This window comes from Aegilops tauschii, chromosome 7 (genome assembly GCF_002575655.3).
Source record: "Aegilops tauschii subsp. strangulata cultivar AL8/78 chromosome 7, Aet v6.0, whole genome shotgun sequence".
NCBI classification, from domain to species: Eukaryota; Viridiplantae; Streptophyta; class Magnoliopsida; order Poales; family Poaceae; genus Aegilops; species Aegilops tauschii.
The window spans coordinates 551,578,699-551,650,787 of NC_053041.3; the positions used below are offsets into that span (position 1 = coordinate 551,578,699).

Sequence of the window (72,089 nt, forward strand, 5' to 3'; positions counted from 1 at the left end):
ACGCCGAAGTGGGAAGGCCCTTATCGGGTAATACGAGTCACCAGGCCCGGCGCAGTCCGCCTGGAGACCGAAGATGTCGTCCCAGTGAGCAACTCCTGGAACATCGAGCATCTTCACAAGTTTTACCCATAAGGTGCGGCTTGCCGAGCCTCCCGGCAAGCCACCTTCTGTACAAGCTTTGCCGGCAAGGCATGTGACCCTTTGTACAGAGCCAGGCGCAGACCCTGAGCATAAATAAATGAAGCACTAGCGCCCTAAGTTATAGCATGCATGCTACGTCGAATCTCTTCCTTGGTTAGGGTTGATAGTGTTGGGGAACGTAGTAATTTCAAAAAATTTCCTACGCACACGCAAGATCATGGTGATGCATAGCAACAAAAGGGGAGAGTGTTGTCCACGTACCCTCGTAGACCGACAGCGGAAGCGTTATCACAATGCGGTTGATGTAGTCGTACGTCTTCACAATCCGACCGATCAAGTACCGAACGTACGGCACCTCCGAGTTCTACACACGTTCAGCTCGATGACGTCCCTCGAACTCCGATCCAGCCGAGTGTTGAGGGAGAGTTTCGTCAGCACGACGGCGTGGTGACGATGATGATGTTCCACCGACGCAGGGCTTCGCCTAAGCTCCGCAACGGTATTATCGAGGTGTAATTTGGTGGAGGGGGGCACCGCACACGGCTAAGAGATCACAAGGATCAATTATTGTCTCTGGGGTGCCCCCCTGCCCCCATATATAAAGGAGCAAGGAGGAGGCAGCCGGACAAGGGAAGAGGCGGGCCAAAGGGGGGAGTCCTACTCCCACCGGGAGTAGGACTCCTCCTTTCCTTGTGGGAGTAGGAGAAGGGAAGGGGGAAGGAGAAAGAAGGAAGGGTGCGCCCCCCTTCCCTAGTCCAATTCGGACCAGACCATGGGGAGGGGTGCGGCCACCTTTTGAGGCCTTTCTCTCCTTTCCCGTATGGCCCATTAAGGCCCAATACGAATTCCCGTAACTCTCCAGTACTCCGAAAAATACCCGAATCACTCGGAACCTTTCCGAAGTCCGAATATAGTCGTCCAATATATCGATCTTTACGTCTCGGCCATTTCGAGACTCCTCGTCATGTCCCCGATCTCATCCGGGACTCCGAACTCCTTCGATACATCAAAACTCAATAAAACTGTCATCGTAACGTTAAGCGTGCGGACCCTTCGGGTTCGAGAACTATGTAGACATGACCGAGACACCTCTCCGGTCAATAACCAATAGCGGAACCTGGATGCCCATATTGGCTCCCACATATTCTACGAAGATCTTTATCGGTCAGACCGCATAACAACATACGTTGTTCCCTTTGTCACCGGTATGTTACTTGCCCGAGATTTGATCGTCGGTATCTCGATACCTAGTTCAATCTCGTTACTGGCAAGTCTCTTTACTCGTTCCATAATACATCATCCCGCAACTAACTCATTAGTCACAATGCTTGCAAGGCTTATAGTGATGTGCATTACCGAGTGGGCCCATAGATACCTCTCCGACAATCGGAGTGACAAATCCTAATCTCGAAATACGCCAACCCAACAAGTACCTTTGGAGACACCTGTAGAGCACCTTTATAATCACCCATTTACGTTGTGACGTTTGGTAGCACACAAAGTGTTCCTCCGGTAAACGGGAGTTGCATAATCTCATAGTCAGAGGAACATGTATAAGTCATGAAGAAAGCAATAGCAACATACTAAACGATCGGGTGCTAAGCTAACGGAATGGGTCAAGTCAATCACGTCATTCTCCTAATGAGGTGATCTCTTTAATCAAATGACAACTCATGTCTATGGCTAGGAAACATAACCATCTTTGATTAACAAGCTAGTCAAGTAGAGGCATACTAGTGACACTCTGTTTGTCTATGTATTCACACATGTATTATGTTTCCGGTTAATACAATTCTAGCATGAATAATAACATTTATCATGATATAAGGAAATATATAATACTTTATTATTGCCTCTAGGACATATTTCCTTCAGTCTCCCACTTGCACTAGAGTCAATAATCTAGTTCACATCGCCATGTGATTTAACATCAATAATTCACATCACCATGTGATTAACACCGATAGTTCACATTGTCATGTGACCAACACCCAAAGGGTTTACTAGAGTCAATAATCTAGTTCACATCGCTATGTGATTAACACCCAAAGAGTACTAAGGTGTGATCATGTTTTGATTGTGAGATAATTTTAGTCAACGGGTCTGTCACATTCAGATCCGTAAGTATTTTGCAAATTTCTATGTCTACAATGCTCTGTACGGAGCTACTCTAGCTAATTGCTCCCACTTTCAATATGTATCTAGACCGAGACTTAGAGTCATCTAGATTTAGTGTCAAAATTTGCATCGACGTAACCCTTTACGACGAACCTTTTGTCACTTCCATAATCGAGAAACATTTCCTTATTCCACTAAGGATAATTTTGACCGCTGTCCAGTGATCTACTCCTAGATCACTATTGTACTCCCTTGCCAAAATCAGTGTAGGGTATACAATAGATCTGGTACACAGCATGGCATACTTTATAGAACCTATGGCCAAGGCATAGGGAATGACTTTCATTCTCTTTCTATCTTCTGCCGTGGTCGGGCTTTGAGTCTTTACTCAATTTCATACCTTGTAACACAGGCAAGAACTCTTTCTTTGACTGTTCTATTTTGAACTACTTCAAAATCTTGTTAAGGTATGTACTCATTGAAAAACTTATCAAGCGTCTTCATCTATCTCTATAGATCTTGATGCTCAATATGTAAGCAGCTTCACCGAGGTTTTTCTTTGAAAAACTCCTTTCAAACACTCCTTTATGCTTTGCAGAATAATTCTACATTATTTCCGATCATCAATATGTCATTCACATATACTTATCAGAAATGTTGTAGTGCTCCCACTCACTTTCTTGTAAATACAGGCTTCACCGCAAGTCTGTATAAAACTATATCCTTTGATCAACTTATCAAAGCGTATATTCCAACTCCGAGATGCTTGCACCAGTCCATAGATGGATCCCTGGAGCTTGCATATTTTGTTAGCACTTTTAGGATTGACAAAACTTCCTGGTTGCATCATATACAACTCTTCTTTAATAAATCCATTAAGGAATGCAGTTTTGTTTATCCATTTGCCATATTTCATAAAATGCGGCAATTGCTAACATGATTCGGACAGACTTAAGCATAGATACGAGTGAGAAACTCTCATCGTAGTCAACACTTTGAACTTGTCGAAAACCTTTTTGCGACAATTCTAGCTTTGTAGATAGTGATACTACTATCAGCGTCCGTCTTCCTCTTGAAGATCCATTTATTCTCAATTGCTTGCCGATCATCGGGCAAGTCAACCAAAGTCCACACTTTGTTCTCATACATGGATCTCATCTCAGATTTCATGGCCTCAAGCCATTTTGCGGAATCTGGGCTCACCATCGCTTCTTCATAGTTCATAAGTTCGTCATGGTCTAGTAACATAACCTCCAGAATAGGATTACCGTACCACTCTGGTGCAGATCTTACTCTGGTTGACCTACGAGGTTCAGTAATAACTTGATCTGAAGTTTCATGATCATCATCATTAACTTCCTCACTAATTGGTGTAGGAGTCACAGGAACAGATTTCTGTGATGAACTACTTTCCAACAAGGGAGCAGGTACAGTTACCTCATCAAGTTCTACTTTCCTCCCACTCACTTCTTTCGAGAGAAACTCCTTCTCTAGAAAGGATCCATTCTTAGCAACGAATGTCTTGCCTTCGGATCTGTGATAGAAGGTGTACCCAACTGTCTCCTTTGGGTATCCTATGAAGACACATTTCTCCGATTTGGGTTTTGAGCTTATCAGGATGAAACCTTTTTCACATAAGCATTGCAACCCCAAATTTTAAGAAACGACAACTTTGGTTTCTTGCTAAACCTCAGTTCATAAGGCGTCGTCTCAACGGATTTTGATGGTGCCCTATTTAACGTGAATGCAGCTGTCTCTAATGCATAACCCCAAAACGATAGTGGTAGATCGGTAAGATACATCATATATCGCACCATATCTAATAAAGTACGATTACGACGTTCGGACACACCATTACACCATGGTGTTCCAGGTGGCGTGAGTAGTGAAACTATTTCACATTGTTTTAACTGAAGGCCAAACTCGTAACTCAAATACTCTTCTCTACGATCAGATTATAGAAACTTTATTTTCTTGTCACGATGATTTTCCACTTCACTCTGAAATTCTTTGAACTTTTCAAATGTTTCAGACTTATGTTTCATCAAGTAGATATACCCATATCTGCTCAAATCATCTGTGAAGGTGAGAAAATAACGATATCCGCCACGAGCCTCAATATTCATTGGATCACATACATCTGTATGTATGACTTCCAACAAATCTGTTGCTCTCTCCATAGTTCCGGAGAACGGCGTTTTAGTCATCTTTCCCATGAGGCACGGTTCGCAAGTATCAAGTGATTCATAATCAAGTGATTCCAAAATCCCATCAGTATGGAGTTTCTTCATGCGCTTTACACCAATATGACCTAAACGGCAGTGCCACAAATAAGTTGCACTATCATTATTAACTTTGCATCTTTTGGCTTCAATATTATGAATATGTGTATCACTACGATCGAGATCCAACAAACCATTTTCGTTGGTGTGTATGACCATAGAAGGTTGTTATTCATGTAAACAGAACAACAATTGTTCTCTAACTTAAATGAATAACCGTATTGCAATAAACATGATCAAATCATATTCATGCTCGACGCAAACACCAAATAACACTTATTTAGTTTCAACACTAATCCCGAAAGTATAGGGAGTGTGCGATGATGATCATATCAATCTTGGAACTACTTCCAACACACATCGTCACCTCGCCTTTTACTAGTCTCTGTTTATACTGCAACTCCCGTTTCGAGTTACTACTCTTTAGCAACTGAACCAGTATCAAATACCGAGGGGTTGCTATAAACACTAGTAAAGTACACATCAATAACATGTATATCCAATATACCTTTGTTCACTTTGCCATCCTTCTTATCCACCAAATAGTTGGGGTAGTTCTGCTTCCAGTGACCAGGCCCTTTGCAGTAGAAGCACTTAGTCTCAGGCTTAGGACCAGACTTAGGCTTCTTCACTTGAGCAGCAACTTGCTTGCCGTTCTTCTTGAAGTTCCCCTTCTTCCCTTTGCCCTTTTCTTGAAACTAGTGGTCTTGTTAACCATCAACACTTGATGCTCTTTCTTGATTTCTACCTTCGTCGATTTCAGCATCGCGAAGAGCTCGGGAATTACTTTCGTCATCCCTTACATACTATAGTTCATCACGAAGTTCTACTAACTTGGTGATGGTGACTAGAGAATTCTGTCAATCACTATTTTATCTGGAAGATTAACTCCCACTTGATTCAAGCGATTGTAGTACCTAGACAATCTGAGCACATGCTCACTAGTTGAGCGATTCTCCTCCATCTTTTAGCTATAGAACTTGTTGGAGACTTCATATCTCTCAACTCGGGTATTTGCTTGAAATATTAACTTCAACTCCTGGAACATCTCATATGGTCCATGACGTTCAAAACGTCTTTGAAGTCCCGATTCTAAGCCGTTAAGCATGGTGCACTAAACTATCAAGTAGTCATCATATTGAGCTAGCCAAACGTTCATAACGTCTGCATCTGCTCCTGCAATAGGTCTGTCACCTAGCGGTGCATCAAGGACATAATTTTTCTGTGCAGCAATGAGGATAGTAGTCATCATATTGAGCTAGCCAAACGTTCATAACGTCTGCATCTGCTCCTGCAATAGGTCTGTCACCTAGCGGTGCATCAAGGACATAATTTTTCTGTGCAGCAATGAGGATAATCCTCAGATCACGGATCCAATCCGCATCTTTGCTACTAACATCTTTCAACATAATTTTTTCTCTAGGAACATATCAAAAATAAACACAGGGAAGCAACAACGCGAGCTATTGATCTATAACATAATTTGCAAAATACTTCAGGACTAAGTTCATGATAAATTTAAGTTCAATTAATCATATTACTTAAGAACTCCCACTTAGATAGATATCCCTCTAATCATCTAAGTGATTACGTGATCCAAATCAACTAAACCATGTCCGATCATCACGTGAGATGGAGTAGTTTCAATGGTGAACATCACTATGTTGATCATATCTACTATATGATTCATGCTCGACCTTTCGGTCTCCGTGTTCCGAGGCCATATCTGTTATATGCTAGGCTCGTCAAGTTTAACCTGAGTATTCCGCGTGTGCAACTGTTTTGCACCCGTTGTATTTGAACGTAGAGCCTATCACACCCGATCATCACGTGGTGTCTCAGCACGAAGAACTTTCGCAACGGTGCATACTCAGGGAGAACACTTATACTTTGATAATTTAGTGAAGGATCATCTTATAATGCTACCGTCAAATAAAGCAAGATAAGATGCATAAAGGATTAACATCACATGCAATCAATATAAGTGATATGATATGGCCATCATCATCTTGTGCTTGTGATCTCCATCTCCGAAGCACCGTGCTTGTGATCTCCATCTCCGAAGCACCGTCATGATCACCATCGTCACCGGCGCGACACCTTGATCTCCATCGTAGCATCGTTGTCGTCTCGTCAATCTTATGCTTCTACGACTATCGCTACCGCTTAGTGATAAAGTAAAGCATTACATGGCGATTGCATTGCATACAATAAAACGACAACCATATGGCTCCTGCCAGTTGCCGATAACTCGGTTACAAAACATGATCATCTCATACAACAAATTATATCACATCATGTCTTGACCATATCACATCACAACATGCCCTGCAAAAACAAGTTAGACGTCCTCTACTTTGTTGTTGCAAGTTTTACGTGGCTGCTACGGGCTTAGCAAGAACCGTTCTTACCTACGCATCAAAACCACAACGATAGTTTGTCAAGTTGGTGCTGTTTTAACCTTCGCAAGGACCGGGCGTAGCCACACTCGGTTCAACTAAAGTGAGAGAGACAGACACCCGCCGGTCACCTTTAAGCAATGAGTGCTCGCAACGGTGAAACCAGTCTCGCGTAAGCGTACGCGTAATGTCGGTCCGGGCCGCTTCATCTCACAATACCGCTGAACCAAAGTATGACATGTTGGTAAGCAGTATGACTTATATCGCCCACAACTCACTTGTGTTCTACTCGTGCATAGCATCAACGCATAAAACCTGGCTCTGATACCACTGTTGGGGAACGTAGTAATTTCAAAAAAATTCCTACGCACACGCAAGATCATGGTGATGCATAGCAACGAGAGGGGAGAGTGTTGTCCACGTACCCTCGTAGACCGACAGCGGAAGCGTTATCACAACGCGGTTGATGTAGTCGTACGTCTTCACAATCCGACCGGTCAAGTACCGAACGTGCGGCACCTCCGAGTTCTACACACGTTCAGCTCGATGACGTCCCTCGAACTCCGATCCAGCCGAGTGTTGAGGGAGAATTTCGTCAGCACGACGGCGTGGTGACGATGATGATGGTCCACCGACGCAGGGCTTCGCCTAAGCTCCGCAACGGTATTATCGAGGTGTAATTTGGTGGAGGGGGGCACCGCACACGGCTAAGAGATCACAAGGATCAATTATTGTCTCTGGGGTGCCCCCCTGCCCCCGTATATAAAGGAGCAAGAAGGAGGCAGCCGGCCAAGGGAAGAGGCGCGCCAAAGGGGGGAGTCCTACTCCCACCGGGAGTAGGACTCCTCCTTTCCTTGTGGGAGTAGGAGAAGGGAAGGGGGAAGGAGAAAGAAGGAAGGGTGCGCCCCCTTCCCTAGTCCAATTCGGACCAGACCATGGGGAGGGGTGCGGCCACCTTTTGAGGCCTTTCTCTCCTTTCCCGTATGGCCCATTAAGGCCCAATACGAATTCCCGTAACTCTCCGGTACTCCGAAAAATATCCGAATCACTCGGAACCTTTCCGAAGTCCGAATATAGTCGTCCAATATATCGATCTTTACGTCTCGGCCATTTTGAGACTCCTCGTCATGTCCCCGATCTCATCCGGGACTCCGAACTCCTTCGGTACATCAAAACTCAATAAAACTGTCATTGTAACGTTAAGCGTGCGGACCCTTCGGGTTCGAGAACTATGTAGACATGACCGAGACACCTCTCCGGTCAATAACCAATAGCGGGACCTGGATGCCCATATTGGCTCCCACATATTCTACGAAGATCTTTATCGGTCAGACCGCATAACAACATACGTTGTTCCCTTTGTCACCGGTATGTTACTTGCCCGAGATTTGATCGTCGGTATCTCGATACCTAGTTCAATCTCGTTACTGGCAAGTCTCTTTACTCGTTCCGTAATACATCATCCCGCAACTAACTCATTAGTCACAATGCTTGCAAGGCTTATAGTGATGTGCATTACCGAGTGGGCCCAGAGATACCTCTCCGACAATCGGAGTGACAAATCCTAATCTCGAAATACGCCAACCCAACAAGTACCTTTGGAGACACCTGTAGAGCACCTTTATAATCACCCATTTACGTTGTGACGTTTGGTAGCACACAAAGTGTTCCTCCGGTAAACGGGAGTTGCATAATCTCATAGTCAGAGGAACATGTATAAGTCATGAAGAAAGCAATAGCAACATACTAAACGATCAGGTGCTAAGCTAACGGAATGGGTCAAGTCAATCACGTCATTCTCCTAATGAGGTGATCTCGTTAATCAAATGACAACTCATGTCTATGGCTAGGAAACATAACCATCTTTGATTAACAAGCTAGTCAAGTAGAGGCATACTAGTGACACTCTGTTTGTCTATGTATTCACACATGTATTATGTTTCCGGTTAATACAATTCTAGCATGAATAATAAACATTTATCATGATATAAGGAAATATATAATACTTTATTATTGCCTCTAGGGCATATTTCCTTCAGATAGTGCTTAGCGGCGACTAACCCCTAGCCTAGAGGTCGAGTGCGCGTCTATCTGTTCCTTTTCTGTCCTCCTTTGGTTCGCAGGGCACATGAGCACTTCTGCTGAGCTACTCGGAAAGAAGAAAACGGACCGGCGCCCCGACCCCGGCGAACCAGAGTTGCCGGGGGCTGCAAGCACAAGGATCCAACCGCGGCAAGATGAGATTGCCGGGGGCTGCATATCCAGATAAGTCTTTTATCCTTTGTCATGCATTTCGGAACCGGACTGGGGTATGTGAAACCTCGTTTTTATCTCTAGGCTGCCGTGCTCCCCTTTTTCATATACCTAAGGATTATTTTCCAGGGTCCAGATTTGGTTGTAGCCGCGGCGGCAAGGAGGTAGAACGAGGAGCCTAAAGCCCACTTCATCCCTGCCTCCGCCAAGAGCGCGAGAACGGTCGAGTGGAGTGGGGGAACGGCAAGGCCTGCTACCGGGCGAAAAACGTTTATCTTAAACAATAACAAGGATTCGCTCCTTGTCGCGGGATTTACCCACGAACGATAAACCCGGCAAGCATCCCTTTTTCATTAAAGACATCCCATACAGGTACAGTTCATACAGAATGAAAAACATGAGCAAGGGGATTACAAGTTCTAAATTTAACGAAGGTCCGCGGGCTTACAAACTAAAAAAGAGATAAGGTGCTCGTAATCCCTTTCTTGTCCCTCTCCTCAGGAGGCAGGTCAAGGAGGTGAAAGGGCAAAAGGGGCGCCTAGGCGAGCTACGAGCAGCAGAAAACACCAAGAGAACACCTCGGTGGCCGCCCACGGGTGGGCCGGTGATGACGGTGCCGGGAAAGGAGCTAGAAGACGAGGCGGCAGGACCGGCAATACGCGATGAAGGCGTCGGCGCCTGCGTACTCCGAGTTGACGGCCTTGCCGCCCGCCCTCTTCCTCTTCCGCAGCCTCCCGATGCCAGCCGCCCAAGGAGACGGCCCCGAGAAGTTCAAGGAGCTGGCCCCGCCCCCGGCAAACCTCTGCCGGAGGAGCGGCCAGGTGCAGATCCTGCTGCTGCCGCACCCGCCCAGGCGCGGGGCGTCCGACGACTAGTCGGACTCGTCCCCGTCATCTGCCCCGCTGTCCTCGTCATCACTTTCGCTCGAGGAAGAGCTTCCATCGTCAGAATCTCCATCGGAGGAGCTCTCCACGCAGCACTTCAGACGAGTTCCAAATTCTCCGAAGACCTTGACGGAGAGCAGGCCGTCCTCCATTAATTTGAAGTAGAGGACGAGCCCCGCCATCAGGCTGTGGATGCGAGCGAACGTCTTCCACCCACGACGGAGGTACATGACCCGAGGAGCCGGGAAGTCGACGTCGACCCGCGTGCCCCCATTCCCACAACCCCTCATGTGCAATATGAGGGATTGGGGCCGGTCACGCTCCATCTCCCGAGCGAACGGGGCAGGAAGACGGAGACGACGACGCGGAGGCCGGCGTAGCCTGATGAAGAACTCGCGGGGCTGGTCTTCGACATGGCCTTCGATCGGGAAAGGCACCATTGGCGGGGGCGAAGCCGGCGCGCCGCCCCGTCTCCCTCTTCCCCGAGCAATGCGACCTCTGCCCCGGCCTCGCCCCCTCCCCCTTCCCCTCGCGGCCGGTTCCACCACCACGGGCTCAGGGGGAGGAGGGACACGTTGTCGAGCGGCGACCCTCGCCGCCACCGTCGAGGGACCGGGATTCCCCTTCTCCATGACGAGTGAGGGGAAGAAGCAGAAGCAGGAGGAGATAGAAGATAGAAGAATGTGGGATGCCATCCCCCCCTTCCCTCTCTTTATAAAGGAGCAGGGTCGGGGCTCGGCCGCCCCGCTCGGCCAATCCAGCCACCGGAGGCGCGGGGAATCAGAACCGACCCGCTGCCCCAACCAGCGACGGCCCGGTTTCCCGCCTCCACCGCTTGCCACCCCAGACGCATGAAGGACGCATGGCGAACGTGCAGAACCGAGGGAACGAGTGAAGCGACCTCTCCTCACCCCGTGATCAAGGGGTGTGGGCGCCTTGAAGACCGTGGCCCGGCCCCATTCAGTAAATGAGCCGCGCCTCCACGCCTCCCTCTTTTTACAGGGAAGGCGCGAGCCGCCTCTTTACTGCGATGTGACACATGCGTGCGGAAACCGCCCCACGCATGCCGCTCACGTCACGCACACCCCTCCACGCCGCGCCGCGCACGCGGGTCATGGGAAGCGCAGCACGCAAAAAGTCTTACCGCGGTAAAAACCGCCCCGCCTGCCCGCGCACCGTTTTGGGCCTGACCCAACAACGTGTCGCGCTTATGTGTGGCCCAGGCCCGGGGGCTCCTGTCGGTGTACAAAAAAGAGGGGTGCGTTTTTGTACCCCCTATACATGTGCACGGGCAGTCGGAGCCGCGCCTACGGTCACGCTAAGCAGAACAGGGGGGGTGAGGCAAGGTAAGACCGAAGCCCAAGATAATCAGAGCAACGCCAAGACCAAGACCACAAAGAGCAGAGGGACGAAGCAGGTTCCCCTGGCAAGACCCTTGCCGGGGCAGCCTCAGCAGCCCCGGCAAGACCCTTGCCGGGGAAGCTCGCCCCACACCAACAGAGCGAGCCACCCTTGAACCCACGGACCCCAACGCCATCATCCACGTGGGGCCAGGGCTCGGGAAGGCACCTCTATGGTGGCATGCAGATCTTTGTGAAGACATATTCAAGATCAGATGAGGATTAGAAGACGACGATCCTCGGCAAGATCCTTGCTGAGGAAGGCCACCAGACCCCCGGCAAGGCACTTGCCGGGGACGACAGCGCGCCACGGCAAGACCCTTGCCGGGCCACCCGGCAAGGCCCTCACCAAGAACGCCAGCAGGGCCACCACCAGGCCCACGTCAACCAAGCTTCCACCGCCGTTCACATGCAGCTGCCAGCCCAACCAGCTGGGCGGGCACCTGCGTGGCAACATGCAGCTCCCAGGCCAACTCATCAAGCGCCTGCGTGGCGGCATGCAGATCTTCGTGAAGGCTCCACCATCGCGCCACCTCAGCTGCCTGCCTGCCTACATGGCACCGCACGCATCACTGGCCGAGGCGCGTGTCGAAGCGAGGAGCAGCGGCGACGGACGGGACGGGCCTCGCCCCCGTCCCCGATAAAGCAAGTGGACACCTAAGCTACGCATTAAATGCGTCTTGTCCTGTAATACGAGCGATAAGCTCAGGGCACTGTACGCCTTTCCACCTCCTATGTGCCACTGTGGCAGCCCCTTCTGACTATAATAGGAGGCCCATGGCATACTAGAGAGGGATTCGGCTCTTTCGAACCACACTCTGACCACAGCTAGTTCGAGAGCTCAAGAACTCTCTGAAATACACCCACCAAAGCAGGACTAGGGTTTTACGCATCCTCGCGGCCCAAACCTGGGTAAACGATCCTTGTGCTGTCTACTAGCCCTGCTCTTCATGCAACCCCGCGCCCCGGCAACCGTAGTAGGGATTCTTGTGATCCCATAGGTGTCGTTCCACACCGACAGGACCCCGCTGCCACGGTGGGGTAGGAAAAAAGATGGCATGCAAGTTCTTTTCCATAAGCATGTATGACTATATTCGGAATACATGCCTACATTACATTGATGAATTGGAGCTAGTTCTGTGTCACCCTATGTTATGACTGTTACATGATGAACCGCATCCGGCATAATTCTCCATCACCGATCCAATGCCTACGAGCTTTTCACATATTGCTCTTCGCTTATTTACTTTTCCGTTGCTACTGTTACAATCACTATAAAACCCAAAAATATTACTTTTGCTAATGTTACCGTTATGACTACTATCATACTATTTTCCTACTAAATACTTTGCTACAGATACTAAGTTATCCAGGTGTGGTTGAATTGACAACTCAACTGCTAATACTTGAGAATATTCTTTGGCACCCCTTGTGTCGAATCAATAAATTTGGGTTGAATACTCTACCCTCGAAAACTGTTGCGGTCCCCTATATTTGTAGGTTATCAAGACTATTTTCTGGCGCCGTTGCCAGGGAGCATAGCTCTATTCTTTGAGTCACTTGGGATTTATATCTGCTGGTCACTATGAAGAACTTGAAAGACGAGAAAACAAAAATGTATCCCTCAACTATGAGGGGAGGTAAGGAACTGCCATCTAGCTCCGCACTTGATTCACCTTCTGTTTTGAGTAAGCTTGCGACACCTAAACCTGATTCTGTTATTAATTCTGATATGTCGCATGTTATTGATGATGCCACTTCTGCTATGCATGATACTTATGATGAAACTACTTCTATGCTTGATACTACTGTGCCACTTGGTGAATTTCTTGATGAACAACTTGCTAGGTCTAAAGAGAATGAAATTATTGAAACTGATAATATTGATGAAAGTGATGATGAAGACTCTCCCCCTAAATATGAATTGCCTGTTGTGCCTGAGGGCTATGTTATGGATGAAGAAACAGATAGAGACTTTCTTGCTTGCAATGATAGAAGTGATCTTAAGAAATTATTAGCTAAGCTGAAACAAAAAACTCTGAATGCTAGAATGAAATATGATCCTGCTTATGCTACTTCACCTATCTTTGTTACCTATAAGGATTATGAATTCTCTGTTGATCCTGATATAATTACTTTGGTTGAATCTGATCCTTTCTATGGCTATGAATCTGAAACTGTTGTGGCACATCTTACTAAATTAAATGATATAGCCACCCTGTTCACTAATGATGAGAAAACTCGCTGCTATTATATCCTTAAAATATTTCTGTTCTCATTAAAGGGTGATGCTAAGATATGGTTTAATTCTCTTGATCCTGGTTGTGTGCGTAGTCCCCAAGATATGATTTATTACTTCTCTGCTAAATATTTCCCTGCTCATAAGAAACAAGCTGCTTTAAGGGATATATATTATTTTGTGCAAATTGAAGAAGAGAGTCTCCCACAAGCTTGGGGGAGGCTTCTCCAATTACTTAATGCTTTGCCTGATCATCCTCTCAAGAAAAATGAAATACTTGATATCTTTTATAATGGACTAACTGATGCTTCCAGAGACCACCTGGATAGTTGTGCTGGTTGTGTTTTCAGGGAAAGAACACCAGATGAAGCTAAAATTTTATTGAATAATATTTTGACGAATGAAAATAATTGGACACTCCCTGAACCAACTCCTAAGCCAACTCCGAAGAAAAGGGGTGTTCTATTCTCAGTCCCGAAGATATGCAAGAGGCAAAGAAATCCATGAAAGAAAAGGGTATTAAAGCTGAAGATGTTAAGAATTTACCTCCTATTGAAGAAATACATGGTCTTAATTTACCGCCTGTTGAAGAAATACATGATTTTAATTCATCACCTATTGAAGAAGTATACGGTCTTGATAACCCGACACAGATAGTAAAGGTAAATTCTCTCTATAGATTTGATAAAGCTGAAATCCCTCCTACTAAGTTTGCTAGCCAATGCTTAGATGAGTTTGATAATTTTATGGTTAAGCAAGAATATTTCAATGCTTATTTTGGTAGACAATTAAAACACAATGCTTATATGATTGAACACTTGGGTGATTATATGTCTAGAGTTAAAGGTGAAGTTAAACTCATTAATAAACATGCTTCTATGGTTACCACTCAAGTAGAACACGTACTTAAAGCTCAGAATGATTTGCTCAATGAATTAAATAGTAAGAATAATGATTTTGCTGTTAGAGTGGCTACTAGAACTGGTAAAATGACTCGGGAACCTTTGTATCCTGAAGGCCATCCTAAGAGAATTGAGCAGGATTCTCAGAGAAATAATATTGATGCACCTAGTCCTTCTAAAAAGAAGAAAAAGAAAATGATAGGACTTTGCATGCTTCTAGTGAACCTATTGCTGAACCACCTGAGAATCCAAATGTTATTTCTATTTCTGATGCTGAAACACAATCTGGTAATGAACATGAACCTAGTGATAATGTTAATGAAGATGTTCATGCTGATGCTCAACCTAGCAATGATAATGATGTAGAAATTGAACCTGTTGTTGATCTTGATAACCCACAATCAAAGAATCAACGTTATGATAAGAGAGACTTTGTTGCTAGGAAGCACGGTAAAGAAAGGGAACCATGGGTTCAAAAACCCATGCCTTTTCCTCCCAAACCGTCCAAGAAAAAGGATGATGAGGACTTTGAGCGCTTTGCTGAAATGATTAGACCTATCTTTTTGCGTATGCGATTAACTCATATGCTCAAAATGAATCCTTATGCTAAGTATATGAAAGAAATTGTTACTAATAAAAGAAAGATACCAGAAGCTGAAATTTCCACCATGCTTGCTAATTATACTTTTAAGGGTGGAATACCTAAGAAACTTGGAGATCCAGGAGTACCAACTATACCATGCTCCATTAAAAGAAATTATGTTAGAACTGCTTTATGTGATCTTGGAGCCGGTGTTAGTGTTATGCCTCTCTCTTTATATCGTAGACTTGATTTGAATAAGTTGACACCTACTGAAATATCTTTGCAGGCTGATAAATCAACTGCTATATGATGTCTACTATGCAACCTTCTTCTTGTAGACGTTGTTGGGCCTCCAAGTGCAGAGGTTTGTAGGACAGTAGAAAATTTCCCTCAAGTGGATGACCTAAGGTTTATCAATCCGTGGGAGGCATAGGATGAAGATGGTCTCTCTCAAACAACCCTGCAACCAAATAACAAAGAGTCTCTTGTGTCCCCAACACACCCAATACAATGGTAAATTGTATAGGTGCACTAGTTCGGCGAAGAGATGGTGATACAAGTGCAATATGGATGGTAGATATAGGTTTTTGTAATCTGAAAATACAAAAACAGCAAGGTAACTAATGATAAAAGCGAGCACAAACGGTATTGCAATGCTAGGAAACAAGGCCTAGGGTTCATACTTTCACTAGTGCAAGTTCTCTCAACAATAATAACATAATTGGATCATATAACTATCCCTCAACATGCAACAAAGAGTCACTCCAAAGTCACTAATAGTGGAGAACAAACGAAGAGATTATTGTAGGGTACGAAACCACCTCAAAGTTATTCTTTCTAATCGAACTATTCAAGAGTCCGTAGTAAAATAACACGAAGCTATTCTTTCCGTTTGATCTATCATAGATTTCATACTAGAATAACACCTTAAGACACAAATCAACCAAAACCCTAATGTCACCTAGATACTCCAATGTCACCTCAAGTATCCGTGGGTATGATTATACGATATGCATCACACAATCTCAGATTCATCTATTCAACCAACACAAAGTACTTCAAAGAGTGCCCCAAAGTTTCTACCGGAGAGTCAAGACGAAGACGTGTGCCAACCCCTATGCATAAGTTCACGAGGTTACGGAACTCACAAATTGATCACCAAAACATACATCAAGTAGATCACGTGATATCCCATTGTCACCACAGATAAGCACATGCAAGACATACATCAAGTGTTCTCAAATCCTTAAAGACTCAATCTGATAAGATAACTTCAAAGGGAAAACTCAATCCATTACAAGAGAGTAGAGGGGGAGAAACATCATAAGATCCAACTATAATAGCAAAGCTCGCGATACATCAAGATCGTACCACCTCAAGAACACGAGAGAGAGAGAGAGAGAGAGAGAGAGAGAGAGAGAGAGATCAAACACATAGCTACTGGTACATACCCTCAGCCCCGAGGGTGAACTACTCCCTCCTCATCATGGAGAGCGCCGGGATGATGAAGATGGCCACCGGAGAGGGATCCCCCCTCTGGCAGGGTGCCGGAACAGGGTCCCGATTGGTTTTTGGTGGCTACACAGGCTTGCGGCGGCAGAACTCCCGATCTATCTGCTTCCTGATGGTTTTAGGGTATATGGATATATATAGGCGAAAGAAGTCGGTCAGGGAAGCCACGAGGGGCCCACGAGGGTGGAGGGCGCTGATACGTCTCCAACGTATCTATAATTTTTTTATTGTTCCAAGCTATATTATATTCTGTTTTGGACATTAATGGGCTTTATTATACACTTTTATATTATTTTTGGGACTAACCTATTAACCGGAGGCCCAGCCCAGAATTGCTGTTTTTTGCCTATTTCAGAGTTTCGTAGAAAAAGAATATCAAACGGAGTCCAAACGGAATGAAACCTTCGGGAACGTGATTTTTGGAACGAACGTGATCCAGAGGACTTGGACCCTACGTCAAGACATCAACCAGGAAGGCACGAGGTAGGGGGGTGCGCCTACCCCCCTAGGTGCGCCCTCCACCCTCGTGGGCCCCACGTTGCTCCACCGACGTACTTCTTCATCCTATATATACCTACGTACCCCCAAACTACCAGATACGGAGCGAAAAACCTAATTCCACCGCCGCAACCTTCTGTACCAGTGAGATCCCATCTTGGGGCCTTTTCCGGAGCTCCGCCGGAGGGGGCATCGATCACGGAGGGCTTCTACATCAACACCATAGCCTCTCCGATGATGTGTGAGTAGTTTACCTCAGACCTTCGGGTCCATAGTTATTAGCTAGATGGCTTCTTCTCTCTTTTTGGATCTCAATACAATGTTCTCCCCCTCTCTTGTGGAGATCTATTCGATGTAATCTTCTTTTGCGGTGTGTTTGTTGAGACCGATGAATTGTGGGTTTATGATCAAGTTTATCTATGAACAATATTTGAATCTTCTCTGAATTCTTTTATGTATGATTGGTTATCTTTGCAAGTCTCTTCGAATTATCAGTTTGGTTTGGCCTACTAGATTGATCTTTCTTGCAATGGGAGAAGTGCTTAGCTTTGGGTTCAATCTTGATGTGTCCTTTCCTAGTGACAGTAGGGGCAGCAAGGCACGTATTGTATTGTTGCCATCGAGGATAACAAGATGGGTTTTATATCATATTGCATGAGTTTATCCCTCTACATCATGTCATCTTACTTAAAGCGTTACTCTGTTCTTATGAACTTAATACTCTAGATGCATGCTGGATAGCGGTCGATGTGTGGAGTAATAGTAGCAGATGCAGGCAGGAGTCGGTCTACTTGTCTCGGACGTGATGCCTATATACATGATCATACCGAGATATTCTCATAACTATGCTCAGTTCTGTCAATTGCTCAACAGTAATTTGTTCACCCACCGTAATACTTATGCTCTTGAGAGAAGCCACTAGTGAAACCTATGGCCCCGGGGTCTATTTTCCATCATATTAATCTCCCGTCAACAAGTTATTTCTAGCGTCGTCTTTATTTTGCTTTCTTTACTTTGCATCTTTATCATAAAAATACCAAAAATATTATCTTATCATATCTATCAGATCTCACTCTCGTAAGTGACCGTGAAGGGATTGACAACCCTTTTATTGCGTTGGTTGCGAGGATTTATTTGTTTGTGTAGGTGCGAGGGACTCGTGCGTGGCCTCCTACTGGATTGATACCTTGGTTCTCAAAAACTGAGGGAAATACTTACGCTACATTGCTGCATCATCCTTTCCTCTTCAAGGGAAAACAAATGCAGTGCTCAAGAGGTAGCAGGCGCGCCCCTGCCTCGTGCCTTCCTCGTTGCTTCCCTTACGTACACTCCAAGTCTTCTGGATTTCTTCCGTTCCAAAAATAACTCTCCCGAAGGTTTCATTCCGTTTGGACTCCGTTTGATATTCCTTTTCTGCGAAACACTGAAACAAGGGAAAGAACATAAACTCGCACTAGGCTCTAGGTTAATAGGTTAGTCCCAAAAATCATATAAAATAGCATATAAATGCATATAAAACATCCTAGATGGATAATATAATAGCATGAATACTTCATAAATTATAGATACGTTGGAGACGTATCAGCATCCCCAAGCTTAATTCCTGCTCGTCCTCGAGTAGGTAAATGATAAAAGAAATAATTTATGAAGTGTGAATGCTAGCAGGTGCACAAGTTTGATCAATGATAATTCCAATCACCTTTTCTAGCATCATTATATGTCATAACAGTAGCTCAACTCATAAAACTTTTCATGATCAAGTAACAAGCTATTCACATGTTAAAGCATAGACCATAAACTTTCTTGAAAACTAACAAACTATGTTCTCAGTCATCAAACAATTGCAATTAATCTTATTTTCAGGAAGGGTCTATGTAAGAGCTTTGATTTAGCAAATCCCACATACTCAACTATCATATAGTCTTCCATGATTGCTACCACTCAAAGCATATGTTTAGAACAAATAGCATTCATCGAACACAGAGAAAGATAGGGGCTTAATGTTTCGCCTCCCAACCTTTTACCTCAAGGGTAATGTCAACAATAATAATTCATGATCAAATATATTTGAATGGCCATATATGCTTAGATCTTTCTCCACCACATGATGCTTGCCAACTAAAGAGTAGGTTGGAATGAGAAGGAATACTACTGACTCTTGCATAAAAGTAAAAGATAGACCCTTCGCAGAGGGAAGCAGGGATTTGCAGAGGTGCCAGAGCTCGAAGCTAAAATAGAGATGAAAATAATTTTGAGAGGTATGCTTTCATTGTCAACATAATGACCAAGAGTTCCCAATATCTTCCATACTAGATACATTATAGGCGGTTCCCACGCAGAAAGGTAAAGTTTTTACTCCCCCTCCGCCAACATTCACACTCCAAGGCTTGTCCGAAACAACGGGTGTCGTCCAACTATCAACATTCCTAGGGGAGTTTTGTTTAAATTATTTGCAATTTTGTTTTTGATCTTTTGATCATAGGACTGGGCATCCCAGTTACCAGCCATTTTCTCGTGAATGATGAGCGGAGTCCACTCATCGTGAGAATAACCCACCTAGCATGGAAGATACTGACAGCCCCTAGTCGCTACATGAGCGATTCGGGCATACAAAACAGATTATTATTTGAAGGTTTAGAGTTTGGCACATGCAAATTTACTAGGAACGGCAGGTAAATACCGCATATTGGTAGATATGGTGGACACTTGTGGAAGAAACTTGGTTCAAGGAATTTGGATGCACAAGCAGTATTCCCGCTTAGTACAGATATTTTGGCTAGCAAAGGATTCTAAATAGCAAGCACCACATGTTAGGGGATCCATAACAATATAACTCCTATACAAATATACCCAAGCATAACTCGTTATGTTCTCTTCCTTGTCCAACTTCAACTAATTTGCTCAGGTTTCAAAATAATTAATGGGGCTCACAATCATAGAAGATGTCCAAGATAGTATATTTATATGTGAAATCTCTCTTCCTTCAATATTCTTTCATGAATTGTTCAAGTGACCAATACAATGTTTGCTAACCTTCAATAAATTTACCACCTCTACTTCTTATATGTGAAGTCATTACTCCCCATGGGATAAGCATATGAAACATATATAATTTCAGATTTATGATATTCAATTCATTCAACCATTTACTCATAGGATATAAGTGAAGCACACGAGTAAATGACAAACTACTCCAAAAAGATATAAGTGAAGACCAATGAGTAGTTAAATAATTATGTAGCTATGTGAAGACTCTCTCTCATTTAAGAACTTCAGATCTAATGTATTTTATTCAAGCAGCAAGCAAAGCAAAACAAAATTACATTTCAAGGATAGCACACATCATGTGAAGAAGCAAAAACTTAGGCTCAACCGATACTAACCGATAATTGTTGAAGAAGAAAGGTGGGATGCCTACCGGGGCATCCCCAAGCTTAGACGCTTGAGACTTCTTGAAATATTATCTTGGGATGCCTTGGGCATCCCCAAGCTTGAGCTTTTGTGTCTCCTTAATTCCTCTCATATCACGGTCTCCCTAAATCTCAAAAGCTTCATCCACACAAAACTCAACAAGGACTCGTGAGATAAGTTAGTATAAACCAATGCAAAAACCTTATCATACTCTACTGTAGCAAATCACTAAAATTATTATTCAACATTTCATACTAAATGCCTCTGCATATTTAATAGTCCTATCCTCAAATATAATCATTAAAGAAGCAAACATATGCAAACAATGCAAACATAACAGCAATCTGCCTAAACAGTACAGTAAGAATGCAGCAAGATCCATACTTCCCTAGCTCCAAAAATCATGAAAGAAAATTCCCACTGTATTAAATTTATCAGAGCTTATTATGCAAAAGGTTTCAACATTTTATCACATTCTGAATTTTCTAGGGAATTTTTGCAACAGCGGTAAACTTTCTGTTTTCAAACAGCAACATGTAGACTTGTAAAATAGGCATAGTAAAGTCTATCAATGCCACTTTTATTGAAATAAAAGATGCAAAACATTGTTCTAAATAACAGAAAGAAAATCCTAACAAAATAAATTGACGCTCCAAGCAAAACACATATCATGTGGTGAATAAAAATATAGCTCCAAGTAAAGTTACCGATGAACGAAGACAAAAGAGGGGATGCCATCCGGGGCATCCCCAAGCTTAGGCTCTTGGTTGTCCTTGAATATTGCCTTGGAGTGCCTTGGGCATCCCCAAGCTTAGGCTCTTTCCACTCCTTATTCCATAGTCCATCGAATCTTTACCCAAAACTTGAAAACTTCACAACACAAACTTAACAGAAGATCTCCTGAGCTCCGTTAGCGAAAGAAAACAAAACACCACTTCAAGGTACTGTAATGAACTAATTATTCATTTGTATTTGTGTTAAATATACTTTATTCCAACTTCTCTATGGTTTATAAACTATTTTACCAGCCATAGATTCATCAAAATAAGCAAACAACACACGAAAAATAGAATCTGTCAAAAACAGAACAGTTTGTAGTAATCTGTAACAAACGCAAACTTATGGAACTCCAAAAATTCTAAAATAAATTTGTGGGCCTGAGGAATTTGTCTAGTAATCATCTGCAAAAAGAATCAACTAAATATCACTCTCCAGTAAAAAGTTTTAGCTAATCTCGTGAGCGCTAAAGTTTCTGTTTTTTACAGCATGATCATAAAGACTTCACCCAAGTCTTCCCAAAGGTTCTACTTGGCACAAACACTAATTAAAACACAAAACCACATATAAACATAAGCTAGATGTATTATTTATTCCTAAACAGAACCAAAAAGCAAGAAACTAAAATAAAATTGGGTTGCCTCCCAACAAGCTAACGTTTAACGCCCCTAGCTAGGCATGATGATTTCAATGATGCTCACATAAGACATAAGAATTGAAACATAAAGAGAGCATCATGAAGAATATGACTAGCACATTTAAGTCTAACCCACTTCCTATGCATAGGGATTTTTTTAGCAAACAACTTATGGGAACAATAATCAACTAGCATAGGAAGGCAAAACAAGCATAACTTCAAAACTTTAAGCACATAAAGAGGAAACTTGATATTATTGCAATTCCTACAAGCATATATTCCTCCCTCATAATAATTTTCAGTAGCATCATGAATGAATTCAACAATATAACCAGCATCTAAAGCATTCTTTTCATGATCTACAAGCATAGAAATTTTACTACTCTCCACATAAGCAAAAGTCTTCTCATTCGGAATAGTGGGAGTATCATAAGAGACTTGAATACTATAAATTGTTTCCACATTAAAAGAGTAATGTTCAGAAAAACGGTAATCATAATCATGACAAGTTTTATAAATATAATCATCACTGCTTTTTATAGCATAAGTTTCATCACAATAATCATCATAAGTAGCAACTTTGTTCTCATCATAATCGATTGAAACCTCTTCTAAGATAGTGGACTCATCACTAAATAAAGTCATGACCTCTCCAAATCCACTATCATAACTATTATAAGATTCAATGTCCTCCAAAATAGTGGGACCGTTACTTCCTAAAGTTGACACTCTTCCAAACCCACTTTCATCAATATAATCATCATAAGTAGGAGGCATGCTATCATCATTATAAATTTGCATATCAAAACTTGGGAGACTAAAAATATCATCTTCATTAAACGTAGCATCCCCAAGATTGGGACAAACATTAATTGCAGCAAATATATTCTCAAAAACATCATCTTCATCAAACATAGCATCCCCAAGCTTGGGCCTTTTCATATCATAATCATAATCACTCTCATCATTAATAGTATGGATAGCATCAATAGTATAGCAATTATCATCATCACAATGAGTAGTAGGAGCAACATCATTTGGGAGGGATACCTTTTTACCTTTGCTTCTCCGTTTTTTCTTTTTCTTCTTCACATCATATGCGGGTTTATCCCTCTTTTTTGAGCTCCTTATTGATGAGATTGGTTGAATAGAAGGCTCCTCCTCGTTGCCTGATTCATCATAAGAAATAATAGGAGAATATTGGGAAGTCTCTTCCCTTTCATTAGTATTCTCTTCATCTTCTATTTGTTTTGTTTTCTTTATGTAATTGGCAATATAAAGATTTTCAATGCAATTCACCGCACAATACATATAAATCTCTTCTAGATCAATATCGAGGAATTTCTCGAGGTTATATTCTGGAATAAACTTAGTTTGACGTTTCAATTCTTCATAACCCAAAAGCAGACTAAGTTCATTATGATGTGCAAGGGAAATCAAGTCATCACAATTTTTGGACATGATTCGATCATGAAACAATTTGCATTTGGTATTTAAATGACCATGTTCATTGCAAAGTTCACAAGTATGGCTAACATATTTTAAATTTTCAGCACCAACATTTAGCCTCTCTTGCAACCATTTAGTTTCTAAGTACTTGTGCCTCTTACAAAATATATCTTCCCTTTTTGGTATGTATTTGCAAACTCTATGCACTCCACAAAAATCGACATGCTTATAAGAGATATTTTCATCATGACTACTGCAAACATCATTAGTACCATGGATATTCAAGGAGTTCATACTAACAACATTGCAATCATGCTCATCATCAAAGATTTAGTGCCAAACATTTTAATGCATTCTTCTTCTAACACCTTGGCACAATTTTCCTTTCCATCATACTCACGAAAGATATTAAAAAGATGAAGCGTATGAGACAAACTCAATTCCATTTTTTTGTAGTTTTCTTTTATAAACTAAACTAGTGCTAAAACAAAAAACAAAAAGATTCAATTGCAAGATCTAAAGATATACCTTCAAGCACTCACCTCCCCGGCAACGGCGCCAGAAAAGAGCTTGATGTCTACTACGCAACCTTCTTCTTGTAGACGTTGTTGGGCCTCCAAGTGCAGAGGTTTGTAGGACAGTAGAAAATTTCCCTCAAGTGGATGACCTAAGGTTTATAAATCCGTGGGAGGTGTAGGATGAAGATGGTCTCTCTCAAACAACCCTGCAACCAAATAACAAAGAGTCTCTTGTGTCCCCAACACACCCAATACAATGGTAAATTGTATAGGTGCACTAGTTCGGCGAAGAGATGGTGATACAAGTGCAATATGGATGGTAGATATAGGTTTTTGTAATCCAAAAATATAAAAACAGCAAGGTAACTAAGGATAAAAGCGAGCACAAACGGTATTGCAATGCTAGGAAACAAGGCCTAGGGTTCATACTTTCACTAGTGCAAGTTCTCTCAACAATAATAACATAATTGGATCCTATAACTATCCCTCAACATGCAACAAAGAGTCACTCCAAAGTCACTAATAGCGGAGAACAAACGAAGAGATTATTGTAGGGTACGAAACCACCTCAAAGTTATTCTTTCTGATCGATCTATTCAAGAGTCCATAGTAAAATAACACGAAGCTATTCTTTCCGTTCGATCTATCATAGATTTCATACTAGAATAACACCTTAAGACACAAATCAACCAAAACCCTAATGTCACCTAGATACTCCAATGTCACCTCAAGTATCCGTGGGTATGATTATACGATATGCATCACACAATCTCAGATTCATCTATTCAACCAACACAAAGTACTTCAAAGAGTGCCCCAAAGTTTCTACCGGAGAGTCAAGACGAAGACGTGTGCCAACCCCTATGCATAAGTTCACGAGGTTACGGAACTCACAAATTGATCACCAAAACATACATCAAGTAGATCACGTGATATCCCATTGTCACCACAGATAAGCACATGCAAGACATACATCAAGTGTTCTCAAATCCTTAAAGACTCAATCCGATAAGATAACTTCAAAGGGAAAACTCAATCCATTACAAGAGAGTAGAGGGGGAGAAACATCATAAGATCCAACTATAATAGCAAAGCTCGCGATACATCAAGATCGTACCACCTCAAGAACACGAGAGAGAGAGAGAGAGAGAGAGAGAGAGAGATCAAACACATAGCTACTGGTACATACCCTCAGCCCCGAGGGTGAACTACTCCCTCCTCGTCATGGAGAGCGCCGGGATGATGAAGATGGCCACCGGAGAGGGATCCCCCCTCTGGCAGGGTGCCGGAACAGGGTCCCGATTGGTTTTTGGTGGCTACACAGGCTTGCGGCGGCAGAACTCCCGATCTATCTGCTTCTTGATGGTTTTAGGGTATATGGATATATATAGGCGAAAGAAGTCGGTCAGGGAAGCCACGAGGGGCCCACGAGGGTGGAGGGCGCGCCTAGGGGGTGGGCGTGCCCCCCTGCCTCGTGCCTTCCTCGTTACTTCCCTTACGTACACTCCAAGTCTTCTGGATTGCTTCCGTTCCAAAATTAACTCTCCCGAAGGTTTCATTCCGTCTGGACTCCGTTTGATATTCCTTTTCTACGAAACACTGAAACAAGGGAAAAACAGAAACTGGCACTAGGCTCTAGGTTAATAGGTTAGTCCCAAAAATCATATAAAATAGCATATAAATGCATATAAAACATCCTAGATGGATAATATAATAGCATGAATACTTCATAAATTATAGATACGTTGGAGACGTATCATTATACCTGTCGTATTTGTGAGGATGAGCCTGTTGTGGTTGCAAACGTTACTATTTTAACGGACTTTGTTATTCTTGATATTCCCGAGGACGATAGTATGTCAATTATTCTTGGAAGACCCTTTTTGAATACTGCAGGGGCTGTTATTGATTGCAATAAAGGCAATGTCACTTTTCATGTTAATGGCAATGAACATACAGTACACTTTCCGAGGAAACAACCTCAAGTCCACAGTATCAATTCTATTGGAAAAATTCCATCGATTATTTTTGGAGGTTTTGAATTTCCTCTTCCTACTATCAAAAAGAGATATGATATTCTTATTATTGGGGACGTCCATATCCCCGTTGAGGTGGCATAGTGTTATTCGAAATTTCTCCGGTTTCATGCAATTCGGAATGAGTTTGTTAACAAGACCTGATCAACCTTGTTAGTGGATTCCTTTTGATGAGCATGAGATGGATGAAGTTAGAAGGCACAACCTTCTGTACCCTTCTTTTACTTTCTGTTATTTAGAATAAATAAAGCAAAAATAGTATTTTTCTGTCTGTTTTCTGAATGGTCCGTGCAATATAAAAATACCCCGAAAATAAAAGTTCTCCAAATGCCCTGAAATTGAAATATGATTTTTTCTAGAATATTTGAGAATACCTGGCACTGAGAACACATCAGGGGGAGCAAGCACCTGGGCACGAGGGTCCAGGGCGCGCCCACCCCCCTGGGCGCGCCCCCTGCCTCGTGGGCCCATGGTGGCTCCCCTCCACTTATTTCTGCACCCACACACTTCTTCTTCCTCCCAAAAAAATCACCAACCAACTCAAGCACGAGTTCTAGCTCATTTTGCTGCGATTTTTGATCTCCTAGCTCAAAGCACCTCTCACAAAACTGCTTTGGGGATTGTTCCTTGGTATGTGACTCCTCCATTGGTCCAATTAGTTTTTGTTCTAGTGCTTTATTCATTGCAAATTTTTGCTGCCTAGGTGACCATGTTCTTGAGCTTGCATGTCAAATTTATATGGTTCCAAGTAGTTCTAATGCATGATATAGGCTCTAGGCACTTGTAGGAGTAGTTGCTATCAATTTTGTTGAGCTTGGTTCACTTTTATTTGAAGTTACTAAAAATTCAGAAATTTTCAGAAAATGATGAAGAGATTTTTGAGGGGCTCATCGAGCCGAAGCTTGAAGGAAAAGCAAAGTGAAGAAGCAGAGAGGCCCAAATATAATCTGCCTCGCACCGTGGAAGTTCGGCCATGTGAATGGCCTTGTGATGATTTCTTGAGAGCAGCCGGGATTTTTGATGATTTTTATGAGTTGGCTGAGAACGCAGGCCTCACCGACTTCCTCCGCGACCAATGCGAACAGTATCTCTTACTCGCCAATACCTTTGTGCAAAATTTTCATTTCCATTCTAGGAGGTCACCACCTATGGTGGATTTTTATTTATATGATGAGTATAAGGAGATGACCCTTCGTGAATTCTGTGAGGTGTGCAAGTTACCTTTTCCGGGTTTCATAGAGGAACCACATAGTAACAATGTGGAGGGGTTTATTGATACAATTGTTGTAGGGGAAACGAGGAAGGTTTCCGGCGCACGAATCACTAGCATACACTTTCCTGTTCTATGTTACTTTGCTATATTTGCTAGTAGATGCTTAATTGGTCGCGGAAACTGTGGAAACTTGAGTGTCCCCGATATTATTATTTTGTTCCATGCCTTGTTTCGTGATGACACATTTAGTATGGCCGCTATTGTTGCAAAGCGGTTAAATCTTAACCGTACTAAGGGCCCCATCTTGGGAGGCATCTTCGCCTCGCGCCTCGCTGCATACTATAAGATACCTATTAGGCACTATGAGAAAGAAGAAAAGTTGTTGCCTACTGTTTTTCTAGACTATAAGAGTATGGTAGCGCATGATTTTATTGTTAAGAATAGGGAAAGGGCGCTTAAATACAAACTGTTATTTGATAAAAATCACCCTGAGACTATTACCTTGCCTGCTCCTTCCTTGTTTGATTTGTCTGCAGGCAAGTATCTCGTTCCGCTGGCGGCCATCCACGCCTGCCGGAACCCTACATCAGCTACAGAGCCAGAGCTAGAACCACAATTTGATCCTCCACGACAGTCTAATTACCAGTGGGATCCGGAGGCGATTGCCACCCAGTGGCAATCCGAGGCTTCTTCTCAGTACGACCCCAGCTACAACTTTGGATATCCGCCAGGCCAGCCGTGGCAATAGACCAACTTAGGCCAAAAGTCTAAGCTTGGGGGAGTACGTATTTCTCACCGACATTACATTTATGTCCACACACTCATGCTAGTTGTCGGTGCTCATACTTTTTCACTGTAATATCCATGCTAGTTTACTTTCCTTTTTCTTGCTTTCTTCTTGTGTGTTCGATAAACCTTAAGAAAAACTAAAAAAAGTAGTAGTAGCGTTTAGCTAGTTTACTTTCTTGCTGTAGTAGTAGTAATTAAAAGAAAACCCAAAAATATTTCTCGTTCTTCTTTTGCTTGTTGGGAGCTTTCCCGTGTAAATAAGTTTTTATTCCTTTCCTTTTCTTTGGGGGTCGATAGGAGAAGACCATGATGAAATTGTTAAAATGGCTCTTATATGCATTATTGTTGATTTAAGCAAGAGCCCATATTACCTTGTCTTCTCCTGTTTATTGAATGCTCGCAGATTCCAGCTTAGTCCAATGCACGTGCACTATTATTATTATTCACATCGTTCGGTCGTGCAAGTGAAAGGCAATTATGACGACATATGATGGACTGATTGAGATGAGAGAAGCTGGTATGAACTCGACCTCTCTTGTTTTTGTAAATATGATTAGTTCATCGTTCCTGATTCAACCTATTATGAATAAACATGTTTGCAATGACAATTAGAGATTATAGTTACTTATGCCATGCTTAATTATCTAGGAGCTTATAATGGTTTACCTCGCGTGCCAACATGCTATTAAAATGGTGGTGATGTGGTATGATGGGGTGGTATCCTCCTTTGAATGATTCGAGTGACTTGACTTGGCACATGTTCACACATGTAGTTGAAACAAAATCAACATAGCCTCCATGATATTTATGTTCATGGTGGATTATATCCTACTCATGCTTGCACTCAATGTTCATTAATTTTAATGCATGTTCATGACTGTTGTCGCTCTCTAGTTGGTCGCTTCCCAGTCTTTTTCTAGCCTTCACTTGTACTAAGCGGGAATACTGCTTGTGCATCCAATCCCTTAAACCCCAAAGTTATTCCATATGAGTCCACCATACCTTCCTATATGCGGTATCTACCTGCCGTTCCAAGTAAATTTATATGTGCCAAACTCTAAACCTTCAAATGAAATTCTGTTTTGTATGCCCGAATAGCTCATGTATCAACTAGGGTTGTCTGTATCTTCCATGTTAGGCGGGTTATCTCAAGAGGAGTGGACTCCGCTCCTCACTCACGAGAAAATGGCTGGTCACCGGGATACCCAGTCCCATGCTTTATGCAAATCAAATCAAAAAAATTGCAAACAAAACTCCCCCAGGACTGTTGTTAGTTGGAGGCACTCGTTGTTTCGAGCAAGCCATGGATTGATGCTTGTTGGTGGAGGGGGAGTAAAAACTTTACCATTCTGTTTGGGAACCGCCTATAATGTGTGTAGCATGGAAGATATCGCCATCTCTTGGTTTTTATGTTGACAATGAAAGTATACCGCTCAAAATATTATTTATCTCTATTTCAAAACCGAGCTCTGGCACCTCTACAAATCCCTACTTCCCTCTGCGAAGGGCCTATCTATTTACTTTTATGTTGAGTCATCACCCTCTTATTAAAAAGCACCAGCTGGAGAGCACCGCTGTCATTTGCATGCATTACTGTTAGTTTATATTGGGTATGACTATGACTGGATCTCTTTTACCATGAATTACAATGTTTAGTCAGTCCTTGATCTTTAAAGGTGCGTGCTCTGCATTTATGTTTTGCGGTCTCAGAAAGGGCTAGCGAGATACCATCTTGTTATATCATATCATGATTGTTTTGAGAAAGTGTTGTCATCCGAGATTTATTATTATTGCTCGCTAGTTGATTATGCCATTGACATGAGTAAACATGAGACCTAAATGTTATTGTGAATATGGTTAGTTCATAATCTTTGCTGAAAACTTGAATGCTGGCTTTACATATTTACAACAACAAGAGCAAACAGAGTTTATAAAAGTTTTTCTTTATCACTTTCAGTTTATCAACTGAATTGCTTGAGGACAAGCAAAGGTTTAAGCTTGGGGGAGTTGATACGTCTCCGTCGTGTCTACTTTTCCAAACACTTTTGCCCTTGTTTTGGACTCTAACTTGCATGATTTGAATGGAACTAACCCTGACTGACGTTGTTTTCAGCAGAATTGCCATGGTGTTATTTATGTGCAGAAACAAAAGTTCTCAGAATGACCTGAAACTCCACGGAGATTATTTTTGGAAATAATAAAGAATACTAGCGAAAGAATCAAGGCCAGGGGGCCCACACCCTTTCCACGAGGGTGGGGGCGCGCCTGCCCCCCTGGGCGCGCCCCCTGCCTTGTGGGCCCCCTGGAGCTCCACCGACCTCAACTCCAACTCCATATATTCGTGTTCGGGAGAAAAAATCAGAGACAAAGATTCATCGCGTTTTACGATACGGAGCCGCCGCCAAGCCCTAAACTCTCTCGGGAGGGCTGATCTGGAGTCCGTTCGGGGCTCCGGAGAGGGGAATCCGTCGCCGTCGTCATCATCAACCATCCTCCATCACCAATTTCATGATGCTCACCGCCGTGCGTGAGTAATTCCATCGTAGGCTTGCTGTACGGTGATGGGTTCGATGAGATTTATCATGTAATCGAGTTAGTTTTGTTAGGGTTTGATCCCTAGTATCAACTATGTTCTGAGATTGATGTTGCTATGACCTTGTTGTGCTTAATGCTTGTCACTAGGGCCCGAGTGCCATGATTTCAGATCTGAACCTATTATGTTTTCATGAATATATGTGAGTTCTTGATCCTATCTTGCAAGTGTATAGTCACCTACTATGTTTTATGATCCGGCAACCCCGAAGTGACAATAATCGGGACCACTCCCGGTGATGACCGTAGTTTGAGGAGTTCATGTATTCACTATGTGTTAATGCTTTGGTCCGGTACTCTATTAAAAGGAGGCCTTAATATCCCTTAGTTTCCATTAGGACCCCGCTGCCACGGGAGGGTAGGACAAAAGATGTCATGCAAGTTCTTTTCCATAAGCACGTATGACTATATTCGGAATACATGCCTACATTACATTGATGAATTGGAGCTAGTTCTGTGTCACCCTATGTTATGACTGTTACATGATGAACCGCATCCGGCACAATTCTCCATCACCGATCCAAGGCCTACGAGCTTTTCACATATTGCTCTTCGCTTATTTACTTTTCCGTTGCTACTGTTACAATCACTATAAAACCCAAAAATATTACTTTTGCTACTGTTACCGTTATCACTACTATCATACTACTTTGCTACTAAATACTTTGCTGCAGATACTAAGTTATCCAGGTGTGGTTGAATTGACAACTCAACTGCTAATACTTGAGAATATTCTTTGGCTCCCCTTGTGTCGAATCAACAAATTTGGGTTGAATACTCTACCCTCGAAAACTGTTGCGATCCCCTATACTTGTGGGTTATCAGTCCGCATGCTTAACGTTCAGTGACGATCGGTATTATGAGTTTATGTGTTTTGATGTACCGAAGGTAGTTCGGAGTCCCGGATGTGATCACGGACATGACGAGGAGTCTCTAAATGGTCGAGACATAAAGATTGATATATTGGATGACTATATTCGGACACCGGATGAGTTCCGGGGGTCACCGGATAATTATCGGAGTGCCGGGGGGTTATCGGAACCCCCGGGAGAACTAATGGGACAACATGGGCCTTGTGAGAGAGAGGAGGTGGCCTTAGGGCTGGCTGCGCGCCTCCCTTGAGGAGTCCGAATTGGACAAGGAGGGGGGCGGCGCCCCCTCTTTCCCTCCCTCTCTCCCTCTCCTTCCTTCCCCCTCCTAGTAGGACTAGGAAAGGAGGAATCCTACTCCTACTAGGAGGAGGATTCCTCCCCTCCTTGGCGCGCCTATAGGGCCGGCCGGCCTCCTCCTTTATATACGGGGGCAGGGGGCACCCTAGAACACATAAGTTGACAGTTGTCTTAGCCGTGTGCGGTGCCCACCTCCACAGATTTCCACCTCGGTCATATCGTTGTAGTGCTTAGGCGAAGCCCTACGTCGGTAACTTCATCATCACCGTCATCACGCCGTCGTGCTCCGAGATGAACGTGTGCAGATCACAGAGGTGCCGTACTTTCGGTACTAGGATCGGTCGGATCATGAAGACGTACGACTACATCAACCGCGTAGTCATAACGCTTCCGCTTTCGGTCTATGAGGGTACGTGGACAACACTCTCCCCTCTCATTGTTATGCATCACCTAGATGGATCTTGCGTGTGCGTAGGAAATTTGTTTGAAATTAGTGTGTTCCCCAACACGCCCTGTCGAAGGGGAATATTAAGTATAGTTGCAGCGTTAGGGGCAATGAAAGTTTGGCGAACCAACTGCTCATTCCACCTCCAATTCTCCGTGTTCATAAGACTCGAGACATGTTCAATATTAGTAGCTAGTGGTTTCAGCAAAGGTAGCATCGAAATAGTTCCTAGGATCCATTTATCTGTCCAAACCGCAATAGAACTACCATCGCCAACCCGCTTTATCAGGCCAGCCTTGAGCGCCTCCCTCCTGCTATGATTGTGCACCATGTTGTCGAGGCTGTTTTTGGCATCGATGCATTCAGGAAATCGCCATTAGGAAAGTATCGGCCCCTCAAGACTCTAGCACACAAGTAGTCTGGTTTAGTCATGAGCCTCCAGCCATGTTTCCCAAGCAATGCTAGATTGAATAGCTACATGTCACGGAACCCCATACCACCATTGCACTTGGGTGTAGCAAGTTCTTTCCAAGACACCCAATGCATACCTTTCTTGTCAAGAGAACTACTCCAAAAATATTCGGCCATTGGTGAAGTAATACTCTTACAAACTTTCTTTGTCAAACGAAATGTACTCATACTTTATGTAGGCATGGCCTGCACAACTGATTTCAGTAGCACATCACGTCCTGCACACACAAGCAATTTTTTCGACCACCCTTGAATTTTGCTCCTTGCTCGTTCAGCAAGGTGATCAAAGGTACCACTGGTGATCTGCCCAATAGCTGTAGGTAGCTCGAGATATCGCTCGCTGAAAGACTCAACCTGGATATTGAGCAAACTTTTGAGTTGGTTTCTGACCGGCTGCGGTGTGTTTGGACTGAAATAAATAGCACTTTTCTCACGATTCACACACTGCCCAGAAGCCGAAGCATAGACCTGCAGAATAGTATTCAACTGTGCTCCGCTTTGCTGATTTGCACTGATGAAAATTAGACTATCATCTGCAAATAATAAGTGGCTCACCCAAGGAGAACCATAGCTAACTCTGATTCCTCTATCAATGTAGCCAGCATCATAAAATTTCAACAGAGAGGAAAAAAATTCTGCGCACAACAAGAACAGGAATGGGGAGACCGAGTCACCTTGTCTCAAGCCCTTCGAAGGTGTGAAAAAAGGTAGAAGGTCACCATTTACCCTCACCGAGAATCTGACCGAAGTGACGCATTTCATGATCAGTCTCACAAAATTGCCGCTGAAACCCAACTTGAGCATGATTGCTTCGAGATAATGCCACTCTACTCGATCGTAGGCTTTCATCATGTCGAGTTTGACGGCATAGGCATAATTCTTCCCTTTCTTTCTTCTTTTCATCGTATGAATAGATTCATAGGCCACAAGTACATTATCCGTGATCAAACGACCCGGAACAAAAGCACTTTGTTCCTCACTAATTACCTCTTCCATATGCACTCTCAATCTGTTGGTGATAGCTTTAGCAGCAACCTTGTATAATACTGGGCAAAGCGCAATTGGACGGTACTGGGATATATACTGGGGATGTCTTACCTTAGGGATCAGAGTAATGGAAGTGTCATTGAGTCCCGCTGGTAGTTCCCCTCCATTGAGAAAATCCAAAACTACCACTGTGATTTCATCCTTGAGAAGATCCCAGTGGCGTTGATAGAAACCTGCTGTAAAGCCGTCTACTCCGGGGCTTTTGACGGGGCCATTTGAAATAACGTCGTCTTCACCTTGTCTGCCACAAACGGTTTGTCCAGCAACTCATTCATCTCTTCCGTGACTTTTGTTGGGACATGACGTAGTAGCTCACTAGCATCAGACAAACCTTGTGATTGATAGAGCTGCTGGTAGAATGATTGCACCTCGTGCTTGTCCTCATCCTCATTAGCACATGCAGAGCCATCCGAACAGCGAAGGCCAGAAATTATGTTAGTTCTTCGCCGTTGTGCAGCCTGCGCCTGAAAGTAACCTGTATTACGGTCACCCTCGCGAAGCCAAGGTACCCTCGAACGTTGTCGCATCCATACTTCCTCTTGATACAGAGCTTCTCTAAGCTTATTAATCACTGCCCTTTCCTCATCCGACGGACCACGACCGACTGAGAGGCTGCGTAGTTTATCGAGTTATTCCTGAAGTTGACGCACTGTCCGTGTAAGAGACCCAAACTCTCGCGCTCCCCAAGGCTGAAACGTTTGCTGAAGATGTTCAAGTGCGTGTGCAACACCTCTTAACACGGGGCCATGTTGCTGCTCAGTCCAAGCATCCCTAACCACACGATCATAATCCACATGTGTCTGCCAAACATTCTCATATCTGAAACACCTCTTGGATCTCTGACTCATTGTTAGGTTTTCTCGTATCTCCGCTACAACGAAGCAATGATCAGACTCGGCTGCACTAATATGCCTAACACGAGTATGAATAAAACGTTGCCAGAACTCCTCATTAGCAAAGGCTCGATCGATCCTTGCTTTGACATTCGCGTCTCCCTGTTGGTGATTGTCCCAAGTATAGGGGACTCCGGTCCAACCGAGATCCTGAAAGGAGATATCATCAGTCACTTCCCGGAAGGCTCGCATCTGCCACTCCGGTCTTGCTGATTTGCTGAAGTGTTCGCAAGCATATAGTGTCCCGTTAAAATCTCCCATGCCAAGCCACTCAGCATGTTGAACGGCATAAAGTGTACGAAGGAGCCTCCAACTGTTATGTCTATTCTCAGCTCGTGGTGCCCCATAAAACCCTGTAAATCTCCACTCTCGAGAATTTTGTTCATCATTTTTAACCATTACATCAATATGGCTTGAGCTATAGGATTTCAGCTCAACCAAAACTTTCTTGGACCAGAATAGACCTATGCCACCACTTAGGCCCACACTGTCCACGGCAGAGCAGCCTCCAAAACCCAATAAATTCTTCAAATCCTCCACTCTCCTTCCTCTAATCTTTGTCTCCATAACAAAGAGAAGAGAGGGAACTTCTTGCTTCACAATACTGCGAAGCTCGCGAACTGCCCCGGGGGTCCCAAGCCCCCGGCAGTTCCAGCTCAACACACTCATTGGGATGGGCAGGGCTGCCCTGCAGCCTCTGCCGAATTCTTAGGAGTTGGTTTTTTCTTCTTTGGTTCACGTTCCACTACCGAGTCATCTGTGTCCACAGTTCCTTTGTCCCCAGCAAGCTCCCCCACGGTAGTACTAGTAGCAGCCCCCATAGTGATCATGAGTGACTTATTCGCAACAGGCCTATAGACTTGCTCTGGTGCTCCCTTCCATTTTTGCTGCTGCGACTTCTTCGTTGGCGAATTAACTTCAACACCGGCTCCTTTCTCTCCATGCGAGCTCGAGTTTTTGGATTCGCGATGACTGCTTGTTTTCTGAGCTTGTTCTTTGGAAAAATTATCATTGGACGCTGGTTGTTTGTAGTCCTCAGGCGCCTGAAGATAGGCACCCCACTGTAGGTTTCCATGCTCATCCCTTGACCCCGGAGCTGGGCAATGAAGATCAGAATGACCCAAGCGTCCGCAAGAGAAGCAGAAGTACGGTAGTTGTTCATATTGGATGTCATAAGGGTCGACCGTCTTCCTCCTCGCCTAATCAATCAAAATCCATCGTCTCAGGGGCTTCTCAACTTCAATGGAGACGCGAGCACGCAGAAAGCCCCCGACATGATTAGACCGCACCATTGTGGCATCCTTATCAATTTGTACAGCGATCTTCAGACCCCACGTATCGTTCCTCATGTGGTAAGGTAAATTCAAGATCCTAGCCCATATCAGGAGCCGATCAAATCTGACCTCGTCCGGCCTCATATGCTCCTCAAATTCAGCCAAAACCACAGCGTTCTTGCTTACATGCCACGGAGAACCACCCCAGATCCGATCTCTGTCTCGTTGATTTTCAAATTCTGCAACAAAAGTATTGGAGCCCATCGAGTTAAATTTGAGACCTCTAGGGTTTCCCCAAGCAGGCCTAAGAGCGTTGGTGATTGTCTGGATGTGGAGTTGGTTCCGGTGCAGAATCTTCCCCACCATCAACAACTTCTTTGGCCCCTCCTCGCGATCATCTATTATCAGAGGCGTAGCTTCCTCCTCTGATATGTCCAACTTTCCCAAAGCTTCCTCCAAGGGAGATCGAGACGACCTTCCCCTGTCAGATTCCGTCCCTCTGCCTCCGGCGGTCGCCGCCGCCATCGTCCCAGAATCACAGGAGCGCACCGTCGAAGAAGATCGAACGAGCGCCGGCTAGGTTCACTCGAAACGTCGCCAGAGATATTAGGTTTTTCGGGAAAAGGATGTTTGGTGCGGCATTGATCTCTCTATTCTAAAAAAATCCTACTGCTTGTACGTGGGCGTCCGGCATGCAACTACATGTGAGAGTGCCTGCAAGCACCTCAACATACAACTAGTCTATTCGCAACACACACACGCGCGCACGCGCAGAGAGAACTAGTGCCAGACAAACTTTAGAAATAAGATCCTACCACTCACGCGCACCGCTATGGTTGACTTGTAGAATTCCAAAAATGCCATTTCTGAGCATCCACTGCTCTCTTTTTTCTTTCCTCCGGTTGTTCATGTTCTCTATACTACTCCCTCCGTTCCTAAATATTTGTCTTTTTAGAGATTTCAAATGAACTACTACATACAGATGTATATAGACATATTTTAGAGTATAGATTCACTCATTTTGCTCCGTATGCAGTCACCTGTTGAAATCTCTAGAAAGACAAATATTTAGAAATGGAGGGAGTACTTGTCAATATTTTCCGTGTGATGCTATGATTGACTTATATATTTTTTAAACATCATTTTTAGCATCAACCTTGTGGATTTTATCGTGTGGTTGTCTTTTATTTCTGTTAGCCAATATTCTTGTGCAGCCCAACTACAGAGTACATATAGAGAAGTGATAAAATCAAGTTGTCACACAATTCTAATAATATATAAATGGTGTGTATACTACTCCCTCCTTGATTCCATCTACATCCGGTTGAGCGACAATTAATATGGGACAGAGGGAGTACTATGGATAATTGTTTCCTTTTTTACATCAAACTTAATCGCTTCCTACTTATTGTAGCAAAGTCTAACCGACCTTTGAGCAAGGCCTCGCCTTGAACCCTAGTTACTTTTTGCATCTATTCAGAAAACTAATTATTGGGTTGGATACAAGCGAGGCCCATATAAATGTGCACAACAATGAACAAAAAAATGGATGGGCCAGCCCAGAGATGGAAAGGCCGACATCGTCGACTGAGAAATAATGGAAACATTGGGAATCAACCGACTGAAAACATCTCACGCGTCCACCACTTCCTCCACTTGCCACATGCCCTGTGGGGTCCGCACACCACTGACCGTTTCACCTTATCTCCTCCGAGCCCACCTTCTCCTACCTCCTCGATCCTGCCATGGATCCCCCCTTATCCTACCTTCCCTACCCAGCCATGGATCCCCTCTTCTCCTACCTCCCGATTCCACCATCGATGTGCCTCCCTCGATGCACCCAAATCGACGGTGTCCATATGCACCCCAAGAGATCAAGCTTAGGATAGCTTACTACAAAGCTAGCGCGAGGTTGTTGCATCAAGATTGCATCTCAACTCTCGCGTGCTGCAAGGCCAGGAAGAGACTGTTGCAAGTCTTTGCTTTAAGCCGGCATCCCAAATCCGGCGAGCTCCAGGCGGTGTGCTGCAAGGGCAGAGGTGTGGCTGCTGCAGGCTGACATAGCAGCTCCAGCAAGCACCAGAACAGCGTGCTGCAAGGAAGTGTGTAGCCGGCATCGCAACTCCGACAGGCACCAAGATGCCGTGCTGCAAGGCCGGGGCGTGGTTGCTGCAACTTTAGTGAGTTTCGAACGGCATGCTAAAGGGGCATGCTTGCTGCAAACTTGGTGAGTTTCAAAGGACATGTTGAATGCCGGTGCGTGGCAACATCTGCTATGTTCCTGAAACATGAAGAATGTTTACGGCAACATGACTCGTGTTGCAAAGTTGGGCACAACCGACAGCAGATCGGACGCGGCTAAATTTCTCCGCGCCTCAGCCGACTAACAAGTTACGTGTAGCATGCGCCGAGGGATCGGCTGAGATGGAGGTGCCCCCATGAAGGGTGCAGAGACCGGGAGACTTGCTCTTTCTTGAAAAAAGAAACTCATATGCTTTAAACATTCTGAAACTGCTTTTCTTTTCTAGTCTAGACTAGATGCAAACTGCTTAGCGGTTCAGATATCGCCATCAGCCAAATATACCCCGACCTGGCGCTCCGCGGATCAGGATAAGATGAACAATTTTGTCAATGTCAAGGAGGTGATGTTGCCATGTCATGTGGCCACAGGTAATCTAAAGAACTCAGGCGGTCGGTGTCGTGTGCATTACTCCAATCCTGGTCATGCTCCAAGTCAATCACAGAGCGCGTTGGCATTGCACCGCGGACGCAGCACGCACATCACGCGTGCCATCAGAGCGTGTACGGATAGACCCGGAGCGTCGAATCAGCACCTGATCCAAAGTGAGATTCCATCATCAGCACACTGCCGACACGCACCTGTCCTCATCAGCGCCTTAAACCAGATGCGAGACGCAGCACCACACGACATGCAAATGAATTCAGGCAATCAAGCTGCCCCCCGCTTGCTTACAGTGCCTGCAACAGCACGGGCAAAGGGCAATTTCGTGTGGGTGCGGCACCAGCCAGCCAAGGCCATTGCGCACTTGCACCGCACCCGTGTGACCCTACGGTCACTTGTTCGAAGCTGGAAGCTTCTTCACCTGACACTGACAGATAACGTGCCCGGTGTCGTCTCAGATATCACCGACCAAATTAACAAACTGTAACCACGGCTGGACCGGTGAGCCGCTGCAGCATCACCCGACATTCATTTCCGAAAAAGAGAAAAAAAAGGCTTTTCACCGGCATCACTGTATAAGAAGGGTGCTAAATATATACAGAATGGAAGCTAGGGTAAATGAAAATCTATTGCAAACGAACGGCGGCGGCAGAGGGTTTCTGTTGCTACTTTTTATGCACAGGAAGTCCGGGCTGGAGCGGCACCTAGCAACGACGGGGGCAGGAAAAGAAACGAAAAATGGGCGGGGGTGGAGTTTCCTGAAGGCTGCGGCATCACATCGCGGCTGCAAATCCTTTTCTTTATCAGCTGGTTCTATTAAGTAGTACGCCCGATCACCGACCATATCTTGTATCCCTGGAGAAAGCATCATACATTAGAAAGAGTCGGAATTGAAAGAGAAAGAAGATAACTCGATCAAGTTTGTTGTTATACAAAAGCAAATTCTATAAATCGGAAGGTGACAATCATGCTGAATTTGATGGTTAGCCTCAAAATACTACTCCTTGCAGCATAAAATCCCCACACAAAAATTGTGTTGGCAGCTAAATCTGAAGTCCTAAACAGCTGCTCATGCATACAGAACAGATAGGAGAAGATGGTTAATACAGGAAGCAGTTTCCCACAAAAAAAAAAATACAGAAAGCAGTCATATTGGTGATGGTTTGGACTAGTATGCAGCTATTGGGTACTCCCTCCATTCTGAATTATAAGATGTTTCGAATATTTCAATATGGACTACATACGGATTGAAATGAATGAACCAACACACTAAAACAGCTATAATAGAGAACGGAGGGAGTACTTGTGTACTTTAGGACCATGTGGTTACAATATAAGAATAGCAGATTTTCTATACTGACCTGTAATGGAAACTGGCCATTCTTCCTGGTGTTGCCATACTAGGTACTGCCCCTGTAACAATGTACTCATCATCAATTTCATCAAATCTGAGTTCCCTCAGGTCAACAGCTTGTGTCGGAACCTCGAGATTGAAGTTCTCCAGATGAGCCTGATTGCTGTTCCTCCTTCCACTTCCTCTATTGTCCCTTCCTCTCCCTCTTCTTCGGCTCCTTGGATATCTACAAAAAGCCTTGCAACAAATAAAAGACCACCACTTCCTCCTAACCCTGCGGAGCACTTCATAGTCATCTCCAGTATCATCATCCCCATATTCAATGACATAGTCTCCGAGAACGATGCCATTAGGAACTTGTGCATGTATTGTGCTCAAGACATCCACGATATCAGAAGATTGCTGGAAGTTGTCCCAATCGACTTGCCTGGCAGGGTCGATTTCTGAAGGGCGTGAATCTGGATGCTTTTGTTGTGTGTGCTTCTGAAGCTCATTGAAGTTGCCAGTAAAGGAGCAGCAATCCTCTTCACAGCATCTCTTCTTCTGGTTAAGATGCAGACGAGCCTCGCTGATTACAATCCACCCGATAACATCACCTCTGCACAACGGGCAACTTGGGCGATTGTTTGCGTGAGACGACACGATGTGGATGCTATCAAGAGGGGCCACAGCTATAGACGAGACCTTGACATTGGCAGGCAGCTCATAAGCACCTTTGAACCTCTCAAGACAGTTGGAGCGGGTCTGGTCGGTGTCGCACACAAACGGCCTGCAGCCCTTCTCATAAGATGTGCACCTCAGTAGGACTGCATTGTGGGGGTAATCCAGACAGATTGGGCAGGTAACGTCCTCCTTCCAGCTTTTGTCGAGATGTATGTCGAGGTCAAAAGAGCTGGGCCTCACCACCTTCTTCACCATCAGGTTTCCTGAACCCATGTCGAACTTGGTAGCAGAACTCGTGTCCGTTAACAGATGCAACTTTTCATCACAGCCTGCATGGCATCAACAAGCAAAACAGATAATTAGCACCGAGTTGTTCCTTTCTAAACATAGCATATCTGTTCCATACACAGCAAAGCGACGCATTTAGCACTTTCATCAATACAGAGCATAGTAGCTGATGAATGATGACAGTCTATGTATGGCACAATGAAGACATCTTCAGTACCAAATCAGTCCATGTAATCATTAATTTTCCCATAAGCTCTTTTGATCCGCTAATGATTTGCTAAGAGTCCATTTCATTTATGCTAAAAAACAAAAACTAAAAAGAGAATCCCGGCCCAACCCCCTAACGCAAGTGCTGCTGGTTTTGCTACCGTCGTCCGATTTCAACCCCCCAAGATCATCATAGCCCTCTGACCAAAACCAGCCATCCATCCTACCAATGAAAATCATAACACGAGAAATCCTAACAACAGAAATGGAAATCAGTAAAGCAAAATCCCAAATAAAAGTCGATCTGGGTGGTCACTGACCCAAAACTAATCAAAACTCCTAACCAGCCCCTTCAATCCGCATCTGGGCAGGGCGCCTCACCGGCCGCGCGGAGGAGATCGGGATGGAGCCGCCCGTCAAATCAAATCACGCTACGCGAGTATATTCGCGGCCTAAACCCCGGAGCTCTAGGAATCACTCCAGCCCACCAAAAGCAGCGGCGAGGGGGGCTAAACAAACAGCCCCAAAATCCACCGGAACGAAATCCGCGGAGCACGCGCGCCGCGCGGCATCCCCACAAAATCTCTTCCGAAACCCAACAACCCGTAGGGGGAGAAGCGGGTCGACCGGCCAGGAGCGCCGATCGCCCCAAGGGGACAGCAGAGGACGTCGAAATCCAGCGGCAAAAAATGGGCGGAGGGAGGGGGAGGAGGGCCGTACCGTCGCCGCTGGCGCCGCCGCGGCGCGGGGTAGGTGGCGGTGGTGGGAGGGGAGACGAGAGGGAGAGGGAGGGGAGAGGTGAGGGGAGTTGAAAAAACCGTACCCTCCTACAGCTCGCACGCACGCACGCACGCTCGCCAAGGACTTCCGAGGTGGTGGTGGTGATGATGCAGCCACCCTCTCCCTCTCTCTCTCCCTCTCTCTCTCCCTCTTCTCTTTTCTACTCGCGCATCCAAGTCGCCATCCATTTCGGCTCTTCCGTTCAGTTTTCTTATACCGGGTCGCACTCCCCTTTCCTCTGCCTTTTTTCCCTTCCTTTTTCACGGGAAAATCGACCCTTTTGTTTTTTCTGTTACTATTATTTTAATTTTTCTCCAGGTTATTAGTCCCTCAGTTCACAAATATAAAGATATTTTGGATATTTAATATGCGTTATGTACGGACTGAAATGAATGAGCAAACACAGTAAAACATGTTTATATACATCTGATTCAGAAAAAAAAATGTTTGCCCCGCGAGGTGCTCGGACTCCTCGATTCCGATCCGGAGTGCCATCGCATTTTTGAGGCGGTGTCGGCGGGCGTCCGTCTTCGCCGAGGCGGATGACATAGCGGAGGATCTTGTTGTCATCAGCGGTGAGCGAAAGTGGCTCCAATCTGCATGATCCGTAGGCGGGCCGGCTGGAGGCTGGTAGCTGCGGCTGCGGCTTGGCGTGTGGGCAAAAGCACCCAACGCGCCAGGGAGGAGCAAGGCCTAGAGGTGTCGAGAACCATCGGTTGCCCCGCTATCTAACTGGGGAGGGCATGGACAGCTGCCCATCCGGGCCACTAGGGGAGGCCGTGGAGCTTGAGTTGTCGCCCCTGTCCATCTGCAACCAAACGAGGGGCAATGCGGAGTGCGAGCTCCTCGTCGTCCAGAGCAGATGAGCTGAAATCCTCCTTAAGGAGCATTGCCCAGTCGATTGGATCGAACACGATGTCGGAACCACTGCCGGAGCCGGCCATGGTGGAGGGGATGGGACGAGGACGGGCAGTGAGACAACGGACGGTGTAAACAAAGCGGTTGAGAAGAGTGTGGACTTTGACTAGGGTTTGAACTGAAGTGGGGTATTTATGGGGACGCGGTGAAGACAGGGGTAGGCCAACGTGGGCCAGATCCGACATGATGGACGTGTCCGGACCATCCACACATATGGACTGAGTTTTGAGGGTGCCGAACAACCTGAACATATAAGCTAGTTTGAGGTGCCCTGTTGGGTGATTTGGATGGTCCGGTTGTAGATGATGTGATAACTTTACTGTTCAATTAAGGACAGGGCCATGTTTGTGCAATTCATATTTGAAGGCACATTTGAAAACTTTACCGTTCAATTAAGGACAGGGCCATGTTTGTGCAATTCATATTCGAAGGCACATTTGAAAACTTTACCGTTCAATTAAGGACAGGGCCATGTTCGTGCAATTCATATTCGAAGGCACATTTGAAACATGCACTTACTTTAGAGACACGGAGTAAACCGGAATGTTCCCATGGAATCGTCAAATGCGTTTTGCGTAGGCAGTGGAGATTGTGTGTGGGAGAATATGAAAGCGTTTTGCGCGCAGAGCAGAATAATAAGTTGGGAAAGGGACGGCCGGACGGTTGACGTGTGGAGGAAGAACATGGCATATGCCAATTGAAAAAAGAAAGCAAGACTCCGTTACAACTCAACCACAGACACAAAATTCACACCTGCTACCACCTCTTACTCTAATCTACTGCCATCAGGTATGAAATGTGGACGCAGGCAACTCGAGTTTAGTATGTGGAAGAAATGGGTGGCGGTAAAACTTCACACGGCCCGGTCACTACTCCAGAGTAGTACCCGCGTTAGGTGAGGAGACCCCGACCTCCTGCTACATTTCATCTGCAAATGTCACGTTTGTGGGATCACACTGAAGCAACCTCTCGGTCTACCTCAGCGAAGATCGTTCAAGCTCAAAAGACTCAAAACGGAATCCAACAAGGCCACATATCATTTTCTCGACAAGTCGTCATACGCTGCATTACAATTTAGTCAGTCTCCCCGTCGCCACAAGACTAGTCATAGGTTCAACTGGGCTGAACGGTGTAAATAGTAGTAGTGTCGATACCAGCAGCCACACAAAACTTCGACAAAGGACGCCATTATTCTAGATAGATATCATCGACAAAACACACCCATGGCGCAAGGGAAGTAGTGCTGGAGCTCCGCAGACTGCTGCTCCTACAGGAAGAGCGGGCGTCGCGACTAGTACGGGACGTTCTTGGGGAGGTTCCGGATCACGTTGCTCTTCATCCCGATCTTCGTCCTCATCGTCTCCACCCCGCTCTTGTTCATCGCTCGGAGCACCTTCAGCCTCACCATCTGCTCCTTGGACTGGACCGTCACCAAACCCATGCTCTTGTAGCTGAAGATGGGGAACAGAAACCACAACACAATTAAACCTAAGAAGAGTTTTGGCAATTTATGGTAGCAACATGATGAAGATACTTGAATGGAAGGATGAAAAATGCAGGACTCAGACCTGGAAGCCAGGGAAAGCGCAAGGGCACGATCTGCTGCAACCGAAGGCCGTGGCTTCTGGCGGTAGTAGCGAATGAACTCTCGGGAACCAAGAGTCGTCACGCGTCTTCCCTTCTCGCTCTTGCTTGTGATCACAAGCTCGGATCCACCACCTCCCAGTTCAATGCTGTTGTCCATGTCACCCGCAGTAACCAGCTGCTTACCCTCCACATCCACATAGCTGCAATGAGAATAAAACCAGGCCGTTAGGTGATAGATGTGCGCAGACTCCACACATTTCACCACTAAAGGATAATTCATAACCTATACTGTCCACAACTACTACGTAACTGTGATTTAGTGGACAGATGAAACAAAAAATGCAAACCTAAGCATTCCAGACTAACTTTAGTCAATTCTCAACATAATTGGCTAATTAACAGAATACAATTATCAACAGCAGTTCAGCTTCAATCTAAGCATTCATAGAACAGATAAGAAAGAGCCAACGCAAAGAGCCTAGAATTTGAGAAACATATGCTAAAATGAGTATGTTCTCCAACAGGATGTCACAAAGAAATCCTCTCAGAAGCCAAACTGGAACCCTAATGTGATCAAAACTAATGATCTTATACAGGAAACAAGAAGGCAAGTAACAATTTTGTGAGAAGAAACTTTTAATACAAAGTTTAGCCCAGTACAAACCTGCTGCTGTAATCATAGAAATCCTCAAGGTCAGCATCTTCATCCTCCCCACCATCTCCATAACGTAACTTGCAGTGACCTTTTGCATCCATATGCTTCCTGACAGCCTCAAGACTTTGAAAAGGCTGGCATCTGTCATTGCAGTAGAGGCACATAAAGTCACGCTTCACCTGCAGGAAGAATAACCAATACAAGATGATGTTAAAAAACATGCAACTAGCGAACATGAACCATTAGTACTGGCGGGAAAATGCCTACCTTCAGTCCGACATATATAAGAAGGCCATTGGGATCTTTCAAGTATTCACTGTCAGGTATGAAGAAACCATGCTTTTTGTGCATATGGATCATGCAGTCCTCTATGTTGTCATGCTTGAGATCACACATGAAGCAGTCCGAGGGATCCAACATTTCAAGATCAGCCATCTCATCATCTGATTTAGAGTCCTCATCAACTTGCATGTTTGAAGTAGACTCCAGCTCACTTGGGTCCACTTCAACCCACTCTTCCTCCTCATCCTCATCCTCATCTTCATCTTCTTCCATTGCAGAGGGGGCTCTACGAGGAACTCGCTCAGGAAGTGGCTTGACTACTGCAGCAGTGGAGGCATTGGGCTCCTGGGAAGCTCTCAAGAGATGTGATCGCGTGGTGAGATGTTGGGCATGAGCTTTTGCACTCCTGTACCCTTTTCCACAAAGAGCACAGCTGTAAGACATCGGAGGAGCAATGGTAGAGTTGCTCCCCTCTGCTAAAACAGTTTGTCTAGCAATAAAGAGAGCCTCGGTAACTCCAGGAACTCCAGCCACCTGAGAAACAGTGAATGTCAAAATGATGCACAACAGAAATGCAGCACTGAGGTAAGCAAGAAGCAACAAAATAAAACAGTTCCCAGGAACGTGCTACAGGTAAAGTTGTCAAGTTGATCATAGAGAAATACAATAGCAATTTTCCCTCTGTAGGGTTTAATTGCCAGCTAACAGAGTATCTGGAAACAAACAATTAAATCGACTTGCCTCCATTTTGTTCAACTGAACTTGCCTACCACAAGGTCCTTTACAGATAAGGAATATAGTTTCTTCTCCAATAAGTAAGATAATCCTACCTCATCCTCTAACAAAATTAGACATGTATAATCTACAGCTGGGACAAGCTACAGCCTGCAGGGCATCATCTCATGAACAAAGCAGGCCTGTATAACATTTCTTCCAGGAACAGATTGGTGCATTCCAAAAGACAAATCACAGCTAGCCCTTTTTCTACGATCTTAACCAAAGCAGAGTAGGAAGCTTGCACATAGCCTCCTTTCTTAAGTTGACAGTATAGAGTATACCTAAAATTTCTAATTAAACTGCTCACCCTGCAATCTAGTGCCTCCAGTTACCTCAAAACAATGAGCAAAAAAATACTCATTCTGATCATCCATGAGCACTAACACGAGCCAGCCGCCTAAACCTAACAAAACAAGCAATAAAAATTCGCAGGGGAAGTGTTTGCGCAGGCCTACTAGGCATCACAATCTCCGCCCCAGAAGCGCGCAACGCATCACATACCCATTTATATCGCCTGCGGAACGCATCATCGGCTGCTACCTAACACGAACCCTAACGGAAAACACACACCAATCCCGCGGGACCGGCGCGGGGAAGACGGTGGTAAGCATACTACCTTGCGCTTGAGGTTGTAGCGGTGCCACTCGGAGCGGTAGTGGAGGCGCTGCTCCTCCTCCTCCTCGAACGCCGCGTTGCAGGCGTTGCAGGTCACCGTCGGCATCTTGGCCGCCTCTTCCTGCCCCCTCGGGTACGGCTCGGACCAAGCTTCGGCGGGCTGGCGGGCGGTGGCGGCGAGGTGGTGGCGGCGGTCGCGGGGAGTCCTCGGCTTGGGGTTGCGTTTCTCTCTTTCGCGGTGTGGTTTGGAGTGGTGGCGGCGGGGGCGGCTGGAGGAGAGGAAGCCAACTAGGCGAGGGCGAGGGGGGGACGCGCTCGGCGGTGACGTGGGCGCTTGGGTCAGGCCTCCTCTACCGCCTCTAGGTTTGGGCCTTTATTGGGCTCTCGGTCGTTGGCGCTTAGGCAGGCTTTAGCCGCGTCGTAAGGCAAAGCCCATTCACGGCTTTCAGCTCCGCAACACGTTCGGCACTTCTATTTGGCTGGCGCTTATAAACCCCTCAAAATAACCTTGGTCACATTCTATAATCCTGGGTCGGAATCCCTACGTATCCCTAAAAAGAAATGTGTGCAATCAATCATATGCATGAGTTTATTGAATAAGAAGCAATTTCTGTTCATGAGTTCTTACTCGGTTGCTGTTCGCATCGCCGCCGTCGGCATACACAGCAAAGTCTCTGCTAGATTTGTAGGCGTCGTCGAAGGAGTCCATCGGCGCACACTATAACACGTGAACATGCAAATCAGATTATAACCACACACAAAATATATAACTAAGAATGTGCATTCGATTGAACTGTAGTCAAAGTCACAGTTGCTATTTTGACTACACATTTTCAAAAACATGACCTATTTTACGTTAATATGCATGATAGAATCCGGTAAGAATATGACATAACCTATCTATGTTGCCAAATCAAGTTTTCTTTTTGACGGCATTGCCCTTATTTGGTGTAAACTATCAACACTACTTATGCCTAGGAGGAACTAGTGAATGCAACTAAAAGAATACCGGATGTTTTGGAGATTAGCTCTTGTGCACTGACTTCCAAACTAGTGGTCTACTTCGATAAACACATTTTTTTTCTTCATAAAAGCTGTGTACGATATATAAATCTGTGATAGTCTCTAGGTACATTTTGTCCGTTTGCATGAACTTTGAATAACAGGTGAATCCAATCACAAGAAGGCTAAATCTAGCATTGATGTGGACAATTTCACTAGCCCAGCCCATCACAAGAAGGTCGCATAGCTCTGTGCATATTTAATCGAGGGTCTTCAAAAAAATCTGCAGGTTGGGGGAGTCGTGGCCCCTACTGGTCCCCCTAGCTCTACCATTGCTTAGCACAAATGCATAGAATGTTGGATGCAGTCATGCATACATTCCAAAAATCGCTAAACAAGGGCGAAACTTCTTCAGGACCAAAGGAGGCATATGCCCCGCCCCCCTTTAATTTCTAGAGGATCCAAGAATTATTCAAATAATACAACATGACCAATAGTAGTCAATTCCTCCTCTTCTCCTTCCAAGTTAGAGAAGATGAATGATAATTCAAGGGGGTCTATCATAAATGCCATCGAGATCTACAAGTGCCTGCTGATTACTGCAAAATCGCGTCATTGTAGGTGCTACGTGTGAACTGCGTTGGGATTTCCCGGAAGAGAAGAGAATGATGCAATACAGTAGAGATAAGTATTTCCCTCAGTTAAGAACCAAGGTTATCAATCCAGTAGGAGAACCAAGCAACACCCCGTTAGTAGCACTTGCACACAAACAACAAATCCTTGCAACCCAACGTGAACAAGGGGTTGTCAATCCCTTAACGGTTACGAACAAAATTAAATTGTATGGTATTTGATAGATAGATCAGACAAAAATACAAAATACAAAATAAATAAAGTAAAATCGTAGCAAGGTATTTTTGGATTTTAATATATGATAAAAGATAGACCCGGGGGCCATAGTTTTCACTAGAGGCTTCTCTCGAGAAAATAGCATACGGTGGATAGACAAATTACTGTTGGGCAATTGATAGAAAAGCAAATAATTATGATGATATCCAAGGAAATGATCATGTACATAGGCATCACATCCGAGACAAGTAGACCGAAATGATTCTGCATCTACTAGTAATACTCCACACATCGACCGCTATCTATGATGCATCTAGAGTATTAAGTTCATAAAGAATGGAGCAATGCCTTAAGCAAGATGACATGATGTCGACAGATAAACTCACGCATGAATAAACCCCATCTTTTTACCCTTAATAGCAACGATACATGCGTGTCATGTCTCCTTCTGTCACTAGGATTGAGCACCGCAAGATCGAACTCATTACAAAGCACCTCTTCCCATTGCAAGATAAATCAATCTAGTTGGCCAAACCAAATCAATAGATCAGAGAAGAAATACGAAGCTATAACAATCATGCATAAAGAGAGTTCAGAGAAAACTCAAATAATATCCATGGATAGATCTGATCATAAACTCACAATTCATCGGATCCCAACAAACACACCGCAAAAAAAGAATTACACCGGATAGAACTCCGAGAACATCAAGGAGAACATTGTATTGAAGAACATCGAGAGAAAAGAAGCCATCTAGCTACTAACTACGGACCTATCGTGATTGATTCCCCCTCCAGCGGAGTACCAGAAAAGGTCCCCAGATGGGATCTCTCGATAACAGAGGCTTGTGGTGGCGGAAAAAATTATTTCGTTGACTCCCTTGCTGGTTTCCTAATTTTAGAGAATTTATAGAGGCGGAGTTAGATCAAACGGAGCCATGTGGGCCCCACAAGCTACTGTTGTCGCTTGAACTATGTCGGTATTTCCCCAAAAAGGAAGGGATGATGCATCACAGTTATGGTAGGTATTTCCCTCAGTTATGAAACCAAGGTATCAATCCAGTAGGAGAACCAAGCAACACTATGTAAACGATACCTGCACACAAAGAACAAATACTTGCAACCCGACGCGTAAGAGGGGGTTGTCAATCCCTCCACGGTAAAAAGATAGATAAATTTGTGGTAGATTGGATAGATAGCTCTCGATAAGACGCGAAATAAAATAAGTAATGAAAAAGTGCAGCAACGTATTTTTGGATTTTTGGAATAATAGATCTGAAAACAAAAGCGAATAAAAATAGATCTCAAAGCAAATGTGATAAAAAAATAGACTCGGGGGCCGTAGATTTCACTAGTGGCTTCTCTCAAGAAAACAGCACACGGTGGGTAACAAATTACTGTTGGGCAATTGATGGAAGATCAAATAATTATGACGATATCCAAGGAAATGGATCAATATATAGGCATCACGTCCAAGATTAGTAGACCGACTCCTGCCTGCATCTACTACTATTACTCCACACATCGACCGCTATCCAGCATGCATCTAGTGTATTAAGTTAATAGAAAAATGGAGTGATGCAATAAGAACGATGACATGATGTAGACGAGATCTATTCATGTAGGAATAGGCCCATCTTGCTATCGTTATAGCAACGATACATGCGTGTCTTGTTGCCCCTTATGTCACTGGAAAAGAACACCGCACGATCGAACCCATCACAAAGTACCTCTTCCCATGGCAAGAAAAATCGATCTAGTTTCTGTTTAATCTTTTGCAAAAAGAATCAACTTAAAAGCACTCTTCTGTAAAAAAAAATGACAGCTAATCTCGTGAGCGCAAAGTTTCTGTTTCTTACAGCAAGATCGGATTAACTTTCACCCAAATCTTCCCAAAGGTTCTACTTGGCACTTTATTAAAACAAAAGCTATAAAACATGATTACTACGGTAGCTTAATCATGTGGACACACAGAAACAATAAAGGTAAATATTGGGTTGTCTCCCAACAAGCGCTTTTCTTTAATGCCTTTTTAGCTAGGCATGATGATTTCAATGATGCTCGTATAAAAGATAAGAATTGAAACATAAAAAGAGCATCATGAAGCATATTACTAACACATTTAAGTCTAACTGTAACATCCCAAATTTTCAATTTGGTATGTTATACATAGATCATCATTGCATATCATATTTTATAGCATTTTGACAAATCCTCGATAATCCTAAGCAACTCAAGGACCCTCGGAGAGAGTTGGGGATTTTCTCGAATTTTCATATTTGATTTTCATCAAATAATAAGACGAGGATTTTGGTTTTAATTATCTTCTCTCCGAAAAAATATTTCATTAAACAAAATAAATGAGAGGAGAAAATATGACTTCTCCAAAACAATTGAAATACTGGAGGAAAATTTTAAAATCATTTATTGGAATTTATTTGGATTTTATTTGCAATTTTTATTGCATTAAAAATATTGCATGTTTTCAAAATATTTATTTTGTGTTAAAAAAATGTTCCCCCTATTCTAGATTTTCTAACTAGACGGGGAAAATTTATTTCATATTTTTTGGACTTATATTTATTTTTCTACGAATTATTTTCCGCGGAACTTAAAAAAAAAACCGCGCGACGCCCGACCGAGCCGCAGCCCAGCCGAGCGCCGGCCCACCCCGCGCCCTCTCCTTCCCCCGCACGGGAGCGCCGCCGCGCCGTGTCCGCCATGGACACGGGAGTCCGAGCCCCGCCGGAGCTTGCCCCCTCCTCCAAGCCGAGCACCCCCCTTTATATACCCCCCCTCTTCTCTCACCTCGCCCGCCGCCGCCCGCACTCGCCGAGCCGCCGCCGCCCCGTTCGTCGCCAAGCCCCGCCGGAGCCGCCCCCTCGCCGCCCCTCGCACCCTCGCACCCCCGCACCCTCGCCGCCCCGAGCCCCGAGCCGCTGGAGCCCCGCCCCCGACAAGGTACTGCCTCGCCTCGTTTTTGCCGGTTTTCTAAAAAAAACCCTTCGTTTAAAAAAAAACCCTAGATCGGTTTTTTTTCGGTTTTATTATTTTGCGAGCGTTCACCGGACCGTTCGTTTTAACGAACGCGTTCGTCGGTTTTTCTCTGATAACGAACGTCCGTTCTTTAACCGTTCGTCTGTTTTTCTTTTTCGTCGGATTTTTCCGCTATTTTCTCAGATTCGATTTCTGATCGAATCTTCGTTTCTGTTTAACTTCTCGCTCGTTTATCGGAATCAGGCGATTCAAGCGCCTAGAGTTTCGTCTCGAAATTCTCTTTCCGTTTAACCTACTCAAACAAGTTTTTGCTACAGTAAAATTTGACCTAGATCCAGATTAGTAAACGAAGCTTGTTTCTTTCGCAGTTTGACTTTCGTTGCTTCTTTCGAGTTGATTCTTTTTGCAAACCGGAGTTCTTAAGTTGAACTTTCTGGTTGGATCTTTTATTCGAGTTTTATCTGTGCATTAGATGAGTACTGATTGTATGCTTGTTTTGTTTGCGATAGAGTACCCGGAGTGTGCCGCTTGTTACTTCGAATCGCTAGGTTTTGCGGATCATCAGCAAGGCAAGTAACACTTTGATCATACCTTCCATACCCAGTTTTATTGCATTAGATCTATTCCTCAAACAATTGCATGATTAGGATCTGATTAAATTGTGGGAACTGGGAAGTAGTTGAGGTAGTACCTATTACCTGTTTTATTATCAAACCCTTGGGAGTTACTTCTACGTTTGCTATTATATTGCCATGCTATGCTCGTAGACGTGGATTGGGTTTGAGAGATTTCCATGACAGATGTGAGATTGTTAATTAATGGTTTACTTAAGGTGGCAACTAAAACTCACATCTGGGTGGATTGAGGTACCTGGGTATTCCAGGATTGCCTGTTTTTCTTTTGGACCGCCACCCAGGTTCAAAGGGATCATGAGATTATTCATGCTAGAAACTTCCGTGTGCAGCCGCAAGCTATTATGGGCTCTAGCATAGTTGACTAAGTTGTGTGAACTCTTACAGTGGTAGACTAGCAGATGTAGGGGAAAGTAGGTGTAACTGTCTACCCATACGTAAGGTGCAAACACTTCTGAAAGACTGTGTCTCGGTCATCCGTTACTCAAACACCATGTAGTGCGAGTAATCCAACGGAGGAGATCGAGTCTTGTGGGGAAAAGTGCACAAACCTCTGCAGAGTGTACAAACTAATCATGGTTAGCCGTGTCCCCGGTTATGGACAACTTGAGTATCTAGTACTTGGATTATCATGTGAATCTCATCACTATGTTACTTCTAATTAATTTTGTTGGGTTATTGATGACATTTAATTGGGATTGAGATCCTGTCAACCATCTCAATGTTTCACAACCACCATGACAGTTAAATAAAATTTATTCCTTTGAAGTAGGATAAAATTGGCTTTTCGCAAAATTGTAACCATAGAGCTTTCCACCAGCCATATATGCATGTAGTATAGCATTATTATTGTTCATTATTCTCTATGTGTTACATTGCCAGCATATTCTATGTGCTGACCCGTTTTCGGGCTGCAACGTTTCATGTTGCAGACTTTTCAGACGACGAGTAAGGTGCCTTAGGTCGTGGTCTTATACTCAGTGATGCCGCTGGAGTTGATGGACTCACTTATCTTCCAAGTCTTCCGCTGTTATCGTTATTAGATGGCCTTAAGCCATGTTTATCATACTTAATCTCTTTGGAGATATTTGATGTAATAAGTGTGTGATTGCTACTCTATTATAAATCCTCCATTTGTACTGTGCGTGTCAGCATTACTGATCCAGGGATGACACTGGTGCACAGCAGCACAGACCATTTGAGGTCTGGTCGCTACACTAACCCACTTCCTATGCATAGGGATTTTGTGAGCAAACAACTTATGGGAACAATAATCAACTAGCATAGGAAGGCAAAACAAGCATAACTTTAAAACTTTAAACACATAGAGAGGAAACTTGATATTATTGCAATTCCTACAAGCGTATATTCCTCCCTCATAATAATTTTCAGTAGCATCATGAATGAATTCAACAATATAACTATCACATAAAGCATTCTTTTCATGAGCCACAAGCATAGAATTTTTATTACTCTCCACATAAGCAAATTTCTTCTCATGAATAGAAGTGGGAGCAAACTCAACAAAATAACTATCATGTGAGGCATAATCCAATTGAAAATTAAAATCAAGATGACAAATTTCATGGTTACCATTATTCTTATAGCATACATGTCATCACAATAATCATCATAGATAGCAACTTTGCTCTCATAATCAATTGGAACCTTTTCCGAAATAGTCGATTCATCACTAAATAAAGTCATGACCTCTCCAAATCCATTTTCATAATTATCACAATAAGATTCAACACCCTCCAAAATAGTGGGATCATTACTTCCTAAAGTTGACACTCTGCCAAACCCACTTTCATCAATATAATCATCATAAATAGGAGGCATGCTATCATCAAAATAAATATTCTCATCAAAACTTGGGGGACTAAAAATATCATCTTCATCAAACATAGCATCCCCAAGCTGTGGCTTTGCATATCATTAGCATCATGGATATTTGTCAGGACCCCGATTCCAAGTCACACCGATCTAGCCTGTAACACCTTAACATTGCGGCCTCACGCACGGTACTCCCACGGGTGTCGCCTTACCATGGCCCGGGACCGTTTGCGCCTTTTGGCTCACGTATATGATAATGTCGCTAGCATCCATATGACAGAGAACCCGGGCCGACATGGCTAGTCGTGAACCCAAAGCGGCACTAACGTATGGGGACAGGCATACATGAATCAACATCGAACGTGTCGGTCAGCAGCGTGTGAATCCGGGCTGTAGCACTGGGCTAACAGGACTCCGGGAACCCGGGCTGTAGCAGGCTAGGCAGGACTCCGGATGTCACCGCGTGACATTTCCCCGAAGGGACAGACACAGGAATGATATGACTCACATGCCGGCCAGTCAAGTGTCCAGAGCAGTAGTGCTGGGCTAGCAGGACTCCGGTGAACCGGGCTGTAGCGGACTACTATGGCTCAAGGAGGCACTAGACTACATTTCCCCATAAGAGAGGCTGCTAAAGATAAACAACTAGATTGTCGGATCCCACACATACCAAGCATTTCAAACATACACACAATATGCTCGATATGTGCAAATACAACATGGCATCACAACAAAACTCTACAACTCAAGTACTTTATTTAAAGGGCTCCGGAGAGCCTTACATAACTTGTTCATACAGATAGGGGTCACATGACCCGACACTCAAGTCATACAATCATACAAGCACATGCGGAAGCAAACTGTCTGGGTACAGACACTAGAAAGAAAGAAGGCTTGACGAAGCCTGTCTATCTACATAGGCCCTTCACAAGCCTAGATCACCACCTGGGTGGCGCGTCACTCGTCGTCGTCGAGTTCTACGTAGAACCCGTCCGAAGGGGCGGTGTTGTCGTCTGAAAACAGTAATTAAAGCAACATGAGTACAAAGGTACTCAGCAAGTCTTACAACAGATCCTACTATACATGTTCATTCTCAAGAAGGTAGTGGGGTTATTGCAGCAAGCCAGCTTTGACTCTTGGCTAAGCTATCCTACGATACACCACTTGTGGAATAGTTTTCGCACACGAGTCCACTAATCACCATCTCAATACTCCACCGTGGATCCTCCCTCGTCATCCAACAAGAGGGCCATCCGCGGTACTCACACTTATCTTGAGGCTTTTAGTAGTATCCATTTACTTGTCTATGAACTGCATAAGCGACCAAGTAGTCCTTTACCGCGGACGCGGCTATTCGAATAGTTTCATACCCTGCAGGGGTGTACTTCGTCACACACGCTCTCACCACTTATCGTCGCTACACGACGTGTACTCGGCAACCTTCAAGCGGAAGCCCAACGTGGGTGTCGGCCACAGCCTACCTAAACACTCGAGTCTCTAGTCCAGGTTTATGGCCTATTCAGGTTCCATCCGCAGGGAGTCCGGCCGAGGTTTCCACTTACGGCGCCGAACGATGTGTGCAGGGTTCCCGGTCACCAAACGGGCGACTCGGTACACCGGGCCACGAGCCTACCGCATCACAGCCCACCCCTTGGTCAGCGCTGTCCACGGCCTCCAGCTTACTACAAACACCAGAAACTACGTGCAACTCCTGGACAGAGGACAAGGGTGATTAAGAAGCCGAGGGGGTCCATTGGTTTCGGGCCCAATGTGTGGTAGTAGCTGAATCTTAAATCACGCATACAGATCTCAGTTCTTAGGGACGGTCTCAATGAAACAACCCACCATGTACTCCTACATGGCCTCCCATCGATACCTTTACCAAATCGTGTTCAACACTTCACTCTCTTTACCGACACACACACTTTCACTCTAGTTCATCACCCTGATGAGCCTGACCTGACACAACTCTAAGCATAGCAAGCATAGCATTGTAGGAACACAACATGGCTCAATCAACTCCTACACATGCTAGTGGGTTTCATCTAGTTACTGTGGCAATGACAGGTCATGCAAAGGAAAGTGGGTTCAACTACCGCAACACACAGCAGTTTGAATCGCGTTGTCTTAATGCAGTAAACGAGAGCAGAAGCGAGAAGATGGGTTTGTATCGAAATGATCAATGGGTTGCTTGCCTGACAGAGTGGTGGTGGGATACTGCCCTTCAGTTGGATACTCGTGAATATCCTCGGAGGCAGGACCTACCACAATGAACACATCGAAGCACAATCAACATCAAGCAAGTGCAACAATATGATGCATGCATGGGACATGGCAAAATGGATGTATTGGGCTAATGCAACTAAGGCCAGAAGGGTTTGGACTAATTTGAATCAAAGATTCAAATTCCAAGTTCATAAATGGCCTATATTAGTGCTTTATCTTGTTCTGTATAAAACAGTAGGTTAACTTGCTTAATCATGCATGAAACCAGTACAGATGGATAGAATGGATTTTTCTGATCATTTTTCATATATAAATCTTTTCATTCTGAGCTATAGATTATTTTCTATGATTTTTTTGAAGTTTGTGATAATTTCTGGAATTTCCAATATAAGAATAATTCCAGTAAATGCTTTACTGCGTCAGCCTGACATCAGTGTGACGTCAGCAAGTCAACGGGGTCGTCCAGGTCAAACCTGACGTGTGGGTCCCCTGTGTCAGTGTCACTGTTAGGTAATTAGTTAATTAGAATTAGTTTTAACTCTAACCCAGATTTATTTAGCAGGCGGGCCCCACTTGTCAGTGACCCTGGGGGGGGGGTTCAAACCGTGGTCAAACCACGCTGACTCACCGGCGTTTAGCCGCCGGCGACGTCCAGACGCGGCGGTGGAGTGCGGGTTTGCTCCTCCGGCGACCAAAAGGACGGCGGAGAGCACCTACGTGTAGCTGGGGGCGAACCGCGTCGACTGGTGGTGGTAGTGGAGCTCGGGGTCGTCGGAATCGATGCCGGCGACGGCCCGTGCGGCTGCCGGGGTACGGGCGTGGTTGAAACCGTAGCTAGAGAGCACGGCGAGGGGCAAGCGATGGCGCTACGGGTTCCTGGAGTTGCGGTGAAGCTAATGGCTACGGTGGTGCGGCCGTTAGATGGTCGGAGCCTCGTCGGCGACGAGCTCGTGCGGCGGCGTGTTCGGGTGAGCTTCGTGCGGTGGCTACAGCGCTCGAGAGAGAGAGAGAGAGGAGAGGATGGGAAGGTGGCCATGCTCACGGCGGTTGCGACGGAGCAGACGGCGAGGTCGGAGACGAGCTGTAGCAGTGGCGACGGCGGAGGGGATCTCCGACGGTGAACGGCGAAGGCGAGGTCGGTGGCGGAGCTTCGGGGCAAACGAGCGCTCGGGGCTCGGCTTGCTCGAAGGAGTGGGCGACGGCGGTGCTGTAGGACACGGTGGTACGGCGCGAGGTCGACGGTGGGCGCGGCTACTCCGGTGAGGTGGCTGCGGCGGCGTCGGCCATGGTGGGGAGAAGGCGAGGGAGAGGCGATGGGGGAGAATGGCGATGTCCGGGGGCTCGGGGCGCGTCGAGGGAGGTCGGCCAGCTCATCCGCGGCGAGGGCGGCAAGCAGGTGGCGCGGTGGCGAGCTCGCGCTCGCCGGCGTCACCTCTCTGCCTGCTCTGGCGAGAGCAGGCAGCTGACTGGCGTGGGCCAGCACAGTGCTGGGCTGCCAGGTGGGCTGCCAGGTAAGTTTCTCTGCCTTCTGTTCTTTTCTCTTTTTTATTTATTTCTGTACTGTGTTTTGAAATAGTAAAAATACTATTTCATTTGGAAAAATCCTGAAAATATTCTGAGGCACCTTTGAGATTATTCCCAACAGCCTAAAAATACCTTCAAGATTATTTGGGCATTTAAAAATATTTATAGCATTTAAAATGCCCAAATGCAAATACTTATGGCTTGTGCAAAAATCCAAGATGGCCTCCAAAAATATGAAACCATTTTTGGCAGAGGTTTTAGCCAAGACCAAAGGTGGTGAACATTTATGGAGGGCATTTCAGGTTCATTGAAAAGAATTTTAGTAAACCCTAGTTGTTCCAGGGGGGGTGCTGGGGGTTTCTGGCATCCCCATTTCAGGTTTCTGTGAAATGTAGACATGATGCAACACTCTAATACATGAACTAACTAGGATGTGACAACTCACCCCCACTCAAAAGAATCTCGTCCCGAGATTTAGGATCCGTTGGAAAGAAGGTGGGGTACTCAAGTCGAAGACGATCCTCCCTTTCCCAAGTAGCTTCTTTCTCGGAATGGTGTGACCATTGAACTTTGAGAAACTTGATGTTTTGGCATCGAGTGGTACGCTCGGCTTGATCAAGGATGCGAACGGGATATTCCCGATATGTGAGATTATCTTGGAGATCAAGCGTTTCGTGGTCCACTCCACGGATAGGATCCGAGAAGCAACGCCTGAGTTGAGATACGTGGAAGACATCATGAACCTTGGAAAGATGCGGAGGTAGTTCCAATTGGTAGGCAACTTCTCCTCGCTTGGCAAGAATGCGAAAGGGTCCAATGTAGCGAGGGGCCAATTTGCCTTTGATACCGAATCGATGGGTTCCCTTTAAAGGAGTCACCCGAAGGTAAGCCTTCTCGTCAACCTCAAAAGTCATAGCCTTATGTTTGCGATCATAATGGCTCTTTTGGCGAGATTGGGCTGTTTTCAATTTCTCACGAATAATGCGAACCTGCTCTTCTGCTTCCTGGATCATATCCGGGCCAAAGAGTTGTCTTTCCCCGGTTTCCGACCAGTTAAGAGGCGTTCGACATTTTCGTCCATAGAGAACCTCGAAAGGGGCTTTGCCCAAGCTAGCTTGGTAACTATTATTATAAGCGAACTCGGCGAATGGAAGGCATTTCTCCCAATCCATGCCGAAGGAGATGACAGAAGCTCGGAGCATATCCTCCAGAATTTGATTAACTCGTTCTACCTGACCACTTGATTGAGGGTGAAAGGCGGTGCTAAAAGAGAGACGAGTTCCCATAGCATTTTGGAAACTTTCCCAAAATCGAGAGGTGAAGAGACTTCCACGGTCTGAGTTAATTTCCAATGGAACACCATGAAGAGACACTATTCAGGAGATGTACAAGTCTGCTAGCTGGCTAGCGGTTATACTCTCACGAACAGGTAGGAAGTGGGCTACTTTGGAAAGACGATCGGCAACAACGAAGATAGCATTATTCCCTCTCTTGGTCCTGGGAAACCCGGTAATGAAATCCATACCGATTTTATCCCATTTCCATTCAGGAATAGCTAGAGGCTGAAGGGTGCCAGCAGGTCGCTGATGCTCTGCTTTAACACGTCGGCAGACGTCGCAATTAGCAATGTATTGAGAAATTTCTCTCTTCATCCTAGTCCACCAAAACCTCTGGCGTAGGTCTTGATACATTTTAGTACTACCGGGATGAATGGTGAGAGGAGATTCATGAGCTTCCTTAAGGATCAATCGCCTCAGGTTGCGTACCTTGGGAACCACTAGGCGGTCTCCAAAGAACACGACACCTTGGTCATCAATGGAGAAACAATCCGCAACTCCTTTCTTGATGTTTCTCTTAATACGGGAGATTCCCGGATCTACCTTCTGAGCTTTGATGATCTGATCCGTAAGGGTAGGTTTCGCCACCAGGGTGGATAGAAATCCTTGAGGAACAATGTGAAGGTTAAGCTTGCAGAATTCCTCGTGGAGAAGTGGTTGGCTTTGTTGTAACATCAAGTTGTTACAATAGGATTTACGGCTTAGCGCATCAGCCATGACATTGGCTTTGCCCGGAGTGTAAGTTATTTCTAAGTCGTAGTCTGAGATCAACTCGACCCAACGTCTTTGCCTGAGATTCAGATCCGGTTGGGTGAAAATGTATTTCAGACTCTGGTGGTCGGTGAAAATCTCGCATCGGTTACCGAGAAGGTAATGTCGCCATGTTTTGAGTGCATGGACTACGGCTGCAAGCTCTAGATCATGTGTGGGATAATTATCCTCATGTGGACGCAACTGTCGGGAAGCGTAGGCAATCACATGACGATCTTGCATGAGTATGCAACCTAGTCCTTGTCGCGAGGCGTCGCAATAGATAACAAAGTCCTTAGAAAAATCTGGTGGTACGAGTACGGGGGCAGATGTCAGGCGTCTTTTCAGTTCCTGAAAGCTGAACTCGCACTGTGAGGTCCACTCAAACTTTTTATCTTTCTTGAGGAGTTCGGTTAGAGGTTTAGCAACCTTGGAGAAATTCTCGACGAAGCGGCGATAGTAGCTCGCTAAGCCAAGGAAACTCCGAACTTGCTTGACCGTTTCAGGGGGAGTCCAGTCAAGGATGGCTTGAACTCGCTCGGGATTGACAGCAATACCCATACCAGAGATCACGTGGCCTAGGTAGGTCACTTCTGGCAACCAGAATTCACACTTGGAGAATTTAGCATAAAGGCGATGCTCTCGAAGTTTCGTTAGTACTAGCCTTAGATGCTCGGCATGTTCTGCCTCGTTCTTGGAGTAGATGAGTATATCATCAAGGTATACTACGACGAATTTATCCAAATACTCCATGAAGATTGAGTTCATTAACCGAGAGAAGGTGGCTGGAGCATTGGTTAATCTGAAGGACATGACTGTATACTCGTATTGGCCATAACGAGTAACAAAGGCCGTTTTAGGGATGTCCCCGTTCCTGATTTTGATTTGATGGTAGCCCAACCTCAAATCCATTTTAGAGAAGACTGAGGATCCAGCGAGTTGATCATACAGGTCGTTGATCCTGGGAAGCGGATACTTGTTCTTGATTGTGACTAGGTTGACGGGTCGGTAATCTACAACCATCCGATCCGTACCATCCTTCTTCTTGACGAAGAGGACAGGGCAAGCCCACGGAGAAGAACTAGGACGGATGAAACCCTTTTTCAAGGACTCATCGAGTTGTTTCTTAAGCTCGGCTAGCTCTAGGGGTGCCATCTTATAGGGTCTTCTAGAGATTGGGACGGTTCCTGGAACAAGGTCTATCACGAACTCGACATCCCTGTCAGGTGGAATACCTGGCAGTTCTTCAGGGAAGACATCCGGAAAGTCACGGACTACCGGCACATCTTCGAGGTCTGGTAGAGGGTTGGCATTTAGTGAGTAAAGCTGACGCTTAGACACTCGGGTCAAAACATTGACTGTCTTGCCCGACGGATGGGTGAGTTGAACAGTTCTAGTAGAACAATCAATCTTAGCATAATGAGCTGACATCCAGTCCATACCCAAGATGATGTTTATGTCCGAGGACTTGAGAGCTATTAGTGATGCAAGGAAGACCAGTCTGTCAACAAGAATTTCATTTCCATGGCTTATCTTAGAGGTTTGCCATCTAGAACCAGGAGTTTGAATTTCCATGGAAGTAGGCATGTCACTAAATGTGGTGTTGTGTAATCGAGCATAGCTCTCAGAGATAAATGAATGAGATGCTCCAGTATCGAAAAGAACAGTTGCCGGATGGCAATTAACAAGGAGCGTACCAAGGACGACGTTGGGATCCTCATGAGTTTCTTCAGCTGAAACGTAGTTGACATGGCCACGTGCAGTGGTGGCTGGCTTGGCGTAGTAAGTCTTTCCTGCTGGCTTACCACGGCCAACGGACTGTCCAGGTTGATTGAGGTTGTTTCGGGGGCACTCGCGCAAATAGTGACCCGTTTCTCCACACTTGAAGCATGTCACAATATTGGGGTGTGGAGCAGCATTAGCAGCGGGGCCACCATAAACCTTGGGCGGTGCATGCTGCTGGTTGGGGCGAGGCGCCTTGAAGGATGGCCTCGGAGTGAACCTGGGTGGCAGAGCAGTATTTGGAATCCAGACCCGGCGGTTCTGGGATCCGGAGCCAGATGAGGAACCAAAGTCACGAGAGTGCTTGCGTGTAGCGTCATAGTCAGTTTGTCCTGTCTCGGCTTTGATGGCCTTATTGACCAACTTCTGGAAAGAGGTGCACTCATGCAGACGGAGATCACGGCGAAGCTCGGGGCTAAGTCCCTTGCGGAACCTTGCCTGCTTCTTGGCATCGGTGGATACCTCTTCAGGAGCATAGCGTGCTAGATTTCCAAACTCACGGCTGTAAGCATCCACGGTCAGTCTGCCTAGGGTGAAGTTGCAGAATTCTTCCCGCTTACGATCTATGAGACCCTCCGGAATGTGATGCTCACGGAAAGCCTCACTGAATTCAGCCCAAGTAGTGATTTGGCCAGCTGGGCGCATAGCCTCAAAGTTCTCCCACCAAAGGCTAGCAGGGCCTTCGAGGTGATAGGCAGCGTAGGTAACCTTATCAGCTTCGGCTACGTTGGCAGAACGTAGCTTATGGGTGATGCTGCGAAGCCAATCATCCGCATCAAGGGGCTCGACGGAGTGGTTGAACTTCGGTGGGTACAGCTTGATAAAGTCATTGATGGACACCAGGTCATTCCTCTGGTGACGTGCAGTATTCTGCTCAATTCGCTCTAGCAAGCGGTTAGTCTCACGCTTGTTTCTTTCTGCCTCCAGCATAACTTCGGCCAGTGAAGGCGGTTGGGGCAGATCCTCCGCCCTGGCTGCATTGGCTTCACCCTGCGCCTGGACAGCAGGGTTGTTGCGGGTGTTAACCATCCTAGGAGAAACAAAGCAACGGTTTAGACGAGGATGGCTAAATCTTGATAGGGAAATGCGGAATGTAATGGATAACACGGAATGCAGAGATGACCATCAGTATGACATGGTAACATAGCAACATACATATACCAACGGTCATACACGCCATACATAGCTTAGTACAAGCCTAGGCCAAGGTACAACTACGATGAAAGACGATACATCTCATCAGAGGCATTCCAAGCTCCAATACATTATTTTTCTACACCTCCGGAACGTGATACACACCAAGTCGTATCCCACAAGACACGCAGGACTGTGGAGATTACAACTGTTACATTACTAGTGGAACTACTACCAACTCAGACGTCCCCGTAGTAATCCTCATAGAAGTCACCACCATGTCCTGGAAGCTGAACATGATCATCTGGAAACAGTCGGTCCTGTGGAGCTTGCGGTCCATAGGGACTCGGGTGTGGCCTTGGTCCAACAAACGGTGGCAGACGGGGTCCACGAGAAGGGGTGATGCCTCCTACATCACGCCATTCCATACATTCTGGCAGGCCAGATCGCACGGGGTATATGTCCCTCATGTCCATGAACCCAGCTTGCACGGCAGGTGCAAACCGTGTTAGTGTGGCCCAGTGATCAGCACGAGCATTAAAGAGCTCCATCCGCAAGGCACGATTCTCACGGTCCTTGTCCTCAAGCATCTCGGTGGTGGTACGGAGTAGTGAGCCCTCATGGGTAGAATCACAGTAAGTGGCCTGATAGTACCCCTGTGCCCCAGGGAGTGCTGCTGGCATGTAGCAGAAGTCGGTGTTCTGAAGCAAGGCAGTTCTGGCTCGCATGATAGTCATCATTGAGTAAGCTGCGTCCTGCACAGACATCTCGATAGTAACCCCAAGTCCATAAGAGCAATGGAGGGGTTCAGTGGCTCCAGGATAAGATGGGTAGATCCTGACTGTGCAAAGATATTGACTTTGATTAAAGTCTCGGAACTGCTCCTCGACGGTATACTCGGGATACCAACGATAGCCTGTCTCAACCATCACTCGGACCAACATGGCCGTGTGACCAGGTACGCCGATGCACCGGGTCAGACGAACCACTTGGTTCTGGGAACGGGTGGCCATCTGAAAGCACGAAATAATGCAAGGCATTAGTATTTCTAGGAGAATTTGGACAGCATAACGGTTGTAAATGCTCGAAAAAGGGATTTGAGACATTCGCAACAGTTTGCAATACCACTCAACAACATCATGTCAAGGTTCTGGTTCAACCGACAACATACTAGGGTAATAGAAACTGAACCGAAGCATGGAACCAACAATCCTATAAGTTACTACGGATTAGTAACACGTGAACCTGATAGAGAGGAGAGAGCCTAGTCCTTAACCCGCGTAGAATGAGAAGAGTATGACTCAGATCAGAGGGCATGAGGTAAAGGAGTAAAAGCACCTTACGTTCCCTCCCACAATCAATTCCCCTACATATAACTAAAGCATTTCTAGACTCGACATCGACCAGTTTGGCTTATCGCACCTACAGGCAGTCCGGCTCTGATGCCAACGCTGTCAGGACCCCGATTCCAAGTCACACCGATCTAGCCTGTAACACCTCATATAACATTGCGGCCTCACGCACGGTACTCCCACGGGTGTCGCCTTACCATGGCCCGGGACCGTTTGCGCCTTTTGGCTCACGTATATGATAATGTCGCTAGCATCCATATGACAGAGAACCCGGGCCGACATGGCTAGTCGTGAACCCAAAGCGGCACTAACGTATGGGGACAGGCATACATGAATCAACATCGAACGTGTCGGTCAGCAGCGTGTGAATCCGGGCTGTAGCACTGGGCTAACAGGACTCCGGGAACCCGGGCTGTAGCAGGCTAGGCAGGACTCCGGATGTCACCGCGTGACATTTCCCCGAAGGGACAGACACAGGAACGATATGACTCACATGCCGGCCAGTCAAGTGTCCAGAGCAGTAGTGCTGGGCTAGCAGGACTCCGGTGAACCGGGCTGTAGCGGACTACTATGGCTCAAGGAGGCACTAGACTACATTTCCCCATAAGAGAGGCTGCTAAAGATAAACAACTAGATTGTCGGATCCCACACATACCAAGCATTTCAAACATACACACAATATGCTCGATATGTGCAAATACAACATGGCATCACAACAAAACTCTACAACTCAAGTACTTTATTTAAAGGGCTCCGGAGAGCCTTACATAACTTGTTCATACAGATAGGGGTCACATGACCCGACACTCAAGTCATACAATCATACAAGCACATGCGGAAGCAAACTGTCTGGGTACAGACACTAGAAAGAAAGAAGGCTTGACGAAGCCTGTCTATCTACATAGGCCCTTCACAAGCCTAGATCACCACCTGGGTGGCGCGTCACTCGTCGTCGTCGAGTTCTACGTAGAACCCGTCCGAAGGGGCGGTGTTGTCGTCTGAAAACAGTAATTAAAGCAACATGAGTACAAAGGTACTCAGCAAGTCTTACAACAGATCCTACTATACATGTTCATTCTCAAGAAGGTAGTGGGGTTATTGCAGCAAGCCAGCTTTGACTCTTGGCTAAGCTATCCTACGATACACCACTTGTGAAATAGTTTTCGCACACGAGTCCACTAATCACCATCTCAATACTCCACCGTGGATCCTCCCTCGTCATCCAACGAGAGGGCCATCCGCGGTACTCACACTTATCTTGAGGCTTTTAGTAGTATCCATTTACTTGTCTATGAACTGCATAAGCGACCAAGTAGTCCTTTACCGCGGACGCGGCTATTCGAATAGTTTCATACCCTGCAGGGGTGTACTTCGTCACACACGCTCTCACCACTTATCGTCGCTACACGACGTGTACTCGGCAACCTTCAAGCGGAAGCCCAACGTGGGTGTCGGCCACAGCATACCTAAACACTTGAGTCTCTAGTCCAGGTTTATGGCCTATTCAGGTTCCATCCGCAGGGAGTCCGGCCGAGGTTTCCACTTACGGCCCCGAACGATGTGTGCAGGGTTCCCGGTCACCAAACGGGCGACTCGGTACACCGGGCCACGAGCCTACCGCATCACAGCCCACCCCTTGGTCAGCGCTGTCCATGGCCTCCAGCTTACTACAAACACCAGAAACTACGTGCAACTCCTGGACAGAGGACAAGGGTGATTAAGAAGCCGAGGGGGTCCATTGGTTTCGGGCCCAATGTGTGGTAGTAGCTGAATCTTAAATCACGCATACAGATCTCAGTTCTTAGGGACGGTCTCAATGAAACAACCCACCATGTACTCCTACATGGCCTCCCATCGACACCTTTACCAAATCGTGTTCAACACTTCACTCTCTTTACCGACACACACACTTTCACTCTAGTTCATCACCCTAATGAGCCTGACCTGACACAACTCTAAGCATAGCAAGCATAGCATTGTAGGAACACAACATGGCTCAATCAACTCCTACACATGCTAGTGGGTTTCATCTAGTTACTGTGGCAATGACAGGTCATGCAAAGGAAAGTGGGTTCAACTACCGCAACACACAGCAGTTTGAATCGCGTTGTCTTAATGCAGTAAACGAGAGCAGAAGCGAGAAGATGGGTTTGTATCGAAATGATCAATGGGTTGCTTGCCTGACAGAGTGGTGGTGGGATACTGCCCTTCAGTTGGATACTCGTGAATATCCTCGGAGGCAGGACCTACCACAATGAACACATCGAAGCACAATCAACATCAAGCAAGTGCAACAATATGATGCATGCATGGGACATGGCAAAATGGATGTATTGGGCTAATGCAACTAAGGCCAGAAGGGTTTGGACTAATTTGAATCAAAGATTCAAATTCCAAGTTCATAAATGGCCTATATTAGTGCTTTATCTTGTTCTGTATAAAACAGTAGGTTAACTTGCTTAATCATGCATGAAACCAGTACAGATGGATAGAATGGATTTTTCTGATCATTTTTCATATATAAATCTTTTCATTCTGAGCTATAGATTATTTTCTATGATTTTTTTGAAGTTTGTGATAATTTCTGGAATTTCCAATATAAGAATAATTCCAGTAAATGCTTTACTGCGTCAGCCTGACGTCAGTGTGACGTCAGCAAGTCAACGGGGTCGTCCAGGTCAAACCTGACGTGTGGGTCCCCTGTGTCAGTGTCACTGTTAGGTAATTAGTTAATTAGAATTAGTTTTAACTCTAACCCAGATTTATTTAGCAGGCGGGCCCCACTTGTCAGTGACCCTGGGGGGGTCAAACCGTGGTCAAACCACGCTGACTCACCGGCGTTTAGCCGCCGGCGACGTCCAGACGCGGCGGTGGAGTGCGGGTTTGCTCCTCCGGCGACCAAAAGGACGGCGGAGAGCACCTACGTGTAGCTGGGGGCGAACCGCGTCGACTGGTGGTGGTAGTGGAGCTCGGGGTCGCCGGAATCGGTGCCGGCGGCGAGCCGTGCGGCTGCCGGGGTACGGGCGTGGTTGAAACCGTAGCTAGAGAGCACGGCGAGGGGCAAGCGATGGCGCTACGGGTTCCTGGCGTTGCGGTGAAGCTAATGGCTACGGTGGTGCGGCCGTTAGATGGCTGGAGCCTCGTCGGCGACGAGCTCGTGCGGCGGCGCGTTCGGGTGAGCTTCGTGCGGTGGCTACAGCACTCGAGAGAGAGAGAGAGGAGAGGATGGGAAGGTGGCCATGCTCACGGCGGTTGCGACGGAGCAGACGGCGAGGTCGGAGACGAGCTATAGCAGTGGCGACGGCGGAGGGGATCTCCGACGGTGAGCGGCGAAGGCGAGGTCGGTGGCGGAGCTTCGGGGCAAACGAGCGCTCAGGGCTCGGCTTGCTCGAAGGAGTGGGCGACGGCGGTGCTGTAGGACACGGTGGTACGGCGCGAGGTCGACGGTGGGCGCGGCTACTCCGGTGAGGTGGCTGCGGCGGCGTCGGCCATGGTGGGGAGAAGGCGAGGGAGAGGCGATGGGGGAGAATGGCGATGTCCGGGGGCTCGGGGCGCGTCGAGGGAGGTCGGCCAGCTCATCCGCGGCGAGGGCGGCAAGCAGGTGGCGCGGTGGCGAGCTCGCGCTCGCCGGCGTCACCTCTCTGCCTGCTCTGGCGAGAGCAGGCAGCTGACTGGCGTGGGCCAGCACAGTGCTGGGCCGCCAGGTGGGCTGCCAGGTAAGTTTCTCTGCCTTCTGTTCTTTTCTCTTTTTTATTTATTTCTGTACTGTGTTTTGAAATAGTAAAAATACTATTTCATTTGGAAAAATCCTGAAAATATTCTGAGGCACCTTTGAGATTATTCCCAACAGCCTAAAAATACCTTCAAGATTATTTGGGCATTTAAAAATATTTATAGCATTTAAAATGCCCAAATGCAAATACTTATGGCTTGTGCAAAAATCCAAGATGGCCTCCAAAAATATGAAACCATTTTTGGCAGAGGTTTTAGCCAAGACCAAAGGTGGTGAACATTTATGGAGGGCATTTCAGGTTCATTGAAAAGAATTTTAGTAAACCCTAGTTGTTCCAGGGGGGGTGCTGGGGGTTTCTGGCATCCCCATTTCAGGTTTCTGTGAAATGTAGACATGATGCAACACTCTAATACATGAACTAACTAGGATGTGACAATATTCAAGGAATTCATACTAACAACATTGCAATCATGCTCATCATATAAAGATTTAGTGCCAAACATTCTAATGCATTCTTCTTCTAGCACTTGAGCACAATTTTCCTTTCCATCATTTTCACGAAAGACATTAAAAAGATGAAGCATATGAGGCACCCTCAATTCCATTTTTTTGTAGTTTTCTTTTATAGACTAAACTAGTGATAAAACAAGAAAGAAAAAGATTCGATTGCAAGATCTAAAGATACACCTTTGATATGTCCATTTTGCATCATGCTTTTGTATCGATATTTATTGCATTATGGGCTATTACTTCACATTATGTCACAATACATATGCCTTTTCTCTCTTATTTTACAAGGTTTACATGAAAAGGGAGAATGCCGACAGTTGGAATTCTGGGCTGGAAAAGGAGCAAATATTAGAGACCTATTCTGCACAACTCCAAAAGTCCTGAAACTCCACGAAAGTCAGTTTTGAAAGATATTAAAAATATTGGGAGAAGAAAGCACCAGAGGGGGGCCACCCACTGTCCACGAGGGTGGAGGGCGCGCCCCCTGCCTCGTGGGCCACCTGGAAGCCCCCCGATGCCCATCTTCTGGTATAAGGTGTCTTTTGTCCTGGAAAAAATAAGAAGGAAGCTTTCGGGATGAAGCGCTGCCGTCTCGAGGCGGAACCTTGGCGGAATTAATCTAGGGCTCCGGCGGAGCTATTCTGCCTAGGAAACATCCCTTTGGGAGGGGGAAATCGTCACCATCGTCATCACCATCGATCCTCTCATCGGGAGGGGGTCAATCTCCATCAACATCTTCACTAGCACCATCTCCTCTCAAACCCTAGTTCATCTCTTGTATCCGATCTTTGTCTCAAAACCTCAGATTGGTACCCGTGGGTTGCTAGTAGTGTTGATTACTCCTTGTAGTTGATGCTAGTTGGTTTATTCGGTGGAAGATCATATGTTCAGATCCTTTATGCATATTAATACCCCTCTGATTATGAACATGAATATGATTTGTGGGTAGTTACGTTTGTTCCTGAGGACATGGGAGAAGTCTTGTTATAAGTAGTCATGTGAATTTGGTATTCGTTCGATATTTTGATGAGATGTATGTTGTCTTTCCTCTAGTGGTGTTATGTGAACGTCGACTACATGACACTTCACCATTATTTGGGCCTAGGGGAAGGCATTGGGAAGTAATAAGTAGATGATGGGTTGCTAGAGTGACAGAAGCTTAAACCCTAGTTTATGCGTTGCTTCGTAAGGGGCTGATTTGGATCCACATGTTTCATGCTACGGTTAGGTTTACCTTAATTCTTCTTTCGTAGTTGCGGATGCTTGCGAGAGGGGTTAATCATAAGTGGTATGCTTGTCCAAGGAAGGACAGTACCCAAGCACCGGTCCACCCACATATCAAATTATCAAAGTAACAAACGCGAATCATATGAGCATGATGAAAACTAGCTTGACGATAATTCCCATGTGTCCTCGGGAGCGCTTTCCTTTATATAAGAGTTTGTCCAGGCTTGTCCTTTGCTACAAAAAGGATTGGGCCACCTTGCTGCACCTTGTTTACTTTTGTTACTTGTTACCCGTTACGAATTACCTTATCATAAACTATCTGTTACCGATAATTTCAGTGCTTGCAGAGAATACCTTAGTGAAAACCGCTTGTCATTTTCTTCTGCTCCTCGTTGGGTTCGACACTATTACTTATCGAAAGGACTATGATAGATCCCCTATACTTGTGGGTCATCAAGACTCTTTTCTGGCGCCGTTGCCGGGGAGTGAAGCGCCTTTGGTAGGTGGAATTTGGTAAGGAAAAATTTATATAGTGTGCTGAAATTTACTGTCACTTGTCACTATGGAAAATAATCCTTTGAGGGGCTTATTCGGGGTATCTTCACCCCGACCAGTAGAGCAAAGAGTTGCTCCTCAACCTACTGAACCTACTGAAAATGTTTACTTTGAAATTCCTTCGGGTATGATAGAGAAACTGCTAGTTAATCCTTTTACAGGAGATGGAACGTTACATCCCGATATGCACCTAATCTATGTGGATGAAGTTTGTGGATTATTTAAGCTTGCAAGTATGCCCGAGGATGTTATCAAGAAGAAGGTCTTCCATTTATCTTTGAAGGGAAAGGAATTGACATGGTTTAGGCTATGTGATGATATTGGATCATGGAACTACAACCGATTGAAATTGGAATTTCATCAGAAGTTTTATCCTATGCATCTGGTTCATCGTGATCGTAATTATATATATAACTTTTGGCCTCGCAAAGGAGAAAGTATCGCTCAAGCTTGGGGGAGGCTTAAGTCATTGTTATATTCATGCCCCAATCATGAGCTCTTAAGAGAAATTATTATTCAAAATTTTTATGCTCGGCTTTCTCTCAATAATCGCTCCATGCTCGATACTTCTTGTACTGGTTCTTTTATGATGAAGACTATTGAATTCAGATGGGATTTATTGGAAAGAATTAAACACAACTCTGAAGATTGGGAACTCGACGAAGGTAAGGATTCAGGTATAACAACTAAGTTTGATTGTGTTAAATCTTTTATGGATACCGATGTTTTTCGTGAATTTAGCACTAAATATGGACTTGACTCTGAGATAGTAGCTTCTTTCAGTGAATCATTTGCTACTTATGTTGATCTCCCTAAGGAGAAGTGGTTTAAATATCATCCTCCCATTGAAGTAAAAGTAGTTGAACCTGTTAAAGTTGAAGAAAAGACTGTCACTTATAATGTTGATCCTATTGTTCCTACCGCTTATATTGAGAAACCACCTTTCCCTGTTAGAATAAATGATCATGCTAAAGCTTCAACTGTGGTTCATAAGAGTAAAGCTAGAACATCTACACCCTCTGAGCAAATTAAAGTTGAACCTAATATTTGTATGGTTAAGGATCTCTTGGTCGATAATATTGATGGGCATGTTATTTACTTCTGTGATGAAGCTGCTAAAATTGCTAGACCCGATACTAAAAATAAACATAGACCTGTTGTCGGCATGCCTGTTGTTTCTGTTAAAATAGGAGATCATTGTTATCATGGCTTATGTGATATGGGTGCTAGTGCGAGTGCAATACCTCATTCCTTATATAAAGAAATTATGCATGATATTGCACCTGCTGAGATAGAAGATATTGATGTAACAATTAAGCTTGCCAATAGAGATACTATTTCACCAATTGGGATTGTTAGAGATGTTGAAGTCTTGTGTGGGAAAGTTAAATATCCTACTGATTTTCTTGTTCTTGGTTCCCCACAAGATGACTTTTGTCCCATTATATTTGGTAGACCCTTCTTGAATACTGTTAATGCTAAGATAGATTGCGAAAAGGATATTGTTACTGTTGGTTTAGGGGATATGTCTCATGATTTTAATTTTGCAAAATTTCGTAGACAACCCCATGATAAGGAATTGCCTAGTAAAGATGAAACTATTGGTCTCGCTTCCATTGTCGTGCCTCCTAATGATCCTTTAGAACAATACTTGCTTGACCATGAAAATGATATGTTTATGAATGAAAGAAGGGAAATAGATGAAGTATTCTTTAAACAGGGACCTATTTTGAAACACAACTTGCCTGTTGAAATTCTAGGGAATCCTCCTCCACCCAAGGGTGATCCCGTGTTTGAACTTAAACCACTACCTGATACTCTTAAATATGCTTATCTTGATGAGAAGAAGATATATCCTGTTATTATTAGTGCTAACCTTTCAGAGCAGGAAGAAGAGAAATTA

The 72,089-nt window shown here is 45.1% G+C and overlaps 2 protein-coding genes across 4 annotated transcripts; both read right to left on the reverse strand.

The window, feature by feature from the left end:
* Nucleotides 1-39,146: 39,146 nt before the first annotated feature.
* On the reverse strand, nt 39,147-42,095 carry LOC109745367 (uncharacterized). Of its 2 annotated transcripts, none has more exons than XM_020304481.4 (3): nt 41,848-42,095; nt 39,977-40,961; nt 39,147-39,470 (listed from the first exon to the last, which is right to left on the reverse strand). In XM_020304481.4, the coding sequence occupies exons 2-3, from the start codon at nt 40,903-40,905 to the stop codon at nt 39,449-39,451; spliced, it is 951 nt and encodes a 316-aa protein (XP_020160070.1). In that variant the 5' UTR covers nt 40,906-40,961; nt 41,848-42,095; the 3' UTR covers nt 39,147-39,448. The 2 variants fall into 2 exon arrangements, with proteins under 2 accessions (XP_020160070.1, XP_020160071.1); XM_020304482.4 differs by having other exon boundaries at nt 41,951-42,089.
* Nucleotides 42,096-43,841: 1,746 nt separating this feature from the next.
* LOC109745368 (cytoplasmic 60S subunit biogenesis factor REI1 homolog 1) lies at nt 43,842-47,064 on the reverse strand. 2 transcript variants are annotated; one of them, XM_020304483.3, is made up of 5 exons: nt 46,743-47,064; nt 45,335-45,883; nt 45,077-45,246; nt 44,394-44,612; nt 43,842-44,276 (listed from the first exon to the last, which is right to left on the reverse strand). In XM_020304483.3, exons 1-5 carry the CDS (start codon nt 46,845-46,847, stop codon nt 44,117-44,119), a joined length of 1,203 nt encoding a protein of 400 aa, XP_020160072.1. In that variant the 5' UTR covers nt 46,848-47,064; the 3' UTR covers nt 43,842-44,116. The 2 variants fall into 2 exon arrangements, with proteins under 2 accessions (XP_020160072.1, XP_073361243.1); XM_073505142.1 differs by having other exon boundaries at nt 45,335-45,929; nt 46,015-46,996.
* Between the last annotated feature and the right edge of the window lie 25,025 nt (nt 47,065-72,089).

What these genes read in the sequence shown, in the direction of transcription:
- LOC109745367 (XM_020304481.4), bottom strand. Translation starts at nt 40,905, where the DNA reads ATGGGTTCAGGAAACCTGATGGTGAAGAAGGTGGTGAGGCCCAGCTCT. An exon ending in ATGGCCAGTTTCCATTACAG is followed by an intron (nt 39,471 to 39,976) that starts GTCAGTATAGAA and finishes TGCTTTCTCCAG; the next exon opens with GGATACAAGATATGGTCGGT.
- LOC109745368 (XM_020304483.3), bottom strand. Translation starts at nt 46,847, where the DNA reads ATGCCGACGGTGACCTGCAACGCCTGCAACGCGGCGTTCGAGGAGGAG. An exon ending in GCTACAACCTCAAGCGCAAG is followed by an intron (nt 45,884 to 46,742) that starts GTAGTATGCTTA and finishes ACTGTTTCTCAG; the next exon opens with GTGGCTGGAGTTCCTGGAGT. An exon ending in TTCTATGATTACAGCAGCAG is followed by an intron (nt 44,613 to 45,076) that starts GTTTGTACTGGG and finishes TTCTCATTGCAG; the next exon opens with CTATGTGGATGTGGAGGGTA.